The 72,089-nt window shown below is 34.4% G+C and overlaps 4 protein-coding genes across 13 annotated transcripts; 3 read left to right on the top strand and 1 right to left on the bottom strand.

Annotated features, from left to right (window-relative positions):
* Positions 1-19,251: 19,251 nt before the first annotated feature.
* On the top strand, positions 19,252-34,691 carry LOC129889326 (casein kinase 1-like protein 3). 5 transcript variants are annotated; one of them, XR_008766882.1, is made up of 18 exons: positions 19,252-19,509; positions 19,601-19,641; positions 28,019-28,088; positions 28,411-28,559; positions 28,873-28,968; positions 29,309-29,379; positions 29,804-29,865; positions 29,944-30,007; positions 30,122-30,206; positions 30,874-31,000; positions 31,557-31,639; positions 31,802-31,865; positions 32,311-32,426; positions 32,603-32,777; positions 32,917-33,132; positions 33,288-33,332; positions 33,424-33,578; positions 34,422-34,691. XR_008766882.1 is itself a non-coding variant. In XM_055964585.1 (15 exons), exons 1-14 carry the CDS (start codon positions 19,434-19,436, stop codon positions 32,771-32,773), a joined length of 1,275 nt encoding a protein of 424 aa, XP_055820560.1. In that variant the 5' UTR covers positions 19,252-19,433; the 3' UTR covers positions 32,774-32,777; positions 32,917-33,242. The 5 variants fall into 5 exon arrangements, 1 of the variants encoding a protein (XP_055820560.1); XR_008766884.1 differs by having other exon boundaries at positions 34,416-34,691; XR_008766883.1 differs by having other exon boundaries at positions 33,810-34,691.
* Positions 34,692-36,165: 1,474 nt separating this feature from the next.
* LOC129889324 (VAN3-binding protein-like) lies at positions 36,166-40,040 on the top strand. 4 transcript variants are annotated; one of them, XM_055964582.1, is made up of 9 exons: positions 36,166-36,404; positions 37,503-37,731; positions 37,842-37,943; positions 38,342-38,410; positions 38,481-38,853; positions 39,179-39,343; positions 39,422-39,471; positions 39,695-39,755; positions 39,845-40,040. In XM_055964582.1, the coding sequence occupies exons 1-9, from the start codon at positions 36,370-36,372 to the stop codon at positions 40,036-40,038; spliced, it is 1,278 nt and encodes a 425-aa protein (XP_055820557.1). In that variant the 5' UTR covers positions 36,166-36,369; the 3' UTR covers positions 40,039-40,040. The 4 variants fall into 4 exon arrangements, with proteins under 4 accessions (XP_055820557.1, XP_055820556.1, XP_055820555.1 ...); XM_055964581.1 differs by having other exon boundaries at positions 37,469-37,731; XM_055964580.1 differs by lacking the exon at positions 36,166-36,404 and having other exon boundaries at positions 37,297-37,731; positions 39,698-39,755.
* Positions 40,041-40,117: 77 nt separating this feature from the next.
* On the bottom strand, positions 40,118-47,240 carry LOC129889325 (lactoylglutathione lyase GLX1-like). Of its 2 annotated transcripts, none has more exons than XM_055964584.1 (9): positions 47,079-47,240; positions 45,496-45,700; positions 45,281-45,405; positions 45,113-45,177; positions 44,550-44,762; positions 44,409-44,456; positions 43,513-43,620; positions 43,218-43,358; positions 40,118-40,399 (listed from the first exon to the last, which is right to left on the bottom strand). In XM_055964584.1, exons 1-9 carry the CDS (start codon positions 47,155-47,157, stop codon positions 40,358-40,360), a joined length of 1,026 nt encoding a protein of 341 aa, XP_055820559.1. In that variant the 5' UTR covers positions 47,158-47,240; the 3' UTR covers positions 40,118-40,357. The 2 variants fall into 2 exon arrangements, with proteins under 2 accessions (XP_055820559.1, XP_055820558.1); XM_055964583.1 differs by lacking the exon at positions 47,079-47,240 and adding an exon at positions 46,377-46,588.
* A 14,933-nt stretch (positions 47,241-62,173) lies between these two features.
* Positions 62,174-63,914, top strand: LOC129888371 (aquaporin TIP4-1). Of its 2 annotated transcripts, XM_055963359.1 has the most exons (4): positions 62,174-62,252; positions 62,339-62,492; positions 62,631-62,872; positions 63,352-63,914. In XM_055963359.1, exons 2-4 carry the CDS (start codon positions 62,366-62,368, stop codon positions 63,724-63,726), a joined length of 744 nt encoding a protein of 247 aa, XP_055819334.1. In that variant the 5' UTR covers positions 62,174-62,252; positions 62,339-62,365; the 3' UTR covers positions 63,727-63,914. The 2 variants fall into 2 exon arrangements, with proteins under 2 accessions (XP_055819334.1, XP_055819333.1); XM_055963358.1 differs by lacking the exon at positions 62,174-62,252 and having other exon boundaries at positions 62,264-62,492.
* The last annotated feature ends 8,175 nt before the right edge of the window (positions 63,915-72,089 follow it).

The raw sequence follows: 72,089 nt of genomic DNA, 5'->3' as shown, positions 1-72,089 counted from the left end.
TCACAACAACATATCAACCATCCAAACCACAATAATTAAATGCATAGTAAACTTCACACGTTACTCAATGAATATCAATCACTATTAAAAGTCTATCTATGATATAGAATAAAAACCATAACATACCTCAACTGAAGAACCGAAGTCAAGCAATTAATCCTCCAATGCCTTTCATTTCCCCAATGCCTTAGAACATTTCCAATCTAACAAGTATATAATATTCGTAAGTAAATGAGTCCATAGACACCCATATTACTATATATATCTAGCTTAAACCCAAAACTTACTCAAATCTATAATTAATTTCCACAATCTCAAACTTAGGGTTAAACCTCAATTTCTTTCAATAACATAAATCTCATTATAATTATATCCTACAATACACCTATTATTTAATTACCTATCTTAATATATCAAAACTTGAATTATAATGTGATAACTATAAGAAATAATTGGAGTCAAATTACTGAGGACTCTATTTTAACTTGTCCCTAATCCATTAGCGCCAACTCCACTGGAGCACAGAAAATCCAATGAAGAAACGTTAATATACAACCCAATTATTTTGATAATCAGCACATGCTAATGTTTCCTGGTTTTTCAATATTCTAATTAGCTTTCTTTATATTTTGGCCTAGCATTAGTTAGAATGGTGATGTAGTACTGTAATTGTTAGTTTGATAACTATAGTTCTAGATCCTCACGCCTAATCATTAAGAATTCATTGGTAAATCATTGGCCCTCCAATTGTCTTCCCATTAACAATGTATCATTATATTATAATCCTAATAATCTGTTAAACATTCAACAACTTGACAATTATGAAGCTCTTACCTGACTGTGCAGCCGCTTCTTGTGACGCCGCAGGTAAGTTTTTTTTTCTTCCTTTTTCTTTTCTTTTCTAAAACCCTTATGTATTGAAGTGATAAAACCTATTAACTTATTTTAATGAATATAGAATAAGTGGTATAGGGTATTAAATATATTATGACTTTAGCCCATTAACTAAATAGGTTATCTAAATTCATCCCTCAATTAAATAACCATAGTTATGGAAAAATTCAAATACCCATTAAAAGTTTATGGAATGAGTCTTTTATAAGATAAAAAGTTCTACTTCTAAAAACGACCTAATGGGTCTTTACAAATAATATCGTGTCGGAATGTGACACCCAATCCAAATATACAATGTCAGAATGTGACACTCGATCCAAATATACTATATCGGAACGTGACACCCAATCTAAATATAATTAATTTATCATTCTTTCTTATCACTTTCCACTTTATTAACAATATTTCATCAAACCTTCTTTATTCGAGGCATCACTTTTGATAGAATAAGTTCAAGATTATGGATTTTGCGATTTTAGGATTGCAAACCAATTACAATAATATATCAACCATTCAAACCACAACAATTAAATGCAAAGTAAACTTCACACATTACTCAATGACTATCAATTGCTATTAAAAGTCTATCTATGATATAGAATAAACCATAACCTACCTCAATTGAAGAACGAAATTAAGCAAGCTAATCCACCAATGTTTTTCCTTTCTTCGATGCCTCAGAACATTTCCAATCTATCAAATATATAATATTTATAAGTACACGAGTCTGTAGACACCCATATTACTATATATCTAACCGAGACTCAATAACCCATCCAATCTATAATCAAATTCCTAAATTTTGATACCAACTAATTTCTCAAGTCTCAATTCCTCCAATATCATAAATTTAATGATATTCATATAATACAATACACCTAATATTTACTTACATATACTAATATGTCCACTTGAATCATAATGTGATAATTAAAAGAACAAAATTTAAAATAGAACTATTGTTACGAACTAAGGCGCAATAAGAACATGAAGTGCATATCCTTACCCCTGCTACCATTGATTACCTCATCATTAGTTAGTAATTACATTCACCATTTACTCAACTTCCAAGCAGAACTTACTCCCACATTATAAGATAATTTGCAATCACTTTCCACCAGTAAACCAACCAATCAACACAGACTAATCTGTCAAGAACCTAACATGATTATCCCAATCACCCTATTGCTCCCACTACATATTACAACTTAACCTACCAACTAGTTCGCCCCACATTGGCTAAAACCCTTTCCAATATTCAAAAACCACCCACCAAACCACTAATAATTACCAATGTTACTAATATATACTACCTATCATAAGAACAAATATGTAGAACAAACAAAAGGAGTTCTGTTACCTTGAGCAGTTTGGTTGCTCTCCTATCGCCGCCGAAGGCAAGTTCTCTCTCTCCTTTTCTCTTTTTTAAATTAATTAAGTATTAAAAGTGACTAATTTCATTTACTTTAATAAATATGGAACAAGTGGTATAGGGTATTAACTAAATTATTAATTTAGCCCATCAATTAATTTAATTATCTGAAGTTACCCCTCAACTCAATAATCGTAGTTATCGAATAGTCCAAAATACCTATTAAAAATTTACGAAATGAGTTTTTTATGAAATAAAAAGTTCTAGTATTCAAAATGACCTAATGGGTCATTACAAGTATTAAAAGTGACTAATTTTACTTACTTTAATAAATATGGAACAAGTGGTATAAGGTATTAACTAAATTATCAATTTAGCTCATCAATTAAATTAATTATCTAAATTTATCCCTCAAATCAATAATCGTAGTTATCGAATAGTCCAAAATACCTATTAAAAAATTATGAAATGAGTTTTTTATGAAATAAAAAGATCTAGTGTTCAAAACGACCTAATGGGTCGTTACAAGTATTAAAAGTGACTAATTTCACTTACTTTAATAAATATGGAACAAGTGGTATAGGGTATTAACTAAATTATCAATTTAGCCCATCAATTAAATTAATTATCTAAAGTTACCCCTCAACTCAATAATCGTAGTTTTCAAATAGTCCAAAATACCTATTAAAAAATTACGGAAAGAGTTTTTTATGAAATAAAAAAGCTCTAGTACTCAAAAATGACCTAATGGGTCGTTACAATATGTTTGCTAAATATTCAATACTTCCACAAGTATAACATTCTAATTTATTTTTATAATTTCTATCATTTGTTTATTTTCTAACATGTCTATCTTTATTTAAGTATGATATTTTAGCTGAAGATTTACGCAAGTAGTATTTTTTATGGTGGTATGATCTCTGGTAAGTAGATCATCTTTAATTTTTCTTTTGTTTACGTGGTTCTTTATCATAACTTTGTGTTGTATATATCATGGTTTTGCAAAAATTCATTTCATTTAGTTTTAATTATTTTTGTATTTGTATGTTGGTGCACTTTTCTTATAATACTTCCATTACATGTTGTATTTTTTGTCTTATAGACCACATATCTATGGGGTTTTGAACTACTACTCCTTTTTATACCATCTATCTTCTATTTCTCTTCCTAAAGCTCCTACTAATTTATTAAATAACTTCTTTCCTAATTCTTTATCAAAGGTATTTTCACTAATGGTATAATAGTAAAAATAGTCTTTAAGGAAGTTCTTTATATGTAGACAGCTTGAAATACTAAGTTGTTCTAACTTAATTACAACGTTTCTTTGTAATGCTACTAAATCACTAATTGGGTCTTCTGATGTTAGTAAGCCGTGTATTTTGTTTGTGAAATTATAAGGGTTTGATCCTAAGTTTATTAAGCCTTGAAATTCTTGAGGATAATTTTATTTATATGCTTCCCATACTGCTTTAAATGATTCTCATACGAAAGTTTCTAGGTATTTATACATTGTATCTGCATCTGTTTCACTATAATTTTTTATATAGTTTGCTAATACTAATCTTTTCCATAAATCAATAACTGGTTTTACATTTTCTTTTATTTTTATGTCTGGATTAGATCTATAGACCCTCTTTCTTGGTAGATTTCCTGTAATATAACTAATTGTCTGCACAGGAATTGTCTTTTGGAAAGGGTTTGCATTAGTAGAGCTAGTTGCTTCCATTAATTCTTTATGACAAATTATATATAAAATGTCTTCATTATCAAAAATTGTATATAGGGATTCTAATCCTTCTATTCTATATGCTAAATTATCATTTCTGTCTTTACATGTTCTAAAATGTTTTATGGCTTCTGTTATATTCACTTTTCCCTTTTTACATCCTTTACATTTAAAAACTATGTAATTATTTTATTCGTATAGACTTTTTGCTTCTTCTATAACATTATCTGTTACATAGCCTTCTTGTATTATTTCTATGTTCATAAATTTCTCTTATTCCGTCTCTATGGTGCTTTTTGTTGCATTATTATCTAGTTCTTTTTGACTTGTATAACATTCTAATTTAATTTTATAATTTCTATCATTTTTGTATTTTCTAACATGTCTATCTTTATTTAGGTATGATTTTTTAGCTGAAGACTTACGGAAGTAGTATTTTTTACGATGGTATGTTCTCTGCTAAGTAGATACTATTTGCGAAAATCTTCAGCTAAAAAACCATACCTAAATAAAGATAGACATGTTAGAAAATATAAAAATGATAGAAATTATAAAAATAAAATAGAATGTTATACTTGTGGAAATATAGAACACTTAGCAAACATATGTTCAAAAAGAAATAACAGTAATACAAGAAATTCTCAATTAATAGAAGATTTTCAAGAAATCTTATTAAATGTAGATGAATACATGTCAGATACTGAAAGTATATACTCTATTATGAGTATAGAAGTAGAAGAGAAAATCCAATCAGAGTCATTTGATTCTGAAGAAGATAATTTAATAAATGAAATATTACGACCCAAAATGGGTCATGCGTGACACCCACACTTCATCTCCTAGATGGGAGAACCAATGATACAACCCTAACTTATATTAGCTGTTCAACTTATGAAATGCGATAATAATGTGGAAGCCCAACTTACAGAAGTAAGAAACAACAATCTACTAGGGTCTATTACATATCATTTCCAAAACCTGAAAGTCATCACATCAAGGACATCCAATCTCAGAATATCAAGTCTAAGAGTATCAAATATCAAAATAGATAAATAAACTAGTTTGTGTCCAAACTAAGGACATTATGTCATGACTAAGAGAATCCAACACGAACTAGGAGGATAGCTCACCCTAGAATCTGATATATCAGAAACTGGCTAGAGCCAACGGAGAGTCGAAGATGATGGTACACTCGTTGCACTCCACAAAATAAAGCAAAGAAAAATACAAGTAGGGGTCAGTACGGGGCAATATATACTAAGTAGGTATCATCGACTGACTCAAAATAGAAATCAATATGCACAAAGCAAGTAGGAAATCAATTATAACACTTAACATGTGGCAAACAACAAGATCAAGATCAAGTGACTACACAATGAAACAGTTACGTAATCAGTCAACAATATCCAAAGTATACATAAGGACTCAGGCCTCCACACCACGCTTTTTTGGAAAATGAGTTATTTGATATTGGGTAGCATTAAGTCATTTTAATCTATTTTCCTTTAATATTATTGTGTCGGAATGTGATACTCGATCATAAGTTGGGCTTCCGCATTATTATCGTATTTCATAAGTTGAACAGCTGATATAAATTGGGGTTGTATCGTTGGTTCTCCCACATAGGAAGTTAAGTGTGGGTGCCACTCATGGCCCATTTTGGGTCGTGACACATATGTCCAAAAAGAAATAAGAGTAGAACTAGAAATTCTCAATTAATATAAGATTTTCAAGAAGCCTTATTAAATATAGACGAATACATGTCAGATATTGAAAGTATATACTCTATTATGAGTATAGAAGTAGAAGAGAAAATCCAATTAGAGTCATATGATTCTGAAGAAGATAATTTAATAAATGAAATAGGATTAGAAATAAATGAGTTAAACCTAGAAAATATACAAGTAAGTACTATGATGAATATTACTCAAGAATGTAATCATGACTTCGAAAGACAAAAAGAAATAGATAGTAATCAATGTAGTATATGTAGATGGTACCCTAGAAAAAACGAATAGAGCTAAATGTCAAAAATGTTGCATGAAAGCTTGTATTATTTGTATAGAAGAAAAATTAAAAATAGAAATAAATAAACAGGAAGAAAATACACAAATAAGAGATCAAGCTACTAATATAAGATTACTAACATTAGAGACAAGAATGAATGAATTAGAGCAGAGATTAGCCTTGATAGAAAAAGGAAAAGAAAAAATAGAAATAGACAGTATATCTACACAAAGAACTATACATCTAGAACAATTAGAAATAGAACTTATGAATATAGAAGAAAATAATACAAGCCTTATATGTAATGAAGATAAAAAATTTGGAACAATAAAGGTACTAGCCCGAATTAGGATAAAAGATATAGAAATAAAAACGTTAGTCTTAGTAGACACAGGATGTACTAGCGCCTCATAAACAAGAAAATAGTACCACAAGATTTGTTAAAAGTTTTAAAAGAACCAATTTCAACAATACAAATGGATGGAACTTATAATATTTATGACTATTATATAGAAAAATCACAAATAAGTTTTATAAATACATGTAATGATTTTTACAAACCAACATACAATATGTATAAAATACTAACAAGAGACTTAGACATTAAAACTGATTTAGTAATAGGACTACAATTCCTTCTACAAAATAATGAAAGTTGTTTATTTTCCAGAGATAAGATAATGTTATTTAAGAAAATAACCTATACTCCAGTACAGACTATAAAATTCCAAATAAAAAGGAAGACATCAGATAAATAATAAAGAGACCCCAACATTGACCGAAAGCTCGCAACCATGTTGTGACAGCTGCGGCAACAAAGATAAATTCTCTTTAAAAAACCTATATGAAGAAAAAGAAAGCAAAAAGAAATAGAACAAGAATTGTATACGGAAAACTTAACATACCTAAAAAATATAAAAAAAAGACTATACCTTAATAAAGATTGAAACAGAATTCTATAATTTTCAAGCAGGAATAAATAAGATAGGTACTATAAGAAACCCAAAAGATTTAGACAATATAGTGGCAATACAGACGAAATGAAAATAATTGGAAAAAAACTGTTAGTACATTGGGATGCTAACAAAATAATGTGTAAGTTAGACATAATAAACCCTGAGTATACAATAAAGACAACAACTATTGAAGCAAATAATAAAGACACCGAAGAATTTAGTAAATAAATTAAAGAACTATTAAAATTAAAAATAATAAGAAGATCAACATCTAAACATAGATCCGCAGCTTTCATGGTTAGAAATCATAGTGAACAAGTTAGAGGAAAAGCTCGTATGGTAATAAATTATAGATGATTAAACGACAATACTAGAGCAAATGCATACAAATTACCTGATAAAAATGAACTAATAAATAGGATACAAGGTAAGAAGCTATTTAGTAAATTTAATTGTAAATCAGAAAATTGAGAAGTTAAAATGCACCCAGGCAGAATAGAATGGACCGCATTCACTTGTCCTGAGGGACACTTTGAATGGTTAGCTATGCATTTTGGTTTAAAGACTGCACCGCCCATTTTCCAACGAAAAATGGATGATATGTTTGGAGACTATAAAAACTTTGTCTTAGTTTATGTAGATGACATTTTAGTATTTAGTCAAAATATTCAAAAATATTTAGGACATTTACAGACGGTCTTTAGATTATTTGTTAAATATGAAATAATAATTAGCAAAAAGAAGATAGAGTTATGCAAAACACATATAAGTTTCTTAGGAGTAACTTTAGGAGATGGAAAGATAAAACTCCAACCACACATAGCTAAAAAGGTATTGCACATGCCAGATAAATTAGATAATATAAAAGATTTATAAAAATTCTTAGGCTTTGTAAATTATGCTAGAAATTTTATTCAAGACTTAGAAAAAATAGCAGGGCCGTTGTATGCTAAAGCAGGAAGTAAAGAACAAAAATATTTTAATATAGAAGATATAAAATTAGTCCAACAAATTAAAAAAAAGGTTAAAAATATACCAGACCTAAAGATACCATTAGAATCTGATTATTTAATTGTCCAAACAGACAGAAGTAAGCTAGGATGGGGAGCAATTTTAAAATCTAGAACCAATAACTATAGTCTCAAAAATGAAGAAAAAATTTGTGCATATCAAAGTGGACAGTATAAAGAAAAGGGAAATATGAGTAGTATACATGCAGAAGTACTAACAATAATATACGGAATAAATAGTTTTAAACTATATATTTTAAATAAAGATGAGGTATTAGTAAGAACAAATTGTGAATCCATAGTTAAATTTCACTAGATAATAAACAGTAAAGCTACCAGTAAGAGACGATGGCTTAACTTCATGGATATCATATCCATATATAATAATATTGTTTTTGAATATGTAAAAAGAAAACATAATAATTTAGCAGATAAATTAAGTAGATTACAACTTAAAACTAACTAATCTAACATCTATTTTAGCATGAGACCAACTGCCAACAACCAGCAGACAAAGACAAGGGCATAGTCCCCGCTCCAGACTCATACGCTCAGACTTTGTTAGGTAATATAAATTTTAGACCCCAAAGTTCAGTAGAAATGATGGAAAAAATTTATTTTGGTAAGTTCAATTTAATTTATTATCCACAATGTAACTTGTCTTTTAGAATATTATCAGACTGTATCTTAGATAAATCCCAGATATGTTTAATAAATAATTTATGGATAGTATACAATAAAAAAGACACAAAATATTTTATAGCTGCCGCTAATGCACTATGTCAATACTTTTCAGACAGAAATAGAGAAAATAAATTTAAATATTATGTCGTCATACATGAAAAGACTAGTGGTATTTTTCAGACATGGATTGAAGTAGTAGACTCTATAAATGGGGTAAAAACTGACTTTTTAAAGATTTAATAATTTTAACGAAGCTTTAGATTATGCCATAGGGGTTCTTGGGCCAAATTACTATATCTCTCCAGCCCTCAGACAAAGCCCAAATAAAATTCCCCAATACAAAATCCAGAAAGATACAGACAAAATAATTTTTTGTGATCATTGTTTTTCCATAACTGAGCCCTTCAAAAGACTGAATGCTAAAAATAAAGCTCTCCTTCAAGAAAATGCTAGATTAGTAATGTAATGACTCGTTAGGTCATTTCGAGAATGAGTTCTCCTTCTTTCATAAAAGATCCCTTTCGTAAATTTAAATTGGAAAATTTGGACTTTTCGGTAACTACAATTAACTAGTTGACGGGTAATTTTAGATAATTAATCTAGTTTGTGGGCTAAATTAATAATTTAGTAATATATTGTCCCATATTTATTAAAATAAAAGAGTGGGGTCTATTACTTGTGATTCATTATTAAATTTTAGAAAATAAAAAGAGAGGAGGCAATTAGGTTAAGAAGACTAACCTAAGGGGGCGTGCAAAATGAAGAGGAAGAGTGAGAGCATAAACTTCAGTTACCCAACTCTTTCTATGCATGAATATTGATAGGTAAATATAGTACTACTATATTTTTGGAGTTGTGGAAAAAAGGAAAAGGAAGGAAAATAGAACAAAATTGGCTTAGATTGAGGTGTCGTGGTGTATTTCTAATAGAGTGGGTGGTGGACAAAAATTGCTTTTAGTTATCATTGAATAATAATGACATTGGCAAGAAGTGACCCTTAGAAATTATATAGTATTATAGTTAGAATGGATTTACAGGAAGTTTTGTCGTTGATGCTGTTTTCATTATTAAACTATTGCGTATAATGTTTCGATTAAGAAAAATTCTTGTGGTTTATCACATTATATTCCAATATTTTGGCATAATGAGATAGGTAATTAAATATTAGGTGTATTGTATTATATGAAAATTATTAAAATTTTATTATTTGAATAAATTGAGACTTAACCCTAGCCTTGTAACTTAGAAATTATGAGAGTTGACATGTTAATTGGCATTAAGATTAGAAACCTGATTATATATTTGGATGCGTTTTTTGGCTTAGGCTAGACATATGGTAATATGGGTGTTGTTAGTTTTGAAATCTTATTGTGATAATTTATTTGACTAGATTACATTGATTTGGAGGCCCAACGTAAAGGGAAGACTCAAGTTTCAGAGTGATTGCTTGATTATTTGAGGCAAGTAAACTTTTAAATATTAGTTTAAGCTTATAGATGCTAGTATTTCAATGTTATGTGCGTTGGGGAGTTATGAGAATCGGACTGGGTTATTAACTGTATGATTGACCTTAATAATGGAGATGAGGAGTATAAATAGCAATCTAATGACATGTATTACTGTGATCGATGTGAAGAGATTATTGACTTATCTTGGACATGTGAAATGACTATATTGATATGAGATGTGAAAATTATTGTTGATATCATATTATTATCGTGATTATATGGATATGAATTGATTGCATTAGTTTTTGATATACTGTGCTGAGACTGGAAATGATATAAAATAAAAAGAGTTCGGGCCACACGCTCCGTGGTAGGTATTTTGAAATAAAGGGGTCGGGCCACATGCTCCGTGGCAGGATATGTATATTGAGGGGATGGAACACACGCGCCGTGATAGGTTACATGGACAAAAATATTTGCCATGGGTTTTGAATTGTGATTCAGCGGATGTGTACCGATAGGACAGACATGCATCATCTCATTGCATTGCATCACACCTTTCTGATAATTGTGAACCGTGTTTATCTCTAGTTGCTCCGTAATTATTGGATTTGACTTGATATAATTTAATTGCTGATATTATTGTGGAGTATTTGTGAATTATGTATTATTATTGTACAAAATGTAGAGTTGGGTTAATTTTCATGCAGGTTGTAATTGTGGAGGTTCGGTTGGGATGATATGAGTGCTTGTATCTATTGAACTTTGCTTAGTTTTAGTTATACACTTGCTGAGTACCGTGTTGTTTGATACTCATCCCTTACTTATACACTTATGTAGGTTGTGAGCCCGGACCTGCTTGATCTCCTAGCATTTCCTACCACATCCGAGGCTATCATTTTGAGTGTTGACCTAGATGTAACATCCATCTCGCGGACACCTCTTACTCCTTTATTATGTTTTAGTACTATTCTAGAGACAAAGACATTGTGACTGTATTTCCTTTCATACTTCGGTAATGTATTAGTGGCTTGTACACGTGACAACCAGTCTTGAGGAATTTTGAGATTATTTATTTATTTTTGACTAAGTTAAACTTGCTTTATCTCATTTACTTCCGCATTTACTTTCCGTTGGGTTTTAGAATGACTTGTCTCAGTGGGTTGAGATGAGTGCCATCAAACTCGGATTCGGATAGTGAAAAGTAAAACAAGTAGAGATACTGAAGAGTAAGGTTGCCTCTCAGACTGATACCAGCACTCAGACCCCAGATTCGAGTTTTCCATCTCAAGACAAAATGGATGAGAAGGGTGCGCATTCCCCTTTGTATACTAAGAAATCCACTGTATCAGATAAAGATTCAGCTAGTTCAATTCAAACGGTAGCCGATAAAGACTTATCAAATCCGTTAATGGATGTCACTTTGCCAAAAAGCAAAGATGAAGAATGCTCTTCATCAAGACGGAGATTACCTAAATCCTTACTGCATAAAGACAAGAAGAGTATAGTTTCTAAGAAGAAAAAAAATGAAAAAAATAGAATTTATAAGTAAACAGACTTTAGAACAATTTTTTCAAAATCAGGGACAAGATAAATATATTGTTAGTAAAGACAGTCCAAATTCTAATACAGACATAATAGTCCCAAACACAGACGGATCTAATATTCCAAATAGAACTTCAAGTCCAGATGAAGCTAATAGTGCAAACGGGACTCCAAGTTCAGGAAAATAAGAGTTCTATAGAAACCATTCCTACTATCAAGATGCTCAAGATCCTTATGAAGATGATGATGAAATGAGTTTTGATTCTATTGCACTACATAACCTAGATACATAAACCAGACAAGGTACCAAGATCAGTGTAACACCCTAAAAATTTCTACACCAAGACCCGAACCATTCTTCATGTATGTATAGGATCGTACTCAACGACTTTAAAGTATATGCATGAGTTAGGATCAATTAATAATTAATTGAAGGGTATTATATGTGATTTAGGGTCATAAGGGATCCCTAAAACCAAGCCAAGTCCAAAGAATTTGTCTCGGCTAATTTTTCGAATGAGTTCATATAAGGGTCAACTTCAAACGACCATATCTCCTGGAATATAGAGAATTGGGTATACCATGACCAAATTAAAGGTCTTTGAGTATTCTTTCCAACTCCACCAAGATTGCAATTTTTGGAGTTCGGAGTCAAAAGTTATGACCATTTTACGACAAACTATCTTTGTAGAAATTTCAGGCAAACTAGCCTTAGTAGTTTGGGTGCTGGCGCGTCCCGCCAGCAGTTATTTTTGCCTATTTTCCAGATTTTAGGGTCATTTTAGTCATTTCTTGTGTTGTACCCAAAGTGAGGTCATTTTGGGAACTGAATTAACCCTATCTAAAGATCCTAAACCTTCTAAACCTCTCATTTCTCACAATTAGACTCAATATACTAAACTCCTCTCTTCTCAAACTCTCCCAAGAGCTTCAAGGCAAGGTTAGGGTTTCTAATTCAAGACATTCAAGTCTCAATTCTTTCTCAAGTTCTCATAGAGATTTTATGTCCCCAAGGTATGTGGGTTTTCATCCATGGGTCCTTCCACCCATGGAGCCCAAAAGTTTTCTCAATTTAGTATTTCCATTTTAAATGATGAAATCTTATGTTATCTTACATAATGATTCCAAATGCATAGATTGTGGTATATTTAAGTTTATTTACTCCTATTGATATATATGTGTATTGACTCTTAATTTCGAGTGATGAAAATTTTTAGGGATTTTCATACTATGATTTCAAATGTATAGATTCTTGAATATTTGAAGTTTGTTTGTCTATGTTGACCTATGATGATCCTTATTTACATGAAATGGATGATTTATCAAGGCCCCTCTATGAAGGCTTGAAAGTAGTTTTAGAGTATATTGGTGGGTTGTTTTAAGATGTTTTAAATGATAAATTCTTTCACTCTCATACATGCTAGCATTAATTTAAATGACTTGAAAGTTGATTTATTTGAAATGTAATATCCCCTAAAAACGTTGTATACGATGTTTCAATTTTTGCCTAAACATGATACAGCCTCTGTATTTTGGTCATAACTTTTCATAGCAATATCCAAATTGAGTGATTCAAATTTCTGAGTAACCACAAGATCATTACCTACAACTTTTATGAAGACCATATTTTAAGATTCGGAGGTTAAGTAGGTCAAATAAATTAATCTTTGTAAGGTAGGATGCTGTTACGGAAATGAGTGTTTATAGAAGAAAAATCATATCTCACTGTAGGTTTATCCAAATTGGTTGATTCTTGAACGATATGAAACTAGACTTCCATATCTACAATTCTTATGAAGACACCAAATCCTAATAAGGAATTTATCTTATTCAAACGCAGCTTCCAAAAAGAATATTCTGTCAAAGATAACTCATTTCACCTACCATAGAAAGATCTAGATACATTTGACATCACTCATGACATAAATTGTCCTCCATTTAACATCATCCATGACATCAATATATTCCACTAAATTTTCAGATTTTTATTTATAATTATTTTATTTATTGTTAGGTCATCTTTTCCACCTATAAATACCCACCTTATTTCCTCATTTTATTCATCAAGCTTTCTCAAGCAAATCTTCTCTCTATACACATTCTCAAATATAGTTTTAGTTCTTAGTAGTGAAGAAATACTATTCCGGTGATTCATATATTCCGGGTAGTACACAAAACGTTCCGGCAAGGACAGAAGCTAGGACTCAAGAGTGTTCATTAAGTCTTCCGGTACCAACTAAAGCTTCGGTTTCCAGGTATGTAAGGTTTCAATGAGAGTATTCCTTCCACTCTCATGTCTAAATTATTTTGATTATATGATAAATTATATTTATTTTCTTTAAGCTTTACTCTAAGTTATGTGGTGTTTATCCATGAATTCTTCCATCCATGTAGTCCAAAAACTCTTTCAATTAAATATCTTGATTTTAAGTAATATTTTCTTATGTTAATTCTTATTTTTACTTAATAGTATGAATCATGGTTAAACTAATGATTATTGCTCTATTTTGATACAACGTAATTTTATATATATGAATTTATAGTTTGCAAGTAATTCCTCTATTTATCTATTTAAAGGTTCTTGAAATTCATGGTGGGTTGTTTAAAGCATGATTTTTAATTAATGATTTTTAAAGTATTTATGTATATTTAATTACATACATATTTGCAATTTGAAGTGATTTGATCCCACCTAGTTTTACTATGTTTTTAATAAAGTTTGACTTGAAAGCTTTGACTCCAAATAAATGTTTATGAAAGCAATATCTATGATCAAAAAGGGAGTCTTATGAAATGAAAGAATGATGAAATGATATGAATGATGGATTCTTTATGCAATAAGGACAATTCTTGCATATTTGAATTATCAAATGTTTTAATGAGCTATTCTACCGAATATGATGTTTGAATTCTCAAGTTATATGCTATAAATATTTTGAAGTATTAAACTATTCCGTGGGATTGACTTAGCACCGAATGAAGCATTGAGGTGGGATTCGGTAAGGGAATCCTAGTAGCAACCCCTTGTCTCATTAACTATGTGCCAACATAGGAGCCCTTGTAGGCTTAGGCTAATGGATCCATAAATAGCCCTTAAAGTTAAAGTTAAAGAAATGAATGAAGTTGACGGAGTTCTACCTGGCAAGTAGTCTCCCCGGCCAACGTAGGGGGTTATGTTGGATTCCATGTAATAGCTCGCATGGTCTTAAATGTCGGTTATGGTTAGCTTCCCACAAAATGAATGTTTTAAAGGATATCCATATGATTTATTATGCATGTATTACATTATGTTCCATATTACATAAATGTTATAATATTTTCTCAATGTTCATGCATCCTTACATACTTAGTACATTCAAAGTACTAACGCATACTCTTTTGCCTACATGATATCACCATGTAGGGATCGGTGCTCCTCCTCGTTCTCCTCCACGTGGCTAGTTGATATTCCATCGAAGACTACTTTTGGTGAGTTCCCATGTTCCGGGAACAATACTCCTTTGTCTTTCTAGCTTATGATATGTTAAGATATTTTATTATGGCATTTCTTCTATTATGATTGAGGGTGAGCTAGGAACTTGTCTTAGCCCCATTAAATCTAATAGTTAGAGGTATTGTTGGACATATGTAAGTTGAATATTTATTATTATGATTTCCGCTTGTCTATTTATCATCATTACCTATGAAAGGCTAAAAGAATGCTAAGAGGCTTGTTTGAGGTACTTTCGGGTTCCTCATTCGCTATGTCACGTCTAGGCCCTAGGCTTGGGTCGTGACATGAACCCACCTAATTTCTTATGATAAAGCAAAATTGAAATGAATGTTTGACAATGTCTACAAATGAGTTTAAAAGTGCTCTTTGCAAATAAGTTTTGTGAACGATGAGTCTATAATATTCAAGTAAGTTAATGATAGGGTGAGTTAAGGCCCTAAAGATATTTTTATGGATAAAGATATGTGATGAAGGAATGTCTACACTCTCATCATATGAGACAAAGTTAAGGAGTTATTCTATGATTTTGTTCTTATGAAGAATGGACGGGTAGTAGATATGGCCCCTCCCACACGATGATTGACTTTATGTTTTATGGTTTATCTATTCTGTTGAGAGTTTACCTAATACCGAGTTGGACTAGAGGCGAATACCCATGTCCCAGAACTACGTGCCACTGTAGGTATAAAGGAGATAGAGGCAAATACCCAATCTCTAAGAGGCGAGTATCCGAAATATCAAGGCTTAGTGGTGAGTACCCGAGTCTAAGAACTAGAGGTGAGTACCCGATTTATACAATAGCTTAGTGGATCCACTTAGGCATGACAAAGTCTACCTTGGCAAGTAGCCTTCCCCTTTTCTCCGATGTATGGGTAAACATTGGGACTCCATGTTATGGCTCACATGGTTTATGTCAGTTGATGGTCGCTTTCACAAGGGTACAAGGTCCCTCTTCCAATGTTTAAGATGTATCATATGATGTCTACTATGTCTATCACAAAATAAAGTATATGGTTTCTTATAATGACTCATGACTACCTCTAAAATATTTAAGCTTCTTTTATGAATCATGATGGTTTCTATATTTTATTGACTAAGCTTCATAACTCCAAATGATATTTCGAATGAATACAAGGTTCTAGTATGGTCCATTATTTCACCTTATTGTATAATGATATATTGCATTGCATACTCACATACTTAGTACATTCAAAGTACTAACGCATACTTTTGCCTACATATATCACCATGTAGGAACTGACGTCACACCCCGACCTCCTCCTCGTGGCTAGCTCAAGTTAGTTGAAGATTTCTTATGGTGAGTTCCCATGTTTCGGGAACGACATCCTATTATTCTAAGCTTGTGTTATGTAGAATAGTAAGACTTTTATTAAGACATTTCTTGACACTTATATTGAGGGTGAGCTAGGGACATGTCTTAGCCCCCGCCAAGTCAATTAGTAGAGGTATGTTTGGACATAAATGAAAAATGTTTTTTTTATTTTATTCCGCTTATTATTGTATGCCATTACCAATGAAATGCTTAATGAATGCTAAGAGGCTTGGGTGAGGTACCTCCGGGTGTCTCATTCGTCGTGTCACGTCTAGACCCTAGGCTTGGGTCGTGACAATCAGACAGTTATCAAAGATAAGATCAGAAGATATTAGAAGATGAGGTAAGACTACGTGGCAGAAGGATTACCAAGTATTGTGTCAATAATTGTGTAAATTGTGTGCCATGTGGATATGCCCACATTTGTCGTGTAAGTGTGCTTGCTTTATCACTATCCTCTAAAAGGGAAAAACTGTTCAAGCAAGCATCTTTCAGTCATCCATCAGTCAAAAAGATAATTAATAATGCATGTGACGATGGGGTCCACTGAGCATCCGACTTGCATTATTAAGAATCTTATCTTAATGTGTTGGCCTTTAATCTAAAGGCCACGTTGCTTATTTAAGACCATTAGATCTATTCCCTTACGCCTATAAAAGAGAGTGTTGTATGTGCAAGAAAGACAGAACGAAGAGAACTTAGAGAGAAAAAACCTACTACTCCCAATGCACAATATATTCCCCTTCTCTTTATGTATAATCTTCCTATCCTAAAACCTACCTCCCTTTGTATAATCAAGCTTCGAAAAAATAATAAGTGTGTTTCAGTAAACTTCAAAGTTTTTGCAAAGTTCTTCGGGGGGTCCCGAAAGGAAAATATCTCTCAGTTAAAACATGTAAGAGCCCATTTGGATGGACTTAAAAAAGTAACTTTTATGTATGAAGTGCTTTTAGAATTTTGAAGTACTGAAAGTTATTTTTATAAATAAGCAGTTGAGTGTTTGGATTAAAGTGCTTAAATGAGGAAAATGATGTGAATTTTAGAGTTAAAAGAATAAAAAGGATAGTTTGAGAATTTAGTTAAAATATAAGGGATATAAAAGTAATTTTCATGGTAAAAAAAATGACTTTAAGCACTTAGAAAAAAAAAAGTTAGGAATCCTAACTTTTCATTTTTGACTGACTTTAAGAACTTTATGGCTTAAAGTTAGCATTAAGCAAACACGTCCAAAAGCTAAAAAAAGGCTTTAAGTTGATTTTGACTAACTTAAAGCCCATCCAAACGGGCTCTAAGTCTTTATGATGTTTTATACCTTGATTTCTCCCCAAAAAATATTTTATTTTTCATAGGTGAAAAATTATTGTTTCGTATGTAAATTTCTTTATGTAAATTTATGTTTTGATAACACTTTATTCTTAGTATATGGTTAACCCCTTAACTTCTTAATTGCAACGATGGATTAACCTGTAAATTCCTTGGAATCCTGGTCTTGAAAATCCGCCAAGTTAACAAAGGACGTATTTGTTGTCAAATGTGTATCCGGAATGTGGTTAAAGAAAAGTAAGTTAAGACAGAAAGATGAACAGGTAATATATATATATATATATATATACCAAATAAAAAATTAAGGTTCATTTACATATGTCATTAGCACAACACAAAATTAAAAACAAGCACAAGATGATCAATATCTGTCACGTCATTTTTTCCCTCAACTGATCAATTGTTACATATCCATAAAATAAAAAGGATCAATATCTACCTATACAACTAACATATTTCTTCCTCAATAACATTTAATTTCTCCCTAACTCTGTTATAATTGCACCATTCATAATAATCAAAACTTTGAAATCAACCTCCTTCACAATTAACATATTTTTCTCAGACTCAAGAGCATTCAATTTTCTCGCGATTCTCTTATAATCATAACGTTATTAGCAACAAACCTTCAAAATTATCTATTTTTTTCGTTAGAATATTTTCAATATCAAAAATATTTAATTTTATTTTTGATTGCTGATGATAATCATAGTTCTTGAGAGGATTTTTTTTTAATCCCAATCTCAAAAGTTGTATGACTGATTTTGCCAAAATTATCACAATATTATTAGCAAAATAATACTAAAATTCATTTAAAATAAAAAGATAGGACTTTAACATAAACTTGTCTTGAACATAAAATACTTGATAAATACTTAAGCAACGTCCACACCGTGAAGCAATTTACTTCAAGATCACAGTAACATCTTCTCTTCGATCTAGTCAAGCCACTCAATCCCTCGGACATTATTAGAAAATAATTTGGTTTAGGAATTGAAGTTTGGATGATTGGAGAAGAAACGGAAGAAGTAATTATTTTGAAGGAGGCATTCTTTTCTCTTTAAGACTCAAAAGAAACATGGATAGTTGGGTTGGATTTATGTTAATGGATTTGAATTTTAATTTCAATTTTTGATTATGATAAATTGAATCGGTTTAATTTGATGATGTGGATTTCTAATAAGAGGTCACGTGGCATAAATAATTTTGAAAAATAAGAAGAAAAACAATATTTTTGTTTTTTGTTTTTTGTCAACAGAATCATCAATATGTAAAGTTATTCCGTTCAATTTTGATATCCCGTTTGTCCTAATTGCACCAGAAATAGAAACATAGAGGACTATATATGCTGAGTATATAATATACAAAGGATGAAACAACATTGTTTCTTAAAGTCAAGGGACCACTTGCTAAAAAACCTCACAGAAGGACCATAAATCACAATGGTTGTGTTAGAAAATGGTAGGAGAAAGTCAAGAGTAAGTAGTATTCTGTCTTTTCTTAATTTCTCTCTCCAGGAGGAGCAGTTCAACCCTTTCTCTTACAAGTTTCTTGGCTGAAAATTTCACAAAAAAAAACAACCTTTTTTCCCTTTTGATTGAATCAAGAACTGAGTTGGGGTTTGTATAAAATCTATAGATATATGGAGAGAATAATTGGAGAAAAGTATAAGTTGGGTAGAAAGATTGGAAGCGGGTCTTTTGGGGTTATATATCTTGGTCTGTCCCCTTTTCCTCTCATTTCTTGATATTTTTTGTTATATTTTCAAGAATCTGATTGTTCTTTATGATTTTTTGCTAATTTTTTCAGCTACCCACATCGAAACTTTTGAGATTGTTGCTGTTAAAATTGTAAGCTTTCTTGCCTAGATTTTATCTCTCTCTTTAATAAGAAGTTGTTGTTTGGAAATTGCTGTTGTTGGGCAGCTGCATATATTTATATGTCTATTAGTGAAACTTAAGCTAAGAAGAGAGAAATTGGAGAGGAACTGAACTTTGATTCATTCCAACTGATTGATACAATGAGGATGATGCCATATATATACACGAATGTTAGTGAACAAAACTGTGCAACTAAGTCTCTAACAATATCTAACTAACTCTGACAATTAACAACTAATCCACATGCTTAATTACTAGCTACTTGATTAGCTCTAACCTCTAACTAACTGTTGTAACTAACTTCTGTTATTTAACCAACTCCAATACTCCCCCTCAATCTGGATGTACTGAACAAGTTCAGGAATCCCAGCTTGGCAACCAAAGAATCATGTTGAAAATTGTCTAGTGCTTTGGTTAATAGATCTGCATGTTGATCCTTGCTATGAATGTAGGTGGTTTTGAGCAGTCCCTGCTGTATCTTTTCTCGAATGAAGTGACAGTCAATTTCAATATTTAGTGCGTTCATGGAACACAGGATTAGCAGCTATCTGTATGGCTGCCTTACTATCACAATGAACAATGGCTGGTTATTCAAGCTTCACACCTAATTCTTTGAACAAGCTTGTGACCCAAACAATCTCAGCAGTTAAAGTAGCTAAGCTCCTATATTCTGCTTCTGCAGAACTTCTAGAAACAGTATTCTGTTTTTTTGATTTCCATGAAATTAATGCATCACCAAACTTTAGGAAGAAGCATGTAACAGATCTTCTAATATTTGGACAGGCAGCCCAGTCTGCATCACAATAGCCTGTAAGTTGGAGCTTCTTATCTGAGCTGAGCAATAGACCCTTTCCTGGTTCTGTCTTGATATACCTGATCACTCTCAATGCTGCATCCCAATGTGACACCTTTGGTTTCTGCATAAATTGACTCAAAGACTGTACTGCAAAGGCTATGTTTGGCCTGGTATTGGTGAGGTATAAAAGCTTTCCAACAAGTCTCTGATACTTGGTGACATCTGTAAACAACTCATCAGTACTATCAGTTCCTGCATCATATTCCACACTAGTCAGCTTCATGTTGCATTCAAGTGGTGTGAGTACTGGCTTTGTACCTGCCATACCTACTAGAGATATTAACTCTAGTGCATGCTTCCTTTGATTCATCACTATCCCTCTATTGGATCTAAGAAATTCAATTCGCAAGAAGTATTTCAACTCTCCTAAATCTTTAATCTTGAAGTGACTATGTAAAACATGTTTGGTTTCTTCAATTAGTGCAGTATCATTCCCTGTAATTAACACATCATCTACATACACTAAGAAGATGACCATTCCAGTCCCCCTTCTCTTAGTGAATAATGAGTGGTCCAGGTGACTCTGAATATAACCAGAGGTGCACAATGCAGTAGTTAGTTTGGCATTCCATTGTCTAGATACCTGTTTTAGTCCATATAGGGACTTAACCAACTTGCACACCATATTCTCCCCCTGAAGTTTGAACCCCTTAGGCAACTCCATGTAAACTTCCTCAAATAGATCCCCTTCCAGGAATGCATTAAACACATCCATTTGATGAATAATCCAATTCTCAGCAGAAGCTAGTGATATGATGGATCTAACAGTGACCATCTTTACTAATGGTGAGAAGGTTTCCTGATAGTCTATTCCTTCAGTTTGGTTGTATCCTTTAGACGCTAACCTTGCCTTGAATCTATCTATTGTACCATCTGCCTTGTACTTTATTTTAAAAACCCATTTGCAGCCTATTGCAGACTTACCAGATGGCAAACTGACAATCTCCCAGGTTCCATTTTCTTGTAGGGCTTGAATCCCCTGTTTCATTGCTTCTATCCATCTCTTGTCTGTGACAACTTCTTCATAACTCCTAGGTTCAACTTCAGATGAAAATCTTGATAAGTATGCTGAATACTTAGGAGATATGTCCTTGTAGGATACATACTTCCCAAGTGAGTAAGGCTGACTTGAATCTGAGACCTGTGTGACATAGTCTTTCATCCAAATAGGTGGTTGGGACACTCTGAAGGACTTCCTTGACCTGTCAATGGATGTAGGTACAGTAGGTAATGTTGAACTGGTATGATCTTGAGTGCCAGTATCATAGGTATCACCAGCAGCATGTTCTGTAATCACATCATTGCCTCCATGATAATCTTCAATCACATTGTCACCATGCCCATCTATCCCAGGGAATGATTGATCCTGAGGTAATGGTGCTACCAGATCAGCTAGCTCATCTTCCCGAGGCACCAAAACATTCTCTTCATGCTGTGTGTTCAAGTTAGGAGCTGGGAACAATGGAAAATCTGTACTGACCAACTTTTGAAAAGGGAAGATATCCTCTTTGAAAACGACATCTCTACTGACAACCAACCTTTTGCTACCCAAGTTGTACATGAGATACCCCTTTTGAGTGGCTGAGTACCCTAATAACACACAAGCATCTGCTCTAGGAGAAAATTTGTCACCTTTAGGCAATCTGGTAACATAGCCCAAGCATCCTAGAATCCTTAAATGGTCAAGGTTGGCTTTCACCTTATGGAACATTTCATATAGACTCTTTCCATTAAGTACTGGTGTTGGCAACCTGTTAATCAGATAAACAGCTGCAAGAATACACTCCACAGAATTTCCTATGACCTTGAAACCTGATGGCCCTGGACACTTCAAGCACATGTCTGTGTTTTCTTTCTACCACTCCATTTTGCTGTGGAGTGTAAGGACAATTGCTCTCATGAACAATGCCATGGGTTCTAAGAAATTCATCACATTCTTTGTTAAAGAAGTCAGTTCCATTGTCAGACCTTATCTTCTTAATATGCTTACTAAATTGATTGTTGACAAGAACATAGAAAGATTGTAAAATTGGAAACACATCACTTTTCAGTTTCATCAAATATATTCATGTTATTCTAGTATTATCATCTACAATTGTCAAGAAGTATCTGTAACCATTATGAGTTGCCACACTATATGGTCCCCAAACATCCAAGTGGATCAAATCAAATGCATTGCTAGTTCTAGACAAGCTTAAAGGGCAGCCCGGTGCACTAAGGCTCCCGCTATGCGCAGGGTCCGGGGAAGGGCCTGACCACAAGGGTCTATTGTACGCAGCCTTACCTTGCATTTCTACCAGAGGCTGTTTCCAAGGCTTGAACCCGTGACCTCCTGGTCACATGGCAGCAACTTTACCAGTTACTCCAAGGCTCCCCTCCTTCTAGACAAGCTTAAAGGAAATGCTAATCTAGTCTGCTTTGCTTGTGGACATATTGGGCACTAATCTAGTCTGCTTTGCAAGTGGACATATTGGGCACTTCTGGCATATATCATCTGTATCTCCTGATGATATGGACAATCTATGTAATACTTTGGCTGAAGGATGTCCCAACCTATTGTGCCACAACATCTTATTATTCAAGTCACTACTGTGTGCCATCAACATCATCTCTTGTCTTTTGCCTGCTCTATGGGTTTTCTGAATGGGAAGATGGTATAGCCCTTCCAGCTCCTTACCAATCCCCTACACCTTCCCACTGGAGAGGTCCTGGAAAACAACAAACTCAGGAAAGAAGTTAACTGAGCATTGTAATTGCGTTGTTAGTTGGGACACTGAGAGTAGGTCAAACTTGAATGCAGGTACTACTAGAGCATTTTCTAACAAATCACCATTAGGTGTTCTAAAACTCCCAGAGTGTGTGACTGCTGTTATTTCCCCATTTGGCAAGTGTACCTTCCTATCCATGCTGTTTGCAAGGCTAGAAGCAGAATTTAGTCTATCTAGTTTGGAAGTCATGTGACAAGTGGCTTCTGAGTCCACTATCCAACTCTCCTTAGTGACATTATGCACAGAAGGTGCTGTAGTAATGGGTTCAGTTATACCTGCCATGTTTGCCATATTAACAGCTGCTGATGTGCTTGTATCATCCTTGTCTATCATGTGCAGAATTTTCTGATATTATCCTGGAGTGAAGGTAGGTTGAGCTACTACAGTTGATGTCTCTTGCAGTCCTTGAGAACCTTCTTGTCTGCATATAGGTGCAAATGCATCTGTGGCCATTGTGCCTTGCTCAACCCTCACTTGATTTGCTATACCTTTGTATGGTCTATCGGCAACTTGCATTCCTTGCATCTGCCCTGCCACACCTTGATCATATCCAGATCTTTCAGGTTATTTCTTCTTAAACTTCCAGTCAACTGGATAGCCATTCAACCTGTAGCAATCAAGCTTAACATGTCTCTGCAACTTACAGAAATCACAAACCTGATCCCAATTTTTCTTCTTTGCTTGAGGATACCTCCCATTGTTCCTTTGAACATTTCCTTTCTCTGCATATAGAGCAGTTGATTCCAATGCCTCTTTTCTAGAATGGATATCTGCAGTAGTCCTTTGACTTTCATCTGCCATTACCATGGCATATGCCTCACCAACACTAGGTAAATGATTCATCATTAGAATTTGGCTTCGTGCCTGACCATAGGATTCATTCAGCCCCATTAGAAATGCAAATAGTCTCTAGTAAGCCAGATGATCCACAGAGGTTCTCGATTTCTCACAGTTACATGAAAGTGGAGGCACAAAAGCATCAAACTCATCCCATAACAAGCACAATTTTGTAAAGTAACCAGAAACAGTCGAGTTACCTTGATGTATTGTGCAAATCTCTCTTTGGAGCTGGTAGATCCTAGAACCATCAACTTTGTCGAATCTCTCTTTGAGATTTCTCCATACTGTGGCTGCATCATCAGCATACACGATTCCTTCGAGTAATTCCTTTGAGACTGTGTTTTCATAATCCAAGCAAGCACAAAACATTTGCATTTCTCCCACTGTTCTTCTAATTCCAGCTCGTAATCACTCCTTTTGCATGTCCCTAGCTCAAATCCCACTTTACTCTTTGCTCGAAGATTGATCAGCATAGATCTACTCCATAGCGAGTAGTTTTCCATCCCTACACTTTGGTCAGAACACATCTAGGTGTGTTTGATGGATGAAGATACAATGGATGATTTCGCTTCTTCTCGATGTCTTCGAGAGTTTCAGTTCGCGCTGCAGTTGCAGTAGCTCCTGAATCTGCAGTGTTCGTCATCTCCTATGCTTCCACAAAGGATCAACAATGGCGGAAATACTGTGTAGTTGAATCCGATCTCGGTTCAAAGCTTTGATACCATATTGAAACTTAAGCTAAGAAGAGAGAAATTGGAGAGGAACTGAACTTTGATTCATTCCAACTGACTGATACAATGAGGATGATGCCATATATATATACACGAATGTTAGTGAACAAAACAGTGCAACTAAGTCTCTAACAATATCTAACTAACTCTGACAATTAACAACTAATCCACATGCTTAATTAACTAGCTACTTGATTAGCTCTAACCTCTAACTAACTGTTGTAACTAACTTATGTTATTTAACCAACTCCAATAGCTATGCTAATCATTTAGTACAGCCTTGAACATTATGGGTGTGTTTGGTTGGTCAAAATGTATATTTTCTCTAGGAAAACAAAGTTGCATAAGTGATGTTCCAAGTGTGTTGTCTCCTCTCCACTCACCCACTCACCCAATCCCCCGAACCCCTACTCTCCATCCTATCCCACCTCCATAGTATATTGTTAGATAACATATGAATGCTATTGGAATAATATTTTCTTGCTTACTTATCAAACATTAGAAAATAAGTAAGAAATCCACTTGTTTTCCTAGATAACATTTTCTAGGAAATCATTTTCCTTCATACTAGACATGCCCTATAAGTTTCCCATTATGCTTATAGATATATGTACATCTGTATGATAAGCTTAATGTGTTGTCTTTGGGTAGATGTTAATGGCATTTAGGTTAAAAGTTCAAACTGATGAATATTTGTCCAGAACCACAAGTTTTTTGATATGTGCCAAAGGAAAAAAGAAGTGTTCTATATGTCAATCTTCAAACTTTAGATGTCCCGCTTCATTTGTAGTGTAATATTTTGATCAATTTAGTTTTTCATTAAAAAACACTCAGCTTGATGTCAAGCTTCAAACTTTAGATGTCCTGCTTCATTTGTAGTGTAATATTTTGATCAATTTAGTTTTTCATTAAAAAACACTCAACTTGATGTCAAAAATTTATACAAAGTGAGCATGTGGCTTAAAGAACACCAATTTTAGAACATCTTCATGCTCTTTGTTACGTAGTCCTATGTTGAATGACGTCCCATAATTTCTCTCAAGAAAATGACATCACATATCACACCCTGCGTTGTTATTCCCAAACTTTTCTCCTTTCCTCTTACGCCTCTCTCGTGCCAATTCCAACCAATATGACTAAATTGTAAAAGATTTCATCTCGGCTACTTAGGTATAATCTTATCTCTTCCCTACCACTACAATATTATCTCTCCTCCTTTTCAAGGTATCTACTGATTTCATTGACTTTTCTGCCAAAGAGCTTTTGTTCCAGCTACTTAGGTGAATCCGACTCTATTGAGCTAGCTTCTTTGTCTTGATTTGTCCATAATACAGGAACCCTTCTATTTTGCACCACATTGGGCTGGCTGGACTAGCTTCTTTATCCATACACATATATGATGTGGGAACCTCTGCTCATACTCCCTCACATCAAGGCGGCAAGGTGATGGAACCCCCAACTTATTTTTATCTCATATTTGTGCTGATGAAATTCGTGCCTCGGTGAACACGTCCTAATGATATATGTCTTGTGAAAATTCATCATGAATCGACTAGTTTTACTCTGGCTGCTAACCTACCACAATACTTCCCAACATTAGATGTCCTAAAACTTATAGCACATGGTCCATCGATCATCAGTATACAAGTAAGCGTTTGCTGTAGCTTCTATGACATTCACCGAACGATTGCCAAGCCATTTACCTGAGGATAGCATTCTTCTATGGTATTCTCCATTTACCTGAGGATAGCATTCTTCTATGGTATTCTCTTGAACAGCAAATCTTTGGAGAGATGTACTAATATCATTATCCTCATTATAATCAATGGGTACTAGTATCATTATCCTCGTTATAGTCAATGCATCTGGGGGACTTTTCCATTTCCTTTATAATTCGCTTCTCGGGAACTTTTCCATTTCCTTTATATTTCGCTTCACTTAATCACTCAATAAGAAACTCCCCCTCTGCCAGTCATCCATCATCTAATAATCCATATTTGGTCTAATCATCATCCTCAATAAAGTGCTTTCCTCTTTTTGAAATATTCGTAACCGTTTCTGTAGTAGGTCCATCTAGAAGGCAGGCATCCTTCAGATTCACCATCCCCCACTGAAAGTGGAAATAATTAACTTCCTCCATTCCAAATAATATCTCTTACCCCTTTTTCTATGCATGAGAAATATTTCATCATATTCTTTGATCTTTTTGCAACATTTGCTTTCACAAAGCATTCTCCTCTTGAGCAAAGCTTTCATCACCATCCTTGTTTGTGTATTTAGCTGTTTGAACAGATGTGGTATACTCCTCTAGTCCAAATTCTGTCCCAAGTTCCGATATCTTGGGGTTTCTTTCTGAGACGCATTTGGGTATGCTCATTTGCCTATTGCTGCTTTGAGTTGGTAGTCGAGTCACCTCGTTTGTGTGGATTTATTACATAATTGCTTTCACAAAGCATTCTCCTCTTGAGCAAATCTTTCATCATCATCCTTGTTTGTGTACTTAGCTGTTTGAACAGATGTGGTATACTCCTCTAGTCCAAATTTTGTCCCAAGTTCTGATATCTTGGGGTTACTTTCTGAGACGCATTTGGGTATGCTCATTTGCCTATTGCTGCTTTGAGTTGGTAGTCGAGTCACCTCGTTTGTGTGGATTTATTACATAATTAACTACTCTTTTTTGTCATCAATATGTATGCACATGAATTTATCACATTGTCTTCCTAAAGATTATTGTTGATCTGCTGGATCCTCCATAAAACACGTGATACTGATCAACTCAATGTAGTTTGTAGATTAATTTGATCCCATAATTTATCCTACCTTTTCCATTTCTATAGTGTGATGTATTTCCTGGGTTAGTCCAATCAAATAATCTTCCTTAGTTATGTATTTTTCAAACAATGCTTACAGTATTACTGATAAAATGCATCAAGTTGCGCGCAAGCTGGCCTCGACATCACTTTTATTAAAAGAAAGTTTTTGATAAAACACCCAAATATCCATGACATGGATGAAGGATGTGAGGATATCTAGTTTGAAGCAATGTTTGAGTTAGAAATCTCAGTTGTGGTTGGTTATCAAAAGAAAAAATCTTAGTTGTGGTTGCTGGACTGGCTGAATCAGTCATCTGACTCTGCTCTTTGTGATTACAGGAAAATAGGCAGACAAGACACCCTCAGTTGCTGTATGAGGCAAAGCTGTACACTATACTTCAGGGAGGAAGTATGTCTTCCTTGGTTACTTTATGTGACAACATTTCCTTTTTAGTCCATTCCAAAAAAAATGACAACTTTCTGAAGTTGAAAATAATTCAACTTTTTTTCCCATTTAACCCTTAATGTGAAGCTCTGCCAGTCAACTGTCGTGGCTTGGTTATTAAGACCACAAGTTTCAAAAGTCTTGTAGCCACAAATGTTTGGCATGTTTATGACCATAAGTTTCAAAAGTCTTTCTTTTCTTTTGTAAATTTCGTGCCTATTCAAACATTGCCTGGTAAATTGAAACGGAGGGAGTATTCATTATTGCTTGTTGGTTTTGATTTCAGGTGGTATTCCTAATATAAAATGGCGTGGGGTCGATGGGAATGACAGTGTCCTCATTATTGACTTGCTTGGTCCCAGTCTTGAAGACCTCGTTGTACACTGTGGGAGGAAATTCTCGCTGAAAACTGTCCTAATGTTGGCTGATCAGATGGTAATCAGCATACTACATACCTCTGATTGTTTTGAGTAATGCATGCTTTATGTATTGCTTTCAGTTTGGAAAGGAGGATTGCCTTACTTTGGCCTTTATTTTTCCTTTGGCTTTATTTAGTTGTTTAAGTTTGTGTGGTGTATGCAAGTTTGATATGTACTCTGCTATCTCTAGACAGAGTATGTTACAGAAATTATGTTTATCAAGCATGTTTGTTATGAATGCCTTTAATAGTGCTGCCTTTATCCCATGACATCTATCATGGAATTACGTTCATAACTGTACTAGGTATTCTTTTCTGTGACAAATGCAGATTACGAGAATAGAGTATTTGCATTCAAAAGGATTTCTACATAGAGACATAAAACCAGATAACTTTCTCATGGGTCTTGGCAGGAAGGCAAATCAGGTGATGACCTTTTCAGATAAGCTTCAGAGTTATTTTTTTTATAAGAAGAAATCCCCAGTGGCACGCAGTTCGAAACTAAGTGGATTACAGGCCTGCCCCTCTACCCTTCTCCACTTAAAAACACCAGGCTTTTTTCTGAGCCTGCAGCAGGATTCGACCCATGACCTGCGCCTAAACCACACTTCATGTTCTGAACTCTTACCACTAAATCAAAGCCTAGTGGGGGTGGGGACGGAAGCCGCATAAGCTCCATGGTCATGTCATTTAACCAATTATTTTTCCTGTGATATTCTGTTTCGCCTTAGCTTTTTGTTTCTTGTTTTCCCTATTGACAAAACAGGTCTACGTTATTGATTTTGGACTTGCAAAAAGATATCGTGACCCCACCACAAGCCGTCATATTCCTTACAGGTGTGCCTATAATTGTTTTTATGCAACTTTCCTCTGGAAGCATATGATGTTTGATGTTCAGTATATTCCCTTTTCCCTTCTTTTTCAGTGACAACTTCATTTTAAGTGAAAATTGAATCACAACACTTAGATTTTATTTATTGTTATCATTTTGTTTGTATGATATTTGATTCTTTGCTATCATTATAGATTTGATGATTGAAATTGTGTGTATTGCTTGGAATTTTTCAAAACTGAAAAGGTCTATCCTATTAATTTATAGAAAAATCCCACTAAGCTTTATCACCTTAATAAGAAATGCCTTTTGCTGGTTTTCTATTTCTTTCCCAATTTAAATTTTTTATGTTCTTTCCAATTGCTTGAACAGTGGTTCTGGCCACTTCTTGGTGCTGAATTATTCTTTCTGCCTCCTATACTGTTACAGAGAGAACAAGAACTTGACAGGGACAGCAAGGTATGCCAGTTGCAATACACATTTGGGAATAGGTAAATTCTGTTGTATGTTGGTTTCTTATCTCTGAAATTGGACATTGTACTAAAATACCCTCTTTTCTAAATCTCTAGAGCAAAGCCGGAGGGATGATCTGGAATCTCTTGGCTACGTTCTTTTATATTTCTTGAGAGGCAGGTGTAGCCACTTTCCTCCACACTATTTCTTCTTTACTACTGTTGATTTTTCTTTGGTTTGTTTTTTGTTCTTTTCTCTTATTGACAGAATTAATTGGTTGACTTTCTCATGTAGCCTTCCATGGCAAGGTCTAAAAGCTGATACAAAGAAGCAAAAATATGACAAGATCCGTGAGAAAAAAGTATCAACAACAATTGAGGTCTGTTTTAGAAAGTTGGATGGCTATATTCCTTTGTTTTTAATTTGTGTGTGTATATAATAGAAAGATGGTGTCCGGGCTAACTTATGTGTACCTGGGCTGATTCACCGAGTGCCTACTACATTTCTCCGGTATAGCTACCATGCATCTTTTCATGTCAGGACTTTAGTAGATGGAAGAATTGATGTCACCTCTATTTGGATCTAAACCTTAGTTGCCAAGATTCTCACTTCAACTCTTTGACCTCTAAACGGTCCCTTTGGGGGTGGATGACTAGATTCTTGTTCTTTTTGCTTTGAGTTGGTACATCTTTTATAGGTCAGACTAGAAGGGGGCCTAAATAGATCGTTCTGTAACTTTATATTAACTCTCATCTACTATGAGAATTTGGAAATGATTGGTATTTTCCCCCCTTTTTTTCTTCATTTTCCAAAAAAATGAATTTGGAAATGACCTGTATTTGGCCATTTGAAATCTAAAGCTTCTTTGAGCATCAGCTAGCCTGTTCCATGCTTGCGTAACCAAAAAAATAAATGATGATGGATCTCAAACTATTTTTGTGGTGATGGGTGCTATAATTAAAACTTACTTTGTTAGGTTCATTCACAGTGGTTTCATTCATTTAATTTAATGGATAGTCAACTGACATTCAATTTTCTCGCTATAGGTTTTATGCAAATCTCTTCCAGTGGAGTTTGCTTCATACTTGCATTATTGTCACTCTTTAACATTTGACCAGCGCCCTGATTATGGATTCCTGAAACGCTTGTTTCGTGACTTATTTACACGTGAAGGTACGGATTTTGAATTCAGATTCTAGCACAAGAAAATGAAGTTTATGTTGTCACTGCATTTCTTACTGTACTCTGACTCATCTTTTTGGGTCTCATATGATAATAAAAAACTAAGAAGTCTGAAGAACATGCTATTAGAATCATGAACATGTAAAATTAGGTGCGTCTAAAGAATCAAGTATTTTTTGTCCATAACTATACTACTATGGGTAAACCTAAGTTCTCTAGACTAATTGGATTCTCTATCCATAAAGATTAGTACTCAGCCTGGAATACAATCATGAAATTGACAGTACCGAGCTCTACGTTTGAAACTTCAATGCAGTCATTCCTAGTAACTCATTGCTACAACTTGTCTTTAGCTCATTCCGTGCTTACTCATTCTTCAATTGTTTTGTTGCGTAAGTTCAGTACTTCTATAAATATCTTGCAAATAGGCTTGATCTTTCTTGGCCAGAGTTCCAACATACGTCATTCTTGCAGAATTTAGCAGTTATTTCATTTAAGTTTTTTTCTGAATCTGGTCTTGTGTGACTACTGTGTTCTATCCCATCAGGGTATAAAATGGATTATGTGTTTGATTGGACCATCTTGAAATATCAGCAGACACAGAGGTCAAAGTCACAGCTAGAACTACCGGTTAGTACTTTCATCACTTCATTTTTCGGCGGAAGGGTTGTTTCCCTCGGCTTTAAATATTTTGTTGTGAAGACATCTGGTGTTGTACATCATATTTGTAAAAGTAAATTTGATTATTTCAACCCATTTTGATATTATTTTCTCTGCCACTGGAATTTGCAGAGTCTGCATCCACTTTCTGTAACGACTGGTACTGGAGCATTGCCAAAAGCTTTAAATAAGCAAGGTAACTTGTCTTCCAGTTGCATATTAGCTCTTTTATCTCCTGATTCTGATCTCCAAATATGACAGACATTTCTGTAGACTTGTAGAGTAGCATTGGCAATCTGTAGTATGGGGTTCTGACAATTTTCGGAGCTGCAGTATAGACAGAACTTATGAGATGTGCATATGTAAAATAATTAATGTTTTTACAATCTGTAGGGGAATTTGACTTTTGACCTTTCAGATGACTCCATTTTATCAGCTTAAAACCTTGGGATCTAGCTCTTTGAATTTATAGAACTTGTATTTATGAACTTTCCTCAAGTATGACAGTTTTTCTCCATTTAGCTGACCTTAACCTTGTTATAGTCCCTTTAATATCTGCGATGTAGAAAAGGAGTAAATCTCAAATTATATATTTTGTTTGAGAGTTTACTGATATTAACTGGTTTTATATCTTCATTTAGGAGGTAATAATGCTGCATACTTAGCTGAAGCTACAAAACAGAAGGTATCAAGTAATTTTGTACGTGGTGATGGATCAGCAACCAATCTGAAACCTGATTATCGTACTGGGAAAAATGTAAGTTCAATGTAGGCTGGAGACTGGTGTTGATTTTGTCTATCCCATTGTAGTTACATCATTGTTCAATATTGAGTGGCATTTTGACATAAAAACATTCTTCGTGTTTCATTTAGCAGACTTGTTTGTTGTATATGCATGTTTCAAACAATTGCTTATTTTTCTAATTGTTACAGATAACAAGCGATGCTTCTGTTCCTTCTACGTCGTTGGCTGATGCCTTCAAGAGAAGCTTCCCGAAACACGAAGATTCAATTGAAGTTGGAAATGTAGGTCATGGAGACAGTGGAAAAGCTGGTGCTTCAAGCAGCAAGCTGCATTTCTTAAGCAGGATTTCTTCCAAGTGAACTGGTAGGAGAATTTTCTCCAATAAAATTGATTTTCTTTCTTTTAAGTTGCATCATAAACTGGTGCTTGTTTCCATTTACAGGCCATGGAATTAGTAAGGCTGTTCTTTCTCTTTATTCTTTTTTTTATTGGAAAAAAATAGGGATGATACGTGGGAGAAATGCCGAAGTCAAGGTCTACTTCGTGATGTTGAATTCACTTGAACCCTGTGTACCAGTAATACATCCTTCTCGAGGTGACTATGACGTATAAAGCATTGGATGTTGCTAAAAGATGGCCTATCAAAACTTGGATGTCCTTTTTTAAGTTTTCTTCGTCTTGAATTATAGGAGAGTGACTAAGCCAGCTACAGTTCACAGTTAAGCAATGTGTAAAGTGTTCCTTTCATTCCTTTTCTAATAGAGCATAAAAGTGACATTCAAATGTTTGATTGTTTTATTGACTTTTATCTGAATTTTATTTCTTCAATTCCTTGTGCAAATCCTGGATGTTTACGTGCATAAGTTTTAATAGGTGCTCAAGTGCCTGAAAGCTCAAATCTGGTATAGAGCATTTCAGGTATATATTTAGTTGGTATTCAGGCTCTAACTCTCCTTGTCGTTAGCTGTGTATAATATTAGCTTATTTGCTAAATTTTCATGAATTTCAGACATTTTATGTCATGAACTTGATGATGAAGCCTGCCTTTGGTGTTGAAGTTCCAATGGGGCACCATCATGGCTCTTATAATAAATCAACCTTGCATTTGTTTATAATCCTATACTTGCTGTGGAGATGATGGAATTCTATAACCTGGAGTCAGAGGTACTGTGTGATTAGAGCCATAGCTTTTCTTCTCCTCTTTTTATTTTATCTAATCATGTCTTGGAAACAATCTTCATACTACTTCTTGGTGGCCATTTTCACTTCAACGAGGCTTTTCATGTATTTAGCTCAAGAGCATCTTTTCATCTCTGTTTTTCTCCTCTATAAAATAATGTTTGGGACAAAAAAGTCATCGTAGTTTTGGTCATGTTCTTTCCAATATTTCTATAGGCATGCTTAAGCCCTTAAACGAGGCATAAAGCGCTTCTCCTCACTTAACGGGTGGCTTCAGTGTCGTCATCAAGGATCTAAGGCATATTTTTCCTTGCCAATAAGCATAATCCTAAAGAGTTGACGCTAAACAATGTTTCACTTTATCATAATAGTTCTTCAATTTCTTTGTCCATATATTTGTTATTAATGCATATAATTATTACTCTTGGGCTGCACATACATATTCATATTTTTTTTTCTCTATTTGCGCTTTTCTTTAAGCCCCCACTTTATTTGTGCTTTGCGCTTAAAGCCACATCGGACCTTAGTGCTTTTTGTGCTTTTTGCCTTTGATAACACTGGTTCTGTCAAAAGGCTAGTTTGTTGAATTTGCTGAACTTTTTGGAAGAACTCAATTTAAATACACGAAGAGGCTTTCCTTGTGTCTACGAAACAGATGATACTTTCAGCTAGTTTGGACCATTTAGTTTTGCACTTTTCCAGTAGCTTCATGTTATACTATTTGACATGTATCATACCTGAAGGTTCCTTTCTTTTGGGTTTGTTGGGGGTGGGGCTGGAGTTGTGTTTTAGAGGTATATGTGTCCTCATCTTCATTTTCAGTACCAGATGATATTCAGAGATGGAGAAATTTGGACGAAAAAGGATGCAAGAGTGCTATTATTAGCGAGCTGCAAGAGAAGACAGGTGGTATGAATATTTTAACGTTTTATTCTTGCATTGAAACTCAAAACACAAATTTCAGGTCCAAATATTTTTGTGCTGAGATTAAATGAATAGAACACAAGTTTGTCCGTCTAGTTCTTGATTAGGACAGTCTTGAGAACCTCAGCACATTGGTTTATTCAATGTTAATGTTCAAGCACTCTTTTACTTGCATCGGAGTTTTGGTTTTGTAGCTCTTTACAAACTTGTTTTTAGTTTTATGTCCTTTTAACAAGAGATTTTCATTTTTACACATGTTGCCACAAGAGATCATTTCCATGTAGCTTTCAGTCTACTATCACTGTAGGGGTCGTTTGGTTGGGAACAAGGTATCACAGGATTAATTATCCTGTGATTAGCTATTCTGGGATAAGTTATCCCACCATGTATATGGGATTACTTATCCCATCATATGGTATAAATGGTGGGAGAAGTTATCCAAACTTGTCAACCAAACAGGATACTAAAATTTTATCCTCGAATTATTTTTTTATCTCGGGGATTATTTATGTTTATCTCTCACACTAAACGACCCCTAAAGTTTATAATTTCAAAATGAAATTATCAATTGTGAGGAGACATTTTTATCTTCATAGGGAGGATGCGACTTCTGATGCAACAGATTTGTTGATGTGTCACCCAAAAGAATGAAATATTCTTGACAAACAACTGGAAGAAATACATCTAATCCAAAATGTGTTCTTAAGCTGAATGTGGTGCAAAAGCCTTTTCCTGTTGGTTTGGGCTAATGATCAACAAATTGATATTTAATCATAAAAAGTTGAGAGTTACAGGAACCTATTCAAACAGGGATGTATACATGTACTGGAATCAGATCCTTGAATTTTGTTTTTTTTCAAAATTACAAGAAAACTCAAAAACAAAAGATGTAGATTCATATGTAATCCATCCTGATATTAGAAGAAAAAAATCACCAGATTGGTGGTTGTATACACGTAAAATAGTCGAGTTGGAAAATCGAAATGAAAAAAACTCCTAATGTTATTTTTAAAAGTATTTTGGAGCGCAAAACGATACATACGGTTGTTAAAGAGTATAATATACACAGTTGCAACTACCCCTTACGAAATGAAAATATATTCATTATAACAAGAGTTGAGGACCTTTGATGCTATAGCCAAAATCAACCTCTCTAATATTAGGCAATCACAAATTAAAGGCAAATTGGCTCTTCCTAAACTTGTACTAATAAAGTGATAATTAAGGTGAAGTTGGGACCTCCAAGGACTTACTAATGCTCCATTTGCTATCACTTAAGACATGATTAGACACAGCAATGATGAAAGTATCAATTAAAGAGAGATGCTCCTCTCTTTTTCTCTATTTTGTTGATTGCCTCGGAATCATAAAACCGTATATTTTCTTTGGGATGTTTTTGTTAATGCACATATAGCCATACGTAGTGTTAGCCCGAAATTTAGCAAAAGATTACTTCCCTATTAATTGAATTAATTTATTTTCTCATTTAATACGTGTCACATTCTAATTCACTAGAAAAAATAATTAATCAAAAACTAATTTAACTCAATCCAACCCGGATCCACAAAAAAAAAAAAAACCTGACCCAACTACAAAAATTATTCTAAAGGGGGAAAATCCTTTAATCTAAAACATTTTTGACGGAAAATCCTTTAATCTAAAACATTTCCGACGTAACTCCGGCACCGACAAAGATTCGAGAAGATATTTTTTGTTGATCAACAAGATTTTCAATTTTCTTCCTTTGCCTGAAACAGTGATGATTCAAGATTTGGAGCTAATCCTAACAAAGAAAAGGCGGAGAGCTTAGAAGTATCGACGACTAGCTGAGGCACAATCTTCATATAAAGCTATGCTTGAGAAGATGATTCGAGATGCCATGCACCAGTAAGATCTCTGGAAAAACATGCCAACTAGAAAAATAGAAATCCGTGAGTGTGTTTGATTATACGGCAGAAAATTCGTGAAGTGTGTTTAGGTCGGGTGATTAATGGGTGGATTTGAGTTTGGGTTGAGTTTAATTAGTTTTGATTAATTATTTTTTCTAGCGAATTAGAATGTGGCACGTATTAAATGAGAAAATTAATTAATTCAATTAATGGGGTTGTTTGTGATAAGGGTATAAAAGGGACACAAAGGTTAACCCCAAAGGTATTTTGAAACCAATAGGTTAATGAATGATATTTTTATATCAATTTTAATAGTTTAAGAATATTTTAGGAGCTTCTTATTGATTCTTAAAATTGTTGCTATATCGTATGCCAATGACTCTTCTTAGTGGTTGTATCTTTCGTTTTCACTACTTTTGGATAACCAAAAGAAAAAAAAAAGCCACTTGGAACAAATGTCATAAGAAATTCAATTCCAATTTCCATCTTTCACCACTTAGCTTAAAATGTATAAGAAAAAGCAAATGCGCTTTGATCATCTAGTGCTGCACACCATATATATTTTAACAGTTTTTTGAACTTCAAAAATAGTATTATAACTCAAGGGTCCCTATTCGTTAGTCATGACTCATGATGAAGCCCGCCGTTCAAGAACTATCTTTTAAACCCTTTTATGTATAAAGAAGAAATAAGGATAGAAAGACAAAGGGAAGTTGGAGACAAAGTTTAGATGAACTTTAAAACTGGGACCTGTCCATATCCAGTGTTAGAATATATGTATTGCAATCTTTTTGAATTTTTAAGATTTCGAGGGACTTCTAAAGTTTACTGTTAGTACTCCATCACCACTGTACACTGTTATATATATATATATATCACACTCTATTGTCCTCCATCTAGCATACTATGTTAACTTTCTTTGGTATCACAAGATTGATATAGGAAAAAGTTTTGAAGTGTCGTTAAAAGTTGATAAACATTCACAAGTTTCTACTTGAACAAAAGTTGTACTAGTTAATAACTCACTGATCTTCTCCTTTTGAATGGTTATAATGGAGACAGTGATCTCTTGTGGTGTTAAATGCAAATCAAATAGGTTGGAAGGGATCAACGAAGACAGTGCAGCAAGTTGGCTACCAGTGGCATGTCCTCCACCGGAAACTCCTACTGAGTCTATGGAGTTCCTTGCAAGATCATGGAGTCTGTCAGCTAAGGAACTCTCTAAAGCTCTTTCTCACACAAACCAAACAAGTTATGTAGATGAGAAGATGTCAGTGTCTTCATTACAAGCACAACATGGGAAGACCTCGATTATAGAGGAACCAGTAAGCATCTCTTGGTTAAAGCTTGTGTTTTTGTTCATTTATACTGTTATGGAAGTGTTTACTTCATTGATTGCTTACAAGTTTATACTCTTATTGTCTTTATATTGCAGCAAGAACAACCACTACCCAACTCTGATAGCCCTCCAGTGTCTCCGAGGGGAAGTGATGATACAAAGGGTAAAAACAAACGGAGAAGCAAGAAGGGAAAGGGGGTTGGTTCCTTATCTATTTCAGCACATGCATGTGTGCAACTAAAGAATTTGGATATTTACATCACTCTTTGAAATTATAAATAGGCTAGAGGAGTAACAGCCATCTTTGGCTTTTTGCTGAAATATAATAGTACAGATTAGGCACTACAATAACGAAGCATGCGTTTGGCTGAAAAAGCAACCACAAAGTGTTGATCATTATTTTGTGAATCCGAGTAAGAGATGGAAAAATTATGTTTGGAGTGCCCTCTAGGTTGATGGGAATACACTCTACTCTTTCCTTGTTCCCCAAATTATTCTATAAGTCTGAGTTTTGCATTTGGCTGAATAACTATACTTGTCCCTTGGGATCAGTAACTGATATCCTTAATCAAAACTAATAGTATTGATATGTGCAGGAATTGTTTTTACTGCATCAGGCTCTCAATCCAGATTTCCTCTCCAGTCATCAGTTGCTGAAAGCTGGGGTATACAATTATTTTGACAATAACTTTACTGATTCCTCTGAACAATCACAACTAAACTGGCATAATACAGCTCTACAGGACTGTGATGCATGGCAAGACAATGGGTAGATGGATGAAAGATCAAAAAGAAAAGAAAAAACAAGAGCTTAGAACTCACAGTGCCCAGGTGCACGCAGCAGTTTCAGTAGCGGGGGTTGCAGCTGCAGTGGCTGCTCTTGCAACCTTATCAGTAACTTCTTCAAAGAAGTCCATAAACCAACACAAGACATCTTCAAAGATGTCAACTGCAATTGCATCTGCAGCAGCTTTAGTTGCATCCCACTGTATTGAAATTGCAGAGGACATGGGTGCTGAACAGGATCAAATCTTATCAGTTGTAAATTCAGCTATCAATGCAAGAACTAGTGGAGACATAATGACTCTAACTGCTGGAGCTGCTACAGGTATTAATCCAACTGGTCTTAGTGGTCCATCAATCTAAAGAGAGCACAAAACCAACCAATTTGATAAATAAATACAGCTCTTGTATTCTTCTTTACCGTGGCATTTTTTGCATAATAGTCGAGCCGATCTCCTGTGGACCATGTAGACTGCTCCATGTTAGCGGAATAGAATCTGATACTCCTCGTTTTCCAGCTGTTGCTGCTAAATGATCCATAGAATATTTGCTATCTATAGGGATGCAAACAATTCTGCTCAACTGTTTCATAACATAAGAAAGCTTAAACTGGTAACACTGATCTCTCTCTTTGGCATTCACTATTACAGCATTGAGAGGTGCTGCCACTCTAAGGGCGAGGCTACAGAAAGGAAATAGAGCTGCAGCTGTTGCCCTAGCTGATGAGTGTGTCGAAGGTAACAAAGAATCAAATGTTACAGCAGCTCTTAGTTTTGTTGCCAAAGGGGGAGAACTGCTCAAACGTACAAGAAAAGGTAATATGAATTGAGGAACTACACTTAAAAGCAAGAGATATTGCAGTTGTTTTTACAACGATGTTTCTATTCATGCAGGAGATCTCCACTGGAAACAAGTCTATTTCAACATAAACTCAGATTGCCAGGTAATATGCAGAGTATACCATCTAAATGGATATACTGTCAATTAGAAAAATGAACTGTGTTTCATATCATAGGTAATGTTAAATCTGCTCAGCAGACATTCTGAAGTCCTCTTATAAGCAGTTAGATTGAAAGCAACAAACTTTACTTGTGCAGCCCACATGGTTGTTATTTCATGTTTTCCCTATATCATCATAACAAAAGTGCGAATATGAATCTTGGTAGCAGGTGATAGCTAAAATGAAAAGCAAGCATATGGCAGGAACATTCACAAAGAAAAAGAAATGTAAGCCCAAACAAATACTCACTATAGTATCAAATTGTCTATGTGATCCTTTGCACACTCATCTAAATTGGTGCTTGATGAGTACCCAGGTGTGGTCTCCGGAGTCTATTGTGACATACCAGCATGGTGTGGACGAGACGAGGAACACGACGAGCAGAAGTGCTACTTTGGGATACAAACTGCTGACAGGATGATTGAATTTGAATGCAGAAACAAAGGGGAGAAACAAATGTGGGTGGATGGGATTCAACAAATCTTGTGCTGCCGCATGAGCATGACATGACTTTGGATGAACATTTCAAAAGAGAACCAAAAAGTAGTTTTAAGAGCAGTTGACAATGTGCGACTTCCAAACTCTAAAATACAGCATCAAATCAGAATAGCAATGGATTGATTTAAGCTGTTACATCTGTATAGGGATAGATTACATATTGCAAAATGTCACTACAATGAGCTATTCATGGTTGTTTTTATATATAAGTAAAGCTATCCGTGTTTTATGCTGGAAATAGATTATCTGAATGATATCACCGGACAAATTGTGACAAATTATTCCGAGACCTAGTGCAGGATTGAGATGTTTGGGGTAATACTGCACATGTTCACTCTAATTCCTTCATAAAATCAGCATTATCAACAAAAACCTGCAAGACAACAAATGTAAAAGACTAAGATGGAAAGCAACTTAAATAAAGCTGAGCATTTTATTCCATCTCTGTTAGGTGACTTGAAGTAATCTTCCCTAACTTGATTCAACATGGCATCATTTCACAAGCCAGAAACCTTACACTAATCACCAACTTTATAGTGGTGCATGCTTTTTCCAGTTACTGATACATCCTATTTCTCAATTGAACAGACCTAGTTATTATACAAATTTATACTTCAGTTTCACGAAGGGGAGCCTTGGAGTAACTGGTAAAGTTGCTTCCATGTGACCAGGAGGTCACGGGTTCAAGCCTTGAAAACAGCCTCCGGTAGAAATGCAAGTAAGGCTGCGTACAATAGACCCTTGTGGTCGGACCCTTCTGTAACGACCTTATTTTGTGACTTTTGTTGATTTTCCTATTTAACCCTTAACTTTTATAAATAATTTATGACTTGTGGGAATGAGTGGCATGATTTTCATATTAATAAAAAAAAATTATTTTGTTGTTAAAAATAATTCTTTTAAAAAAAAAGAAGGAAATAAATAATAATAATAATAAAAAAATATATCTATATAAAATCTGATGGCATTAAGCCATCAGATGTGAGTATAAAGCAGCGGCGGCAGAAACTGGAAAAAAAATACGGAGAAAGAAAGAAAAGAAAGGGGAAAAGAAAAATAAGGGAGAAGAGAAAAATAAGGATTTTCATTCCAAAGCGTCAAGGTAATTATTCTCATCCTTTCCATTAAATTTTTATATGATTATGAACATATTTTTAGGGTATATTGGTGGAGAAATAACGCTGAAATACGAAAATATGACATTAGGGTTCTTCACATAAAATCTTGATTTGGGGGTCGAATAACGCTCCGTTTTAGATGAAATTTGACATGTGAGTTTATTTTATCATGAGTGAACATAATCGGAAAGAAAATTTCAGATTTGACTTCAATGACAAGGGATGACTTTTTGACCCAATTTTTTATCCAAAAATAAATATAAAAATATGAGTGTCATTGGATTCGTTTTCTTATGAAGATTATGTATTTGAATAGATTTTGATCGTTTGGAAGCGTTACGAAAGGCTCAAGTTTTAAAGTGATTATTCAATTTAATTGAGATAAGTGAATTTCTAAACCTCAAATTTAAGCTTGTACATGCTTGTATTTCCGTGTTATGTGTACTGGGGAGTAATGAGAATTGAACTAGGTTATTAACTGTATGATTGGCCTTAAAAATGGAGATGAAGGGTATAAAATGATGATCCAATGACATGAATTGGTGGAATTGATATGTTGTGATTATGGGTTTATTTTGGACATGTGAAATCACTATGTTGATGTGAGATAGGAAAAATTATTGTTGTTGTCATGTTATTATCGTGAATCATATGAACAAGAATTGATTGCATTGGTTCTGACATACTGTGCTGAGACTGAAAATGATATGAAACAAAGGGGTCGGGCCACACGCTCCGTGGCAGGTAACATGGACAGAAATGTCCCCCATGGATTCTGGACTGTAATTCAGCGGATGTATACCGATAGGACAGACATGCATCATCTCATTGCATTGCATCGCACTTTGTTGATATTTGTGAATTCATGTTTACCACTTACTGCTCTGTATATGTTGAACTTGACTTGATATGATTCACTTGATGAGACTACTGATGAGTATTCATGGACTGTATTATTATTATTATGTAGAGTGTAGAGTTGGGTTGGTTTTATGCAGGCTGTAATTAAGGAGGTTCGGTTGGGATAACAGGAGTACTTGTATCTATTAAGTTTTGCTTAGTTTTAGTTATCCACTTGCTGAGTACCGTGTTGTTTGATACTCACCCCTTGCTTCTACACTTGTGTAGGTTGTGAGCCCGGACCTGCTTGATCTCCTCGCATTTTATACCACATCCGAGGCTATCATCTCGAGTGTTGAGGTAGTTGTTACATCCATCTAGCGGACACCTCTTACTCTTTAATATGTTTTAGTCCTATTCTAGAGACAAAGACATTGTGACTGTATTTTCTTTCGTACTTCGGTAATGTATTAGTGGCTTGTACACTTGATAACCAATCTTGGGGATTTTGAGTTTATTTTACGTGTTTTCGGTTAAGTTAAATTTTGATTCCTTTCTTTTTCTTCCGCATTTACTTTTCGTTGGGTATTAGGCTGACTTATCTCGGTAGGTTGAGATGAATGCTATCACACCCGGATTCGGATCGTGACACCTTCCCCGAACCCTGCGCATAGCGGGAGCTTTAGTGCACCGGGCTGCCCCTATACTTCAGTTTCACGATTGCAGAAATAATGTTTCAGCAATCAAATTTTGAATCCAAATCAAAAAACATCTGCTTTTCCTAATTCACTAGGTGCTGACATACGTGATTGGTCAAATTAACATATAAATTTTTACGCAATAGAGGGTCATCTGTGTTACACACATTGAAGAAAATAATGTCTCTGCTGCAGATTCGAAAAACCAGTTTTTCTCTCGTGTATGGTTAGCAGAGACTAGAGGTATTGCTTATTCTACAAGGTCCTAGCCAATTCGTGCACATGAGGGTCAACGAAGAGAAGTTTTAGTGATTGATCTTTTTATAACTTTTGTCTTCGTCACTTTCCTCAAGTAAAGCTAGAAGATAGTCAATATTCAACTTAGATATCGGCCTTCAAATTTTAGATACTTTCTAAACTAGTACTCTGAAAAAATAAAGCATGAGATGTCTAGAAACAAGTTTTGGTGCATTGTCTAATGCTGGAAAGGAATCTGCCAGTTCATGCCAAATAAATCATATTCTTAAAGACTTACTGTCTTCCAACCATCAGGATCAACACATGCCATGATCTTGGTGTTTATACCCGGCAAAGGTCCAGGTTCAAGTACAATTTCCCCACTATACAGTTTTATAGCTTCTGCAGTCTTGTAAACATCATCTGTTCCTACTGCAATCTGCAAAGATATGGAATGTTCCTTACAAGCTGAGATCTATGGAGTTTTCTCAAGTCTGGGAAAGAATCTTTGATCAATTATAACTTCAAATGAGTTTGCTAATGTTACTTCTCTTTAACAACATATCGAACAATATATGCTTGAATGGCGTTACCTGAGCATAACCATTTCCCTTATCATAGCTTTTGACACCATAAGTATATGTTAATTCCAGAACTGCATTTTTATCTTCAGGTCCATAACCCATGACGGCTATTGTGTTCTGAGAACAAGAGTTAATAATTAACAAACAGAAGAGAGAGAGAACCATAAATTAGCATTAAGGAAATGTCCAAGTAAAATAAAATGCAATACATCAAGTGTAGCGAGCATTACTTTAATAAACTATAAAGGAGAATATAAGAACAAAATCCATCTTAGTTTAGGGAGCCAAACTAGCATGACAAAAATCGTCTACCACCTGAACATGAAGTATGTTTGCAAAATCGATGGAGAGAATACCAACAGAAAAGGAAATACCAATGAGAAGTTGTTTTATTAAAGGTGTTGCAGCCATAAACCAAATAACTAAAATTGCCGCACTCAAATAGTTTAAACTTATACATGAGGAGGTTCACACAATTAAACATATGAAAGAATTAGAGTATTCAATCAAAAATCATAAAACGATCAGTGGAGTGACATTTAAGACCTTTACAAAAATCAGCTATCAACAAACTTCCATTATAAAGCCCTTTACACCCAATGTGAGACAATATATAACTAAACACTCTTTCTCACATGTAATCCCGTCTAGGATAATACCGACTTACAAGTGAGAAGATAGGCTTAGTAAAGGTTGGCTCTCATATGATACAAAATAATTCAAGCATCCAACCCAAAGCCTCAAGGCATGAATTGAGTGGCCCAGTATCTTTATATAACCTATCGATAATGCCTTTTATACCCAAAGTGGGACTCTGTGTAATTCAACAAGAGGATTGCATAAACATTCAAACGAGAACACTAACCACAGAAAAGACTATTTTGCAAAAGAACCTATAAACTCACTTTTTTGTCCGGATTATCTCTTTTACGAAGAAGCTCCATGCCAAATGCCTTGAAAAATTAATCAACAATGAAGATTTAGTGTTTCTTGCAATCAAAAAAGACAAGTATGTATCAGAACTTTCATCTAGCTAATTAGTTTACCTTCTTATAGAAACTAATGGACTGGTCAAGATCTCCTACACGAAGCATTACTTGACGGAAAGGTTCAAGAGTAGGCCCTCTCTCTAATAGTTCAAAGTTGTAGCCATCAGGATCTTCCACGAGGGCAATTATAGGTCCTCCATCTTTGATTGGACCAGGTTCCTGGACAATCTTCCCTCCCTTTGCTTTTACTAAGTCTACTATTTTAGCAACCTATATGGAAAATTTGAAAAATATGTGAACCTAAATATTTGTAAACATCTATAAGTAGTGACAGGGGGAAAAAAGAGAAAGAAATACTATTAGAGGAACTTTCCTAAAGGTGTCTAACTGAGACACTGGTAATCCTCACGACAAGATGTATGAAAGTCACCAGCAAGTAATGAGTAGAGTAACTTCTAAAACCAAGACCAACCAAAGAAGGAAAAAGGGCAAAGATAATCAATTCCAAGGCAACAGCCCTAAATGACAGTAAAACTTTACTGATCTTAGTTTACTTGATGGTATGACATCAGAGAAGTATAAATGGAACCAATGAATTTTTCATATTATGAACAACTTACATCCTCAACAGCAATTCCAAAATGACCAAAACCGGTTCCAATGTCATACTTGTCAACTCCATAGTCTGAAAGCAAAAGGGTAAAGTACAACGACTATAACATCCTAAAGCACAATAAATGATTTTCGAAGAAAGCACAGTGCCAACTGCAAGCTATGAGGAGCCTTACTGTAAGTAAGTTCAACGGCGAAATTTGATTCTTCAGGTCCATAACCAAGAAAAGCATTTGAATAACCCTCCTCTGGTATGTCTCGCTTCCTTAACAGCTTCATTCCCAAGCATTCTATGTAAAACCTGTATCGCAAGAACAACTCTGGTACCTAGTTGGTAATATGAAACATAGTACTCAAGCTTCAACTTTTTTCTCAGTAAAAGGACACTTACTTTATTGTCTTGTCCAAATTCCCAACACGATAAACGACATGAAGCATTCTTCTTTGGTCCTTCTTGATCCACTCTGATGCAGTTTCATCATTTAGGGCAATGTTTGTCTGCACCAGTTCAGCGATCAATCCACTTTCGATCACTTTCCCTTCAGCATTAAGAGATTCGGGTGCTTTTCCATTGAATAACTGTGACTGGGTGATGGCTGAATAATCAATGAACTTCAGTAAGTCATTTTACTAATACACCATTGTTCAGTCTTTCTTTTCTGTCTGTACTAAGTTATGGTTAGATCCAAAATCTCAACTGCTCTATAGTCCCTTGGTCAGAGTTTTTTGTGCAACAGTGTGACAAAGAACTTTACGTTCATGCAGGAACAACCCATACTTCCTACATTTATTTAGCAGTACGGTGCTGTCAAAGGGATCAAACATATAGCCAACTATACAATAGGCTTTACATGATCTTGGTTTTGCTCTACTAATTATATTCCATATTTGTCCGCTACACATCGCTCGACATCCTATATCATATGATTATCAAATGATCAGTTACAGCTATTTAAGTTAATTCATCAGTTCAATGAAGTTTGCTACATTTTTAAAATTTTCTACGAATTGAAAGATCATCATGAAACCCCATTAGTCAAATAACTTCTAATCCAAGTGATTTTCACCAAGCGTAATCTTAGGCTCATGAACATTACATTTAGTAATGAGTTGACTACCAAGTCAAAAACAACAACAAACCCAGTACTCCTGCAAGTGGAGTTTTGGGAAGGTAACGTGTGTATGCCGACTTTACCTACCTTGAGAAAGTACAAAAACCTAAAGCACACAATTTGCAGTGCAAAAGAAGAAATGAAAAGCAAGAAGCTGTACCGAGTTGAAATAAAGCAAGCCTACGAGATGGATTGTTGGCACATTGCACAATGACACTGCATCCATTATTACTGGGACAAGGAAAAATGGACTTCAGTGGCTGGTGAATTTTTGGGGAAAATATTTGTAGAGCCATTTGTTCTGTAACACCTCTATCCTCTGCATCTATCAACCTTTATCCTAACTTTATTCTGCTAATTTATACTTATGGGTGTGGATAAAACAACCTATTAATTCTAATAATACTGCAAAAGTGTACATTAATATTTTCTTTTCTCTCCCAATTTGTATGATATTACTATTAGGGGTCGTTTCGTTCGGATATAAGTTATGATGGAATAAGTTGTGCTGGAATTAGTTATGATGAGAGTAGTTTTTGTTGCTTGTTTTGTTTGTCATATTCAAAATTATATTATCACACCAAACGATCCCTTAGTACTAATTGGTGAATCAAATAAGTTTTAAGGAATAATTTCAGAGATCTGGTCAGATTTGTACATACTTTGACTAGTTGCACAGAACATCTATCACCTTCTAATAATAACAAGTATTATGTAACTCTATCCGACAAGACCGACATATATGGGAAGAGAAAAAGATAAATTGTCTATATTCTTCAATGACACATGAATTCAGCAGAAAAAAAAGGTGAAACCAAAATGCGAAAAATATGAAAGGAAAAAAGAAATGGATCAGGATTACCCATCGGAATTGAGAAGCAATAAAGCTCAAATAATAACAGTAGTCCTCCAAGTGTTGCCCATTTTATTATTGATTTCATCTCAACAATTTAATACAATAATGCACCACACCAAATCAGCAAATTCAATTTTATCAACATAAGCAAAAATTTGTGATAACACTTTGGAAGCTATAATAATAAACACGATGAAGACAAATATGATAATTGAATTAAGAAACTGAGTAAAGAATTTAAGGGCTTATGGAGGAACTTTCTTTTGTTAGTGTTTGAAGGAGGGATGCTTTAGAAAGGGTTTAAGTGAATTTTGTAAATTTACCTATTTGTCATTCATATTTTTAAAGAATAAGTTAAAATGATATTTTGATGAAATTAATTAATTAATCAAAAGAGTTTTATATTGAGTAGAAAGAGTACAGTTTGTCTCAGCAAGAGCAACAACAACAACAACAACAACCCAGTGAAATCCCACATCGTGGGGTCTGGGGAGGGTAGAGTGTACGCAGACCTGACTCCTACCAATGTAGGACGGTTGTTTCCGAAAGACCCTCGGCTCAATAAAAGCATAGAAAAAGGTCAGACAAGAATATTAGAGTAAATAAGTAGATGACGAAAACGGTCCAAACAATAGTATAATCAAAGCACAAAAAAACAGTAGATATTATTATTGGATAATAACATAAATACCATAAATAACATACATCAGAGTACAAGAAATCATAGTGCGTTAATACGCCTACGAATAAGGGAGAATAAAACCACTATGTACTAGCCTTCTACCCTAATGTGTGTCCTCCACACCCTCCTATCTAGGGTCATGTCCTCGGTAAGTCGTAAATGCGTCATGTCCTGTCTGATCACCTCTCCCCAATATTTCTTCGGCCTACCCCTACCTCTTCTGAAACCATCCATGGCCAGCCTCTCACATCTCCGCACTGGTGCATCTGGGACTCTCCTCTTCACATGTCCAAACCATCTCAGTCGCGTTTCCCGCATCTTGTCTTCCACCGAGGCCACTCCTACCTTTTCTCGAATAGCCTCATTTCTAATCTTGTCACTCCTGGTATGCCCACACATCCATCTCAACATTCTCATCTCGGCAACCTTCATCTTTTGCACGTGGGAGACCTTAACTGGCCAACACTCCGCCCCATACAACATAGCTGGTCTAACGACCACTTTGTAGAACTTGCCCTTAAGTTGTGGTGGCACCTTCTTGTCACATAACACACCGGAGGCGAGCCTCCATTTCATCCATCCTGCCCCAATACGGTGTGTGACATCCTCGTCGATCTCTCCGCTGTCTTGCATGATAGAACCAAGGTACTTAAAACTACTTCTCTTTTGAATGGCTTGGTCCCCGAGCCTAACTTCCGCGCCAACCTCTTGAGGTATCTCACTGAACTTGCACTCTAGGTACTCTGTCTTGGTCCTACTCAGCTTAAACCCCTTAGACTCCAAGGTGCGTCTCCAATCTTCCAGCTTAGCGTTAACTCCGCTACGAGTCTCATCGATGAGGACTATGTCGTCCGCAAAAAGCATACACCATGGCACCTCACCTTGAATTTGTCGCGTCAATCCATCCATCACCAAGGCAAATAGGAACGAGCTAAGAGCTGATCCTTGATGCAACCCCATCATAACTGGAAAGTGTTCTGAGTCCCCTCCTACTGTCCTTACCCTGGTGTTGGCACCCTCGTACATGTCCTTGATCACCCTTATGTACGCTACAGGTACACCTTTAGCCTCCAAACATCTCCATAGTATCTCTCGTGGGACTTTATCGTAAGCCTTTTCCAAGTCGATGAACACCATATGCAAGTCTCTCTTCCTCTCCCTATATTGCTCCATTAGTCTCCTCATAAGGTGGATGACTTCTGTAGTTGAGCGTCCCGGCATAAATCCGAACTGGTTCTCTGAAATAGACACGCCTCTCCTCACCCTCATCTCTACCACTCTTTCCCACACTTTCATAGTATGGCTTAGAAGCTTAATACCTCTATAGTTGTCACAGCTCTGGCTATCCCCTTTATTTTTGTAAAGCGGGATCATGATGCTCGATCTCTATTCTACGGGCATCGTTGCCGTCGTAAAGATGACATTAAATAACCTAGTCAGCCATTCCAAACCTACCGAGCCCGCACTCTTCCAAAAATCTCCAGGGATCTCGTCAGGTCCGGTCGCTCTTCCCCAGCACATCCTACGAACAACATCCTTAACCTCATCGACCGTAATACTCCTACAACCCCCAAAATCGTGACTCCTTCCTCTATGTTCCAAATCTCCCAACATAATTTCTCTGTCCCCTTTGTCATTCAAAAGTTTATGGAAGTATGACTGCCATCTTTGTTTGATAAGGGTCTCCTCTACCAATACTTTTCCGTCTTCGTCTTTAATGCACTTCACTTGATCCACATCGCGTGCCCTTCTCTCCCGGGCCCTGGCTAGCCTGAATAATTTTCTGTCCCCACCTTTCTCTTCCAGTTTAGCATAAAGACATTCAAAAGCTGCCATTTTTGCCGTTGCAACCGCCGACTTCGCCTCCTTCCTCGCTATCTTATACAGTTCTCCATTCGTCCACTTCTCCACCTCATCATTGATCTCCATCAACTTAGCATACGCCACCTTCTTTGCTTCCACTTTCCCTTGCACTTCTCCATTCCACCACCAGTCCCCTCGATGCCGACTACGACTACCTGTCGAGACTCCTAGCACTTCCTTTGCTACAACCCTAATATAACTAGCTGTCCTATCCCACATATCGTTCGCATCTCCACTACTATCCCAGGCCCCCATATCCTTCAATTTCTCTCCCATCTCAAGGGCACTAACCGTTGTCAAACTCTCCCATCTGATCCTAGGTCGTTCTTCTCCGACCCTCCTCGTCCTTGTCATCTTTATCCCTAAATCCATCACTAAGAGCTTATGTCGGGTTGTAAGGTTGTCGATCGGGATGACCTTACAGTCTTTGCACAAACCCTTATCATCCTTCCTGAGGAGTAAAAAATCTATTTGAGTTTTAGCCACTGAGCTACGGAAGGTTACCAAGTGGTCCTCCTTCTTTGGGAAACTCGAGTTGGCTATCACCAATCCGAAAGCTCTTGCGAAATCCAACAGTGCGGTTCCTCCTCCATTTCTGTCCCCGAAGCCAAAGCCCCCATGCACATCATCATACCCTCCCAAAATAGATCCGATGTGCCCATTGAAATCCCCTCCCACGACAAGCTTCTCAGTAGGTGGTATGCCTCCCACTAACTCGTCCAACTCCTTCCAAAAGCGCCTCTTATCCTCATCGCATAAGCCTGCTTGCGGCGCATAAGCACTAATAACGTTCAACGTGATCCCTTCAACGACCATTTTAATCGACATCATCCTATCATTGACTCTCCTAACCTCCACCACCTGATCCCTTAAATCACTGTCTATTAAAATGCCTACCCCATTTCTATACTTCGATTTACTAGAAAACCAAAGCTTATACCCGTCTACCTCCTTAGCTTTAGAGCCGACCCATTTTGTCTCCTGGACACAGGCTATATTAATCTTCCTCTTCTTTAGAATCTTAACCAGTTTTATGGATTTACCCGTTAACGTCCCAATGTTCCAAGAACCTATTCTCAGTTTAGACGCTCCTTTAACCCACTTACCTCTCCTTACCCTCGTCCCCGTCCATGAGTGAGAACATGACCCTAGTCTACCATCACTATCCAAAGCCACGAAAATGCGTATGAACTAATAAATTATTCGGGGATTTAAAATCGGCAAAATGTAACTACAAGTATATGAACAAAGGATAGAATATAAAGATATAAAAACCGGAGGTACCAACTCCGGTAGAAATGAACCTGGTTGCCGCCGAAAAATACTGCTCACGTCGGAATACTGTTCACGTCGGCGTACTTAGTTGAGTTGCAACGGTTGTTCGTCACCGGAAATACAGATCTGTACACCTGGAAGAAAAAAAAAACTTTGCCGGAAAAATTAGAGCTTCGCCGAAAAAACTGAAGCTTCGCCGGAAAAACTTTGTCTCAGCAAAAGCAAAGAATTAATTTAAGAGACCTAGTTTTTCTTTACAATAATGTGTATCTAAACTGTATAGTCTCACTTCATTGAAACACCAAAACTTGTAACAAAGCCTTATAGCTAGTTTTACCAAGTTTTTGGACGATTAATTTTTTTTATATATAAAAAAAGTAAGGGGTTTGACTAAGTAGTTTTTTTCTCAAAATATTTTTTTTTGAAAAATAGTTTAAAATTTTAACTTAAAAATACTTTTTAAATTTTTTAGCTAAATATTAATTGTTGCTCAAAAATATTTTTTTTAAAATTAATTGGCCATTCACAACAGATACATGTAAGAGCAAAAACATCTTATGTGATACTCCATTAAACTCATTTCCATCTAGTTTCTCTCTCTCAAGATAATTTGAGTGGTTCTAAGGTTATTATTTTCCCTATTTTCTATAATGCTAACATAAATAAAGTAAAAGTTATTGAAGATTATCATTATTTTCACCTAAGAAGCATTACTGATCCTACAATCATACTATGTCAAATGGCATAACAAAAGTAAAATCAGTACAAACAATACCTATCGATATGCATCATTGGCAATCTTAATCCACCGCATAATATCATGTAAATTGTTAGAAGGAAACATGCAATATAAACATTATCCATTCCAAACTTAGCCACCGCGCCCCTACTATTCTGGATAACACTATCCATACCTAGTACATTTTGATCCCAACACATTCCATTCTCTTATCATGCTAAGGCTTTTTCAAGCCTACCCTTTATGTTACTTTAAGGGTTCTCAAGCCTAACTCTTTATGCACATTAAAGCCTCCCATACCTAACTTTTTATGTACACTAAGGCTTTTCAAGCCTAATTGTTTATATACATTAAGGCTTTTCAAGCCTAACCCTTGGTACATTCTAAGGCTTCTCAGGCCTAACCTTTTATAAACACTAATGCTTTCCAAGCCTAACTCTTGATGCACACTAAGGTTTTCTGGTCATGCATCAACCTGACATAACCATCACATGACATATGAACAATCCATCACACTCATCCATATTTGAGTCCCACTCACCTTTCAAATAATCCTGACCACTCAGGAATTTTTAAGACAAAGCCTACAATATTTAACATGAAACCCTGGTCTACACAAGAACCATCCCAACATTTGAACACAACAATCCAATATGGCTAACACATCACAAGAACGAGTCAACAACATAAATAGACTCCAAGTCACAAATCTTGACTCAACAAACACATATACCATGTCTCATATAAGGGTGAGAAATGGTTGGATTGGATTACATTGGATTTGGATGGATTGAGCCAAAATAGATTGGATTACAATCCACCCATATAACATATGGGTAAATATGGATTTGGTCAAATATGATTTGGGTAAAAATCATCTAACCCACTTTAATCTCCTAAAGCCAAAGAAATATTAAATCAAAATAAAATTGTTATTGCTCTAACCCCTACAACCCCCAATCCACCCCTAAATTATTATTTTTAGACAATTAATTTTTCATACAACAACAAAATTTAATTTTTCTTCTACCTCATAACCCCCACTCCTCACCCACCCACCCATCCACCAACTAAATTTTTCGCCCACTCCCCTATCTCCATCACCCCAATAATTTTTTTAAAAAATCAAAAAAAAATTACCCAACCCAACTCCCTCCCGCCCACCCCCCACTTGGACCCCTTACCACCCCCACCACAATTTTTTTTTAAATTAAAATAATTTCAATAAAAATAATAAATTTTTCAACCCTCTCTCTACCCTACCCCCTATCAAATCCCTTACCCCCATCGCACCCAAAAAAAATTTAAAAATTTAAAAATTTAAAAATTATTTTTTTTGAATTTTAAAAAATTATTTTTTTAAAATAATTAAATTTTTTGCCCCTCCCGCCACCCCCCACCCCCCCCACATGGACCCCTACCCAAAACCTCCCCCCACCCCCACCCCAGATTTATTTTAATTTTTTCTTAAAAATTTCAAAATAAAATAAAATCTTATGCCCCCCACCCACCCACCCTATCCCCTCCACCCTAATTTTCTTTTAAAAAAATTAGTGCAATTAGAATTTTTTATTATAAGTGGGTGACCTAAGGGTCTATATGGATACCCATATTTTACCAATTTTATCCATATTTGTATGAGCTTTTGAAATAGGTCAATTCATATTTATCCATTTAAAAAATATGAGTGATCCATTTAAATAAATATGGGCTAAATTGATTTATTTTACTTAAATGGACTAAAATTGTCATCATTCGTCCCATATGATCACAAACAACCCGTTTACACAAGGAACCAATACATAATCAAACACGTATCAAGCGTGGTACCCGAGCCAATCGATAATATGTACCACAAATGGTACTTGAGCCAACCAAGAGATATATAACCTATACCAGGCATGGTACCCGAGCTAATTGATGATATTCCTGTACCAGGCGTGATACCCAAGTCAACCGATGATATTCCTGTACTATGCATGGTATTCGAGATAATCGATGATATCCGTACCAAGCATGGTACTCGAGCTAACCGGTGATATCCGTATTAGATGTGGTACTCGAACCAACCGCTAATGTGTAACAGGCGTGGCTCCCAAGCCAATCAAGAGATGTCATGTACCAGGCGTGGTACCTAAGCCAATCAAGGAATATCATGTACCAAGCGTGATACCCAAGCCAATCAAGAGATATCATGTACCAAGCATGGTACCTGTGCCAATCGAGGTTATCTTGTAGCAAGCGTGGTACCCGAGCCAACCCGCAATAACAAACAACATGCACAATAAAAATCACAATGAAACAACCACACTTGAAGCCACAAGTAAATTAAACGGGTTCATTGCATGTGATTATCAACATAAAGTCATTTCATATTCATCCTTTATTTTATGAATATTCTTTACACAAGTATTTCACATGGAACAATCAACAAGAACACACACACACATATATATATAGCTCAATACTAGACCCCATTACGAGTACACATTCCTTCTCTAATCTCATGAATTAATACTCTTCATGTTCATTTTGTTTCCCTTTGATTACACAAGTTCCAGAAGTGGTTATAACCTTGCAATTTTCTAACACTTAAGCTTTATTGTTATCACCAAACCATCTTAACAAGAATGTTCAAGGTTAACAATCAAGAACTAGAGAACCACCCCTAGTCATAATTTATTCCCACCTTAAACAACAATAATCCACAACCTTAATCATTCATACTCCACGTCCGAAGGCTTAGTCATGAAACTTTCCACCAATTCAAGTAGCGACGGAGTCAGGATTTCTGTGAAGAGGGTTCGAAGTATAAAGAAGTAAACACATACAAATTATAATATGAAAATGGAGCGAGATAAGAGGAAAATATTAATCTTATCCCGCTAAATTTAACTTGTCATGCCGCATTTAGTAAATTTAACTTGTCATGCCGCATTTAGGTTCTTCCTACTGTTACCCTGCTCCATCGAGCTTTTCTATATTTCTTCTACTTTTTTTCTTTTTATTTTACAGTGTTCTACTTTATTTTGAATCTTATTTAAATTCTAAATTAGTGCCCATATTACTTTAAAAATCACAAAGATTATGTAAGAATTGAGTTACTAATATTATAATGTATATTCAGAAGATAAATAAATGACATCATTGATTTTTTAGTTCATTTAAGTCAATTTACTCGGTTAGTCGTTTGTAAAAAAGACAAATGATGAATAAATCAAATAAGTTTAGTTTAGTTTTCATCTTTTTAGATCGAATTGAAAAAAATAATTAAGAAAAAAATATTTAAATAAATTTTGTTAAAAGAATATTCACAACTTTTAAATTTCTTCATTCGATTACTTTTAATTTAATTTATTTTATATAAAAAAATTTAACTCAATTTCAAATTTAATAATAATTCATCATTTTTAAAAGAGTTTCTACGAGTTAGTACATGAGACGAGAGTTATGTAGAAACAAAATGAGTAATATAAATAAGATGAATAAAAGACAAAAAATTAAAAACGTGTCAAATAAATTTAAACAAAGACAAAAAAAAATAAAGAAAAATAATGTAATTTTTACAAATAGCAAACATTAAGCCTTAAATAGTATCTCTTAGCTATACTTTCACTATTTATGCGAAATAACAATATTTTAATTTGCTACCCATTATATTTCTGTATTCTTTCGTCAGCTACATACAAAAAATACAAATACAAATAACTAATTTGAGTAAATCATGGAATAAAACTAATCCAACTTGGTAAAAATTACTGAAATCACTCCCACATTATTGCAATTACAGGCAGGACTCTGAAATTCAATTTACCTTTATTCAAACTCCTTGAATCTGAAAAACCCTCGGATCACATTATTTTTTAGTGAAAATTCAAAATCGCTAATTGATTTGGAACAGTTCATCCTCGTCATTCAAGAATAATACAAAGACGGTATTGCATTTGTGAAGACTTTTGGAATCGAAAAGTCTCAATTGTTCACCACCCGAATTCGAACAAGTATTTTTCTCAAAAATCTCATTGAATCTACAAAGAATTAATTGATGGATTAAATTTAGAAATTTACATTTTTGATACAAATTTGATAATATGATAGTGTTGATTGTCTAATTGCATCAGATATATAATTGATTGGAATAAATACTTGATAATTTGTATGAATACAAATTAGCTTGGAATAATTGTATACAAGATACTGGATATAGAGTGTTATAATTGTATATTGAATACAAATTAGTTGATACTTGAATACTGAAATACAAATTAGTTTTTAAAAATACATAGTTGATAGTTTGTGTGTACAAACCCAAGGATACAATTTCTACTTCAGAAACAAAAAAATTTGGAATCAAATGTTTTATAGGATTGTAGAAATAATTTGGTAATTTCTATGTATGACCATTTAGAATACAAATTTGTTTGGAAAATATATACGTGATAAGAAGTAGAATACCAATCTGTTTGTATATATGATGGCTAGAATACAATTATCTTATGAATACAAATCTGATGACTAGAAAACAAAATTTCTATAAATACAAATTTTGTGTATTAGGTAGCAAATATGTTATGAATACAATGTAATCACTTTTGTGAGGGATACAAAGTGTATATATTTTATACGTTTGAATACAAACTATGAGGGATGCATATAAAATCGAATTCTCATACAACTTTTTTTTAATATAAATTGAATTATGGAAATACAAAAAAAAATTGAAATACAAAACAAACACTAAACAAAAATCATAATTAACGGAAATATACAGATACCTAAAAATTAAAATAGTTAAAAGATCCAAAAAGATACAAATTAAATCTATAAAATAGCCAAAAAAAATCTCAAAAAATACATACCCATAAATGTAGACGCCTGATATAGTGGGATTCTGAGAAATCCTTTGTATGGCTTTTTCCATTTTGAGAAAAGAAAAAAGAGAAAGGATGTGACTGAGATATGCGAGAAAGAGAAAGGGAATATTGAGAAGAAAGAGAAATGAAATTGCTTAGAAAGAGAGAGTGGAATGAGAGGGAGTCAAAATAGGATTAATTTCAGGAGATAATTAAAAAACATAAAATTTGCTATAAAATCAAAATATAGTGGTATTTAATAATTTTTTTAAACTGTGGTTATTTTCTATAAATAAGTTGAGATTTTTGCTTAGTTGCATAATTTTTTCTAAATAATAAAGCTTTAAAAATTAGCCCAAAAACAATGAGTCCTTTCATTGGGTTGGAATTTTGAGCCTATCGAAGGCATAAAAAAAGTTTAAAAGAAGGTTACTCAAAATGGGAATAGAACTTGGACCCTTTCATTTGAGGATGAATGCTTTGGCCACTAAGCTACACTTCTCTTTAATTTTAAGGGGATTCATTTTAATATATATACTTATAAAATCAAAAATTGACCTTATATATGCAGTGTAATTTTTCGACAAGGGGGTTCAGGTGAACCCCTTGAGCCCCACGTAGCTCCGCCCCTGAATCCAAGAATGTTATGAAAAAGATGCCGGTATAACTATTCGGTTAAACCTAGTCTATTTGGGTGTCAAGCAGTTGCTGCAAAAGTTTGCTTGCAAAGTTTGACTCTTTTTTATGAAGCTTTAACTTGTTCTCGGTCTAAATAATAGTACAATAACATAATCAATGAGCAATGACCTAAATATACTCTGATTATAATTTAATTCAAAACCTATGTCAGTTTCGTGATTAACCCACCCAAATCAAGTTTTTTCCACCAATAACTCAAGTCAAAACCTTCCCCTAAGATTACTACCACAGATTCTAAGGCTTAAGAATCGAATTACTAAGTTAGGAGAGTAACTAACATGCCTTTACCAAAGAAAACGATGAAAAATAAGTGAAAACGCCATAGGTCACCTCTACACTTCCCCAAAATGAGTTTGCAAAATAATGAGCGATTTTAAAATTTTTCTGCATAAAATCCCGACTAACCCCGCAATAGTGGGCCCCAACTCGCTATAGCGGCACCACCATAGCGGAATCCCACCCGCTATAGCGACTTGCAAGGGACAAACTCGAAAATCTTCCCCAAAAGTCCCCATTTAACAATAGACCTTCGAACCTTGATGTTCTAAACTAACTCCTTCACGCCAAGTTCGATATCGGGAGTTCTACTTATCCGAATTCAATTATAGAAAGCCCCACGAATTTCTTAACCTCTTAGCTACTAGAAAATCCATCTCAAGCTTAGACATTAACCTCAATCCTTTCTACGGATTTTCCTACCACACATTGCTTAGGTTTCGTCTGAAACTGACCTAGCCTAAAATTTTTAAGTCACCACCCCAAAAATTTTCTTACCCAATATCTTTCACCATTGATTTACTCATAACGATTGAAGGATCATTACAATATTTGACCATTTTTTGAATTAAAAATAAATTTATAAAACACTACAAAATCAAATCTCCAATTTGTTCATTTTTAATCATATAATAATAACCTAACATGTGAATAAAACTACCCTTAATGGTACTACTTAGATTAATGCTGACTCAGCCATGTGTTGTTTGAGTACACCTTATTTTTAGCCTGTAGAAATGGAACAAATGAATTAACATCCATGTAGCTAGACTTTATTGACATATTCTTTATTTCTCTCCGAGAGATTTGGCATTAATCTAATAAGTAATAAGTCCAATTAAGGATAGTTTTATTCACGTGTTCGTTATTACGTGATTAATAAGCAATAAACTGCTACACATAAATTATTTATTTTAAAAAGGCAGTTTTATGACTTTATCTTTGATTAAGTTTAATAATTACATCGCTAATATTCATATTTTTATTATATATTTTTTTTCAGATGATAATGCATAGTATTATTATCACTAACAAACTTTGCATTAATAATGCGAGGATTATTTTTCTTATATTACCAATCATACCTATATTATAATTTTATGTTTAAACTAATTATCTTTTACCATCAACCAAATGACCCTTTAAAGTACCGTAGAATTGGAATTATTGGTGATATTGTCCACATGAAGAACTACGTGACAAATCCCTCTGTCATTAACGCATTGGAATAATTATTAGTTGTCACATAGTTCTTGATGTTGTCATGTTTGTTCAAATAGTCGAAAATTTTGGATTTGAATTCTGAATATGAAAAGATTTCTTTTAAATAGATCTTATACGGTATGTATTTAAACTAGCTTGAGCCTGAGTATAGACACAAAACTGACAGAATATCGGGTGAAAAAATAAAAAAAGATTTATAATACTAGTATACCAATCCTTTCTTCATCACAAAAGGGTAAAAAATGATAAATATGTTATGTATTAAAAGTGAATTATGCATGTAATATAAATGTATTATAAGTGTTTTAAAGTGTGTGATAAATGTATTATCCATAATAAAACTTGTATTACATGTGTTTATAAATTATTTTGGTAATATGTATTAAAATTATATTATAAATATATTATAAGTATTCGGTAAAAAAAATATTATTATTATAAATAATAAATATTTTTTTAATATAGTATATCTACGTAAATTTCCAAGAAAGACAGCATGAAAGTAATAAGGGGAAATCATTAACTTTTTTGAAGACTAACTTAAGATCGATGCACGAAAATAAACTGGGATATGCTTTGGAATTGTCTCACATCTTTAACAGGCTGAAAAAAATTGTTTTTTTGAAATATTATGGTGATACAATAGTCCAGTTTCACGATTTATTTTTCTTCCTAGCTAGCATCGTATCTAAAATTTATGAAGAAAAGATCTGCGTACGATAATTATGTTCATTAAATTCCTATGTGTAAAATTTAATCGCTTAAATAAGAAAATCGATAGTTGTTTTTATTTTTATTTTTTATAAACTGACAAAAGTTTTTGTCAATCTAACTTATCATGGTGAAGTGATTTGATGAAATAAATTTATTTATTATTGTGTAGTTAATTATGATTAAGTAATAGTTGTATATGTATCAAACACATGTCATACCTCTATTGATTTAACATAAGCATCCAATACAAATAAGTTATTATCAAAAAATAGAGAAAGCAATACAAGAGTGGACTATATAGTGCTAAACCTAAACCCGAAATAGTTATCCATATATTGATAAGAGATGTATGAATTCTGTAGCCATCGTGGTTCCTCCGGACCACCCGAGAAACTTACTAAACAAATTAATGAAGTTGCAATAATAATAATATCAACCCAAACTTGGCCTCCTAATTTTTAATTATTTTTTTGCAGGAAAAAAAGTAGGGATGATGCATGTTGGAGTAATAATTTATATGTCCCTCACTGGAAGATTCATGGAATCAACTTTTTTTTTTTAAAAAAAGGAGAGGTTGCTATTGGCATTGCAAAGTCAATGGAAACATATGGTTTGAATTGATAACTTAGGTAGGGTTATTTAAATGTAATAATGAATAGTAACAAGAAAAGAAGTGATAGAGCAAAGAGAAAAGAATTAAATGAAGAAGACGACACAAAATGACACAATCACCAAACATACTCATTATGGTGTATGCCAATTTCATCGAACAACTTTTGCTATGGTGGGATAAAAGGAGCATATAAAAAAAAATGAAAAAAAAATATATAGGGGATCTATGATTGAACTAAAGTTTCATCTTGCCATGCTTCATATATAAAGTTCAAATAAAATTATATATATTGTTGTATAATTTTGATTTGTTGGTGACTTGAACCCCATTAGTGATATCATAACCAATTAGTTTTGTAGCTTTTGGTGAGTTGAACTTGCAATTTTATGGTTGAAGATGGAGGATGCTTACCATCCGAATTCATTATTAATTTTTTTTAAAAAAAAATCTTCATTTTTACATATACGAGATAATGAAAATAACATACAAATGATTCTAAAAAATTATTTTCTTTTATCTGAAGTTGCAAATTGGACAAAGGAGACCATTTCCTCTTTTGATATTTTAGGGACCAAAATAGAAATTACTCACAAATAGCCAAATCATTAATTTGCACTAATTTTTGGTATTTGGAGAAAACATATTTTTATTTACTAAATTATTCTTTAACACGCTTGGAGTCCATATATATATATATAGCCAGTAAAAATGAAAATGCAAAAAAAATAAAAATGAATAATTTTCATTAATATTTTTTGCTTTTCTTGAGTCTAATCAGTAAAATCTTCGTATGCGAGCCTAATATTTTTTCAACGATCGAACTAGCATTTAAAATTAGTTATTTTATATTATAGATAATAATGAAACTCGAATTTAATATATTTTGTCTGCTCTAATATTATATATTGAATATGTGACCAATCTATCTAAAAAGTTAAAACTATTCAAAATAACACAATTTATGTACTTAATTATTCTTCAACATTACTATCATTCGCCGCTATAATAATTGAGACTAGCTAGTTTGTCTCTTGTTAATATAAAAACTGACTTTTGATGAAGTGGTGTCCAAGTGGACCTTGCATTTTCCCAATCAAGCAATTCATCAGAGTTGATTTAAGTTAGCAGGCTGACCTTACTAAATTTAAATGTAATATACACAAAAAGAAATTACATATGTTGTTAAATGTTAAAATTATGTGGATTAAATATTTTCCATTATTTAATTATCTGAAAAGAAGGTCCTTTCCAATTTCCAGAACGGGTTTGAGACAAATTCAGCATGAAAAAATAAGTAATTTTAGGGTGCCTTGGTATGGAGGAAATATATATTTTCTTATTTCCAATATATTTGGTCATATTTTCTAGAAAAGAATATTTCTAAAAAATGACAGGAATTAGGAAAAAATATTTATAAATGTCATTCTATGTTTATTGTATAGTACTCCCCACCCGCCCAACACCCCCAACCCCTATCCCTTGAGCATCCCACCCCGTCATCCTTGAGGGCCCCTCCCCCATCCTTATAGTATTTTACTAGATTACATATCAATACTTTTGAGGTAATATTTTTTTTCTTACTTATATATCAAACACTAAAAATAGATTAGAAGGTAACCAACTTATTTTTCAAAAAAATATTTTTTAGTTCACAAAAAATATTCTCCTTCATACAAAACACACTACACACCCTTAAAGTGGCGTGTAATCCTTTACCATTTGAGGATTTAAAAAAGTTGCTTCAAATTGTAGTTTTCGCCTTTTCATTTAATATATATCAAGATCAATATGTTTATTACGTACCTTTTCTATGTTCATGCGTGCTGTAATTTTTTGTGATTTCCAATTCGTGATTATCTTTCAACAATCAAGAAGAAGTCATATATATAGAATAATAGAACACTATATATTTCTAGTTAATATAAATATTGCTCCTAATTGATTTCTTTGTTACACTACACAAATTACAAACAGGTCAACTCTCTATTCGTTTTTTTTTTCATTTTCTGTTTGTCGTTTCTCTTTTTAAAATTTGTCATCTCATTATTAGAATATCGTCTTATCTTACGAGCCACTTGATGTCACTTAAAATACTTTTTCCCCCAAAACACAACTGTTTATTATCAATTTAAATATTCTTAGTCAAACATGTATTTATTTGTTTATTGAATCAGTTTCATCACAGTCTGCCACCCTAGCTAAGTGTATTTTACGAGCATGAAATTTTTGTGTATAAATACCTGTACGTGGTCCTCTTCCATTTTAAAAGCAAAATAAACCATAGCCAATACTTCATTTCTTCTAAAGTTTTTAGCCTTTCATTTGCAGGCCTGTCAATTTATTTGATCAGAAATTATGGCGAAAATTGCTGTTGGAAGTAGCCGTGAGGCTATTCAACCTGATTGCATCCAAGCCCTCATTGTTGAGTTTATTTGCACTTTCCTTTTTGTTTTCGCTGGTGTTGGATCTGCCATGGCTGCCGGTAAGTTGCATCAATCAATTATATATGCCTCTTTTTTCTTCTTATGGTCCGAACCTTCCTCAAATCCCGCACATAGCACACATAATTAGTATATAAAATGGTTTGGTAATTAATTGTATTAGTGTTTAATGAAAGCAGATAAGCTAAAGGGAGATCCACTGGTGAGTTTATTTTTTGTGGCGATGGCACATGCATTGGTGGTGGCTGTGACAATCTCTGCTGGTTTCCGTATTTCTGGTGGGCATCTCAACCCTGCTGTCACACTTGGCCTTTGTATGGGTGGTCATATCACTGTTTTTAGATCAATCCTATACTGGATTGACCAGTTGCTTGCTTCTGTTGCTGCTTGTGCTTTGCTCAATTATCTCACTGCTGGAATGGTCAGTACTCCCTCCTTACAAATTGATCACCTATTGGAATTTGATTTGACATCAGTTTAAGATGATTTTTTCTAATTTGTAATTTGTCAATATGACATGGCTCTCCCACTAGGACATGATTGAGCGATTGAGAGGTGGGTCTCCCACACACATGGGAAGACTTGGGACCGAATCCAACTTCCATCTGCTACTCAGTCATAAGCTTATCGCATGAGGCTTGTCTAATACGATTTACCTCTTCTGTGTGATTTGCAAATTATTGCACAATCAGCAGATTACTTAAAGTGATCACTCGAAGGGCAAAGGCTATGGGTGGGGAGTTACAAAATTATAAATAAAAAAGATATGGCATGACTATGAAAATGAACAAAAAAAAATAAATTAAAATTAGAGAAATGAATTGATAGTTTTATCGAATTTGTCAGAGCTTGAGTTTTGTTGTATTTTGATCTTCTCATTCTTATATATTTTTTTTTCAGATAACACCAGTTCACACCCTAGCAAATGGAATGAGCTATGGACAAGGGTTAATTATGGAGGTGATTTTGACCTTTTCTTTGTTGTTCACTGTCTATACTACAATTGTGGACCCCAAGAAGGGAATTCTTGAAGGAATGGGCCCACTTCTAACTGGGCTTGTTGTTGGGGCCAATATCATGGCTGGAGGGCCTTTTTCAGGAGCTTCAATGAACCCTGCAAGGTCATTTGGGCCAGCTTTTGTTAGTGGAATCTGGACTGACCACTGGGTTTACTGGATTGGGCCTTTGATTGGTGGTGGGCTTGCTGGCTTTATTTGTGAAAACTTTTTCATTGTTAGGTCTCATGTTCCTCTTCCAAGTGAAGAGACTTTTTAGGTTTTGTAACAAAGGGTCTTTGTCTATTGTTGTAGTCTTGGAGTGGCTTTGGAAGTCTAGTCTGCCTTGTTAGCTATGCATGTATTTTCTATGTTTCCTTTTTGTAAGTTTATATGTAATATCACTTTCTATGAAATTGTGCACCAACTTTGTACAAGAAAAATGATAGACCATGTTTTTTGTGTTTTCATTGCGAAACTAAAGTACTAAAATATAGTGGTTACATTTTGTTATGGTGAAGAGAGAGAAACAAAAGGACATGCAACATATCTTATTAAATATTCCACATTCATGTTTGTCCTTGAGGTTACAAATGATCTAAGTTTACCCTTATGTTACTGGCGTTGACCACATAATGAAAAAAATCAAGCTATTTTGGTAACCATGATGGAAAAAATGAAGTTTTCTTAAAGGAATGTATATTTATTTTTTAAAATTATATCATGTGAGAGCGAATTTGAGCCTTTTCTTATTGTTTAATGGTAAAATTACCCTTTTACACATATTTCCCTAATATATTTACTTTTATTCCCATATACATCAAAAAATTTCCAAATTCCCTCTTTTTCCTTTCTCTCTCTATACCTCTCTGATACATCCGCCTATTCCTTTATTCTTGCCCTAATTTGCTCTAGTTAATTTGTTACTCTTCAACTGTTAATCAATTTCAAGGTTCCAAATAAGGTATATTTCAATCTTTCCTTATATGAAATTTTACTTCATCCTCATTCAATCTGATTTCTCCTAAAATTTGTATATTTTGATTTCTTCTGAAAATCTTTGAAAAATCTTCTTAATGTTTATCATTTGTTTTCTTCTGTAAATCTTTCTGTTTTTGTTTCTCATTCCTTCAATGGAATCCGTTCATGGTCTCAAACAGTCCACTAAAAATCAACGAATTCTTGTTTCTCCTGGTTCTGATTCGTCTTGGGAAGGTTACGACGAAGTTAGATCCAAACATCGTAACGATCCAACAGTGATGAATAAGCTACGTGAGAAATTGAAGTCGAAAGCTACAGTTAAACATGCACCCAAAGAAATAGACAACAAGATTGAAGGGGTTACAACACGCCCTAATCTCTCAAAGGTATGTGTTCAATTAAGTTTTTTGTTTTAGAATGAAAATTTTGTGAAGGTTTTAATGATTCTGATACATATCATTTATGTATCAGATTCATAATGTATTTTTAAAAGGAATTTTTTTTGGAGATTTTATATTTCTGATACATCATGTTTAAGTGTCAGTTTCTGTTGTTTTAATTTTTAATGATTCTGATACATATACATTTATGTATCAGATACATAATGTCTTTTTCAAATGTATTTTTTTGGAGATTTTCTATTTCTGATACATTATGTTTAAGTGTCAGTTTCTGTTGTTTTAATTTTTAATGATTCTGATACATATACATTTATGTATCAGATACATATACATTTATATATCAGATACATAATGTCTTTTTCAAATGTATTTTTTTGGAGATTTTCTATTTCTGATACATTATGTTTAAGTGTCAGTTTCTGTTGTTTCAAGTTTTAACGAAGCTGATACATATCATTTATGTATCAGATACATAATGTCTTTTTCAAATGCAATTATTTGAGATTTACTATTTCTGATACATTATGTTTAAGTCTCAGTTTCTGTTATTTCAAGTTTAATGATTCTGATACATCTACATTTATGTATCAGATACATAATGTCTGTTTCATATGCAATTTTTTGAGAATTATTATTTCTGATACATCATCTTTAAGTCTCAGTATTTGTTATTTTCAAGTTTTAATGATTCTGATACATATACATTTATGTATCAGATACATAATGTTTTTTTCAAATGCAATTTTTTGGAGATTTACTATTTCTGATACATCATGTGTAAGTGTCATTTTTTGATGTTTCAAGTTTTAATGATTCTGATACTTCTACATTTATGTATCAGAATATAATATATAATTGTTTCTGATACATCTTCTGTATGTATCAGATTCTCATCTCATGCATCAAATATTTTAATACATATGATACATCGTATTTATGTATAAAGTTCAAGTTGTATTTAACCATTTTCATGTCAATGCAGGGAATGAAATACGTCATCAAGAAGATCCCGTCCCACCTATTGAGATTCGGAACGGCATATAGGGCTAATTTTCTTGATGATTTTGAATCATCAATAGGTGGAGATATTGTTGTCAGAAGGCCATGGATGGTTATGTTAGCGATAACGACGATCCAAAAAAAACTAGGAGAGACATCTCTCCAAACCAAGGAGAACTGATTGATGTCCAGTAGTTTTTTTTTATAGTAAACATTTTAGGTGATTCTGATTCTTTTAATGTATCTGATACATAAATTGTAATGTATCAGATTTAATATGTTTTAATATTTCCATACATCAGATTTACTATGTTTTTCTCTGGTGTCAAAATCGAATATAAAATCAAAGTTTATGTTTTATATTTCTACTGTATCAAACTTGTATCGAGTATAATATTCATAAGTGTCACATTTTGTGAATTCTGATACATGAATCAAGTTTTATTTATTATGATACATCATGCACATGTATCAGATTCTCATTTCTCAATATTTAATGATTCCGATACATTAATTTTTAAAATTCACGTACATAACTGTTGCCTTCTTTAATAGATCAGTAATTGATATAAAGAGCCAATCTTTTATCCATAAATAGCTGATGTGCATTAACTATTCTATAGCTAAAGTTATGTATCAGATACATAACTTATGTATCAGCAAAAGTGAAAAAATAACTGAAATTAAATTCGGTATGAATTGATGCTCTGTTTTTTCCATTCGAGACGACGCTCTGTTTTTTGGCTTGAATCTTCATGGACATAACAATTAATTTTTTTAACAATTGATGTATCAGATACATAACTTATGTATCATCAAAACTGAAAAAAAATTGAAATCGAAGTTGGTTTGAATTTATGCTCTGTTTTTTTGGCTTGAATCTTCAACTTCACAACCGTTATTTTTTTAACCAAATTAATCCCATTAATTAGATTAGTAATTGATTTAAAGAACCAATCATCCCTTATATTAAGATATTATCCATAAATAGATGATCTTCATTAATTACTCATTAGATAATTGATGTATCAGATACAAAACTAATGTATCAGAAAAGTTGAAAAAAAGGGGGATATCGGGTAATTTTGATACAATGAGGGATGTATAGTAATTAGACTTTTCCATTATGGGATTTAGGTAAAGTTTACTTGTTTAATTATCTATACGTAGTAACCCTTTAGGGATGTGAGTGAGGAAATGGATGGGGACTATGAGAGACGATGTTTGGGCCCGGAGGTTTAAGGGTTGATATAGGGCGTGTAATTTATGTGCTATATGAGTCTCTGTTGATGTAATGCCCATTAGACGGAGCGTCAGACAGTCAAACTTCATACAATGTGTGAAATTTATGTACCAAAGTCAGTAAAAAAATTACACATTAGTCTGGTACTTTGGAAAGAAAATGTCACGCCCCAAACTCATGGGGCGCAACTGGCACCTAATGCCAAAATTCAGGTCCGAGCCGACTTTACTGAACCATTTGTTACTAGCGCATGACAACCACCCACAATCAAGAAAAAAAACAGGTATATCTCGGCTTAAAATTAAGCACTCGACCGATAAGACCCCTATCAACGACCCTATAAACGACACAACTATTCCCAACAGTTCATATAAAGAAATAGCCAATTAACGCACAAGTCCTGATTAGACCATCGAGGCCACCATGATCTTTATACATAAGCTAAAAGTAGGTATGTAACAAGGCAATGCATCAAACAACTATCAAGCCCAGTAAGCCAACATATCAGGCCAACCTGGCCATAACGTAGCTATACAACCCACACACTAGTTTGCAAGCATATAAGAGTAGTAAAGCTTGGCGAGACAGGGCCCCAGCCTACCCAAAAAATATATATATAACAAAACTTAACAAACCTCCAAACTCTGGCAGCTCCGAAAGAAAGGGGCTAGCCAACCTGATAAAAGTCAACCCCGCTGCTGAGGAGGCTTATCCGATAGTATGTCGGACCTGCAAGCATAAATGTAGTGCCCCCGGTTAATGGGTCATCAGTACGCAATAATGTACCGAGTATGAAAGGCGATAAATTATGAGCAACTATCATAATATACTGAGAATAATTAGATAAATGAATCAAGACTAAGATAAGCATATTGACCTTCTCCTAAATATAAACGCATCAAAAATAATAAAATAACAACCTAACCAAGCCCCCATAGTCTCGGCAGGTACAAACAGCAAACAAGACCACTTGCTTAGACCCTCATAAGTCCAGAAGGTGCCAATTTAGTCTATATACCCCTATCGGTAGTCCCCTAGCCTCGTAGGCAGTCACATAGATCTCTTAGGCAATAATATAGCCCCACAGGCAGCACATATCCCTTTTAGGCATCAATATAATCTCATAGTCAATTCATAGCCCTCTTGGCAATAACATAGCCCCATAGGTAACACATAGCCTTCTCAGGTATCAATATAGCCCCGTAGAAACTCATAGCCTTATTAGGGACGATCACATTCCTGCAGCTAACCACAATAGCCCCAAGGGCAACAATAACAATTCAATAGGCTAAAGGCGAGCAATTTAGCTATAAGCAACCTATACGAACAACCTCTCAGCCATGCCCAACTAAGGCTGCTACTAACAAAATATGAATCCCAACAAGGGAGTATTACAACAACTCGGGCATCCAACAACCAACAATCTTAGCTAAAATATAACAACGATAACAACAACCTTCTTGTAGCTCCAAAGCTTTAAGTAAATAAGTCGGGACAAGGAAATAGCCTTAACATACCTTTTTTGATGCTTTTAAGTGGTCAATTAACCTCTGCCTACACATACGTAATACTATAATATGGCAAGAGTTGAATTAGTATACAAAAAGATAAGGCGACATGATTATCCGATAAAAGATACGGATTTTCACCAAGAGAACTACTACCCGAGGTCTAAAGTATCCATAAACCAATAAAATAATATTCTTAACTTGATATACACCCTATTTATAGCACAAAGAACAGGGCAGTACCCCACTACCACAACACCCAATAAACTATGCCACGAAATTGATGGGGCAAACTATGTTAAAGTGATGAGCTCGCGATGTAGAATTTTTTTTGTTAAAGATCCAAGATGAGATTATCACATTATAGGGTGATTTAGGGAGTAATTTCTCTGATTTTGGGGGTTTTCACGAACTAAAAAATGAGAAAATATGAAGAAGATACACTTTTATAAAGCTCAACTGACCTAGGGGGCCCACCCCACCTGCATGCTTGCACAGTCTTACAAAAATGCGAATATCTCCTTATTTTGAAGTCGTATTGGTGAACAGTTTGATGTGTTGGAAACTAGAATCATAGACCTTCGATTTGATAGTTCGTGGACCCTACAACTCTTTATATATTGGGAGAAAAGCTCAAGATATTTGATCCAAATTTTAGAGAAATCTTTATAAAGAAACTCACTATAATTTTTGCCAAATTTTATTTTGCAACCTGCTAAACTACAAAACTTAAAATACAAACCTTGAACACTTAAAATGTGATATACCACAAAAATATTAATTTATTAATCACTCTTTATCTAACCACGAAGACATGGGTTAACTTAACATTTCAAAAAGTTGGGGTGTTACACCCTCCCCCATTAGAAACATTCGTTCTCAAATGAAAAAAATTGAGTCACGTGGTTAAGTTTTTAGTAGTTACCAAAATTTTGGCAGAGTCTTCTCTATAAATGCGACTATCGAGGAACCTAAAATGTAGAAATTCCAACCTAGGTATGTCATAGGACGACATAAATAGCTAAGCACCATGGCTCCGCAATAACAGTGCAAGCAGAAATACAATAATAACAACCATAATAATAAGCAATAATATAAAAACCAAGTAGTTATATTACCTTACTGCTGTAATATAAGTTGATATGTCATCACCCTTGATATGAAATAAGTGAGGATATTTTGACCTCATGTCATCCTCGGCTTTCTAGGTCACCTCTTCTATATTTTTGTTGCTCTACAATATTTTAATTGAAGTCACATCTTTAGTCCTCAATTTACGTACCTGTCGATCTAATATGACAACAGGAGTTTCCTCATAAGAAAACTTCTCTGTGATTTGAACATCCTCCATTGGGACCACCCGAGAAGGGTCTCCTATGCACTTTCATAGTATTAATACATGAAAAATCGGATGAACAAATTTTAGCCCCAAAGGCAGCCCCAACTCATAAGCTACTCGTCATACCCTACGAAGGATCCATTATGGACCAATGAATATTGGACTAAGCTTTCCCTTTTTGCCAAATCGCATAACACCATTCATAGGTGGAACTTTAAGAATACCTAGTCATTGACACAAAACGTTAAATCCCTTTATTGCACATCTGAGTATGACTTCTACCAGCTTTGAGCTGTCAAAAATCGTTCCCGCATAAGCTTAACTTGCTCCACTGTTTATTGTATTAAGTCTGGTCCAATCAACCCTAACTCACCTACCTCGAACCATCCCATTGGGAACTTACATTTTCACCCATACAAAGCCCCATAATGTGCCATCCTGATGCTGGAATAATAATAATTATTGTATATGAACTCAATAAGAGGTAACTGGTTATACCAACTTCCCTTAAATTCAAGTTCACATGCTCGTAATATATCTTGAGTGTCTGAATTGTTCGCTCAGCCTGGCCATTTATCTGAGGGTGAAAGGTTGCACTCAGATTAACTTATGTTCCCAGTTCTTTCTAGAAAGACTTTCAAAAGTTAGCGGTAAATTGTGTTTCTTTATTAGAGATAATAGACACTAGACACCGTCCAATATAACAATCTCTCAAATATAAAGCCCTGTATAGTCTTCGGCTATAAAAGTAGTCTTGACAGGTAAGAAATGAGCAATTTTGTTAGCCTATCAATAATTACCCAAATGGAATCAAACTTACGATGTGACCGAGGTAACCTAGTAATAAAATTCATATTAATTGCTTCCCACTTTCACAAAGGAATGGGTATCTCCTGGACTAACCCAGCAGGATTTTGATGCTCAATCTTCACTTGTTGGCAATTAGGACATTGTGCCATAAACTCAACAATGTCCTTCTTCATCCCATGCCACCAATAGATCTCCTCAATATCATGGTACATCTTTGTTGAACCTGGGTAAATTGAATAACAAGAATGATGTGTATCTTTCATAATATGATGTCAAAGCCCTACGACATTTGGAATACACAATCGACTTCTATATCTGAGGACTCCATCTCATTTTATATCAAGGTCTAAAGACTCCCTATCCTCAGCCTTGGCTTTGAGCTACTCCAAGCTAGGATCCTCATGTTGTCGTGCCTTTATCTCCACAACTAGAAATGATATGGATGTGTCCTGAACTGTGACCATACTATCATTTCCCTCTAGTAATCTTACTCCTAAGCTAGCTAACTAATGAAGCTCTTGATCTAACTCACGCCTCTCAACACCTAAATAGGATAAACTACCCATAAATTTGTGACTGAGGACATCGACTACCACATTCACCTTTTTTGGATAGTATATAATATCTATGTCTTAGTCTTTCAGTAACTCAAGCCATCGGTGTTGTCGCAGAATAACACCTTCTATCTAAAGATATACTGAAGGCCTTTATGATATGTGAAGATATTAACATGAACACCATACAGATAGTGTATCTAAGTCTTTAAAGCATGCACCACTGTCGCCAACTCTAAATCATGGGTCAGATAGTTCTTCTTATTCTTGCTTAATTACCTTGAAGCATATGTGATCACCTTACCATGTTGCATTAGAACACATCCCAACCCAACACCAGAAGCATCACAGTATAGCCCTTTGAACCCTCAGGTAAGGCTAGAATTAGTGTTGATGTCAACCTGTCCTTCAACTCTTGGAAACTATGCTCGCAAGCCTTAGTCCACTAAAACTTAGCTACTTTCTGAGTCAGCTTTGTTAGTGGTGCCGAAAGTGAAGAAAACCCCTCCAAGAACCTAGTACCTAGCTAACCCAAGGAAACTACGAACTTCTATTGGAGTCATGGGCCTAGGCCAAGTCTTCACTGCCTCAATCTTCTGTGTATCCACCATAATGCCTTCACCTGGTTAATATGGCCTAAGAAAGCCACAAATTTCAACCAGAACTCACACTTAGATAACTTTGCGTAAAGTTTTTGATCTCGAAGAACCTGAAGTACTACTCATAAATGATCTTCATGTTCATCTTTTGAACGTAAATATACCAAAATATCATGAATAAATACAATCACGAATAGTTCTAGATTTGA

Source organism: Solanum dulcamara, chromosome 5 (assembly GCF_947179165.1).
Source record: "Solanum dulcamara chromosome 5, daSolDulc1.2, whole genome shotgun sequence".
Taxonomy (NCBI): domain Eukaryota; kingdom Viridiplantae; phylum Streptophyta; class Magnoliopsida; order Solanales; family Solanaceae; genus Solanum; species Solanum dulcamara.
This window is presented reverse-complemented; position numbering and strand designations above follow the sequence as displayed.

Excerpts from the sequence above, each read along its gene's own strand:
- LOC129889325 (XM_055964583.1), bottom strand. The coding sequence starts at position 46,512 with ATGGCTCTACAAATATTTTCCCCAAAAATTCACCAGCCACTGAAGTCC. Across the intron at positions 45,178-45,280 it reads CGCCGTTGAACTTACTTACA|ACTATGGAGTTGACAAGTAT; the intron begins GTAAGGCTCCTC and ends TTTTGCTTTCAG. Across the intron at positions 44,763-45,112 it reads TTGGAATTGCTGTTGAGGAT|GTTGCTAAAATAGTAGACTT; the intron begins GTAAGTTGTTCA and ends TTTTCCATATAG.
- LOC129889326 (XM_055964585.1), top strand. The coding sequence starts at position 19,434 with ATGGAGAGAATAATTGGAGAAAAGTATAAGTTGGGTAGAAAGATTGGA. Across the intron at positions 28,560-28,872 it reads TAATGTTGGCTGATCAGATG|ATTACGAGAATAGAGTATTT; the intron begins GTAATCAGCATA and ends TGACAAATGCAG. Across the intron at positions 31,866-32,310 it reads AAAAGCTTTAAATAAGCAAG|GAGGTAATAATGCTGCATAC; the intron begins GTAACTTGTCTT and ends ATCTTCATTTAG.
- LOC129888371 (XM_055963359.1), top strand. The coding sequence starts at position 62,366 with ATGGCGAAAATTGCTGTTGGAAGTAGCCGTGAGGCTATTCAACCTGAT. Across the intron at positions 62,493-62,630 it reads TGGATCTGCCATGGCTGCCG|ATAAGCTAAAGGGAGATCCA; the intron begins GTAAGTTGCATC and ends TAATGAAAGCAG. Across the intron at positions 62,873-63,351 it reads ATTATCTCACTGCTGGAATG|ATAACACCAGTTCACACCCT; the intron begins GTCAGTACTCCC and ends TTTTTTTTTCAG.
- LOC129889324 (XM_055964579.1), top strand. The coding sequence starts at position 37,450 with ATGGTTATAATGGAGACAGTGATCTCTTGTGGTGTTAAATGCAAATCA. Across the intron at positions 37,944-38,341 it reads GAAGCAAGAAGGGAAAGGGG|GAATTGTTTTTACTGCATCA; the intron begins GTTGGTTCCTTA and ends TGATATGTGCAG. Across the intron at positions 38,411-38,480 it reads ATCAGTTGCTGAAAGCTGGG|CTCTACAGGACTGTGATGCA; the intron begins GTATACAATTAT and ends GGCATAATACAG.